The sequence below is a fragment of the Bos indicus x Bos taurus genome, chromosome X (assembly GCF_003369695.1).
Source record: "Bos indicus x Bos taurus breed Angus x Brahman F1 hybrid chromosome X, Bos_hybrid_MaternalHap_v2.0, whole genome shotgun sequence".
NCBI classification, from domain to species: domain Eukaryota; kingdom Metazoa; phylum Chordata; class Mammalia; order Artiodactyla; family Bovidae; genus Bos; species Bos indicus x Bos taurus.
Genome location: NC_040105.1, coordinates 108,970,319 through 109,024,393, shown reverse-complemented (window position 1 = coordinate 109,024,393; position 54,075 = coordinate 108,970,319). Strand labels below are relative to the sequence as shown.

The 54,075-nt window shown below is 48.0% G+C and overlaps 2 protein-coding genes and 1 non-coding gene across 3 annotated transcripts; 1 reads left to right on the top strand and 2 right to left on the bottom strand.

The window, feature by feature from the left end:
* Positions 1-808: 808 nt before the first annotated feature.
* On the top strand, positions 809-33,642 carry MPP1 (membrane palmitoylated protein 1). Its single transcript, XM_027533049.1, has 12 exons — positions 809-1,075; positions 16,177-16,320; positions 16,695-16,773; positions 17,667-17,752; positions 23,381-23,449; positions 25,054-25,250; positions 27,543-27,649; positions 28,410-28,490; positions 29,272-29,352; positions 30,448-30,650; positions 30,907-30,981; positions 32,987-33,642. Exons 1-12 carry the CDS (start codon positions 974-976, stop codon positions 33,161-33,163), a joined length of 1,401 nt encoding a protein of 466 aa, XP_027388850.1. The 5' UTR covers positions 809-973; the 3' UTR covers positions 33,164-33,642.
* A 1,091-nt stretch (positions 33,643-34,733) lies between these two features.
* Positions 34,734-46,648, bottom strand: DKC1 (dyskerin pseudouridine synthase 1). The gene is made up of 15 exons (XM_027533048.1): positions 46,533-46,648; positions 45,836-45,903; positions 45,293-45,379; positions 43,823-43,914; positions 43,440-43,624; positions 42,741-42,805; positions 42,340-42,466; positions 41,414-41,544; positions 40,855-40,998; positions 39,437-39,557; positions 38,172-38,290; positions 37,480-37,583; positions 36,666-36,744; positions 35,902-36,021; positions 34,734-35,589 (listed from the first exon to the last, which is right to left on the bottom strand). Exons 1-15 carry the CDS (start codon positions 46,546-46,548, stop codon positions 35,527-35,529), a joined length of 1,521 nt encoding a protein of 506 aa, XP_027388849.1. The 5' UTR covers positions 46,549-46,648; the 3' UTR covers positions 34,734-35,526.
* LOC113888280 lies at positions 41,177-41,308 on the bottom strand. Its single transcript, XR_003509916.1, has one exon. It is a non-coding gene; the product is annotated as a small nucleolar RNA SNORA36 family (small nucleolar RNA).
* Positions 46,649-54,075: the final 7,427 nt, after the last annotated feature.

Below are 54,075 nucleotides of genomic sequence, written 5' to 3'. Positions count from 1 at the left end.
CTCTTTACTCACCTAACATGACACTTGCATCAGATACCACAATTACACACCAGCCAGTGTGCATCTCTGCATTTTCTAATCTATCTCATTGCTCAATTAATCTATCTGTGCATGGTATCCCACTGTCTTAATTTCAATAGTTCCCTTTCCTCTGTGTGTGTGTCTCTGTGTCTCTCTCCCTGTGTGTGTGTGTGTGTGTGTGTGTGTGTGTGTGTGTCTCTCTCTCCCTCTGTGTGTGTCTCAGACTTCTATAGTTCCTTGAGGGTAATCTTGGAGAAGGGAGCCATCAATCAATCACATGAGCTCAGTCTCTCAGCAGAGAAAACTGAGTGATTTGGCTGCAAACTCTTGCCTTGGGTTTTTCTCTTCTTGGCCAAGAGGTCCTGGAAGATCGGAACAAGATTACGCAGAGTAATGTACTGCTTGTAATACTGTGAGGTTATTCTCTTCGGGTCAAGGAGCCAGGTGTTTATCAGGCAAATGTGTGTACAGATGGCGCACAGCCCTGAACTCTGGTAAGCACAGGAAATGTTTGTTTTGTTCAGCAAGTATTTCGTGCCTTCGCTGCTGGGGTGAACGCCACGAAGGTGTGAGGGTGCTAAGGAATCCCGCTCTGGAATGTTGGTCTCCTTGCTGCCACTAAGCCTTCCATTTTTTTTTTTTGTTTGTTTGTTTGTTTTCGTGGCTTTAATCGTCGGAGATTCCGGGCGCCCAGGTGCGCAGAGCCGGGCCCCTGGGGGCCTCGGGGGCGGGCACCAGGCGGGGGCGTGTTCAGGGGCGGGGCGTGGGCGGGGCTCCACCCCCGCGCGCCCAGCGCGCCTCCTGCGGGGTGGTGACGGCCCAGGCGCGCCGAGTCCCAGCAGCCTTCGCCGCCTCCGCGCGCCGCAGGCTCTGGGGCCCTCGCGCTCCAGCTTGTGCCCGGTCCCGTGGCCCCGCGGCCCCCGCGTCCCCTGCGGCCCGGCTCTCCCGCAAGATGACGCTGAAGGCGAGCGAAGGCGAGGGCGGGGGCGGCATGCGCACGGCGCTCTCCGATCTCTACCTGGAGCACTTGCTGCAGAAGCACAACCGGCCCGAGGTGAGCGGCTCCCGAGGTCCCCCCAACGGCGTGCGATGAGGGCCGGTCCCCGACTCTAGGCCTCGCCGCCCGCCCTCCTGCCCTCGGGATGGGGGCCCTGACCCCCGGGGCTCGTGCGGGACTTCTGGGCGCCATGGCTTGGGACCCGCGGCGCCTCTAGGCGGGAATCGGCAGAGGCCGCTGCCCCTGGCCCGGAGAGCTAATGAAAGGTCGGGGGAAACTTCTGCGTGGACGGAGTCGGGGTCACGGAGAAGACTTTCAGGAACAGAGCCCAGAGGAGGTCTGCTTAAGTGCTTGTGTCAGCAGAAAGGGTTGGTGGTAAGAGCCAACGCTGGCCTCAAAGTGCTCAGTCACCATGCCGTGGCATTTCTGCGGGGGCCTCTGGTGCTGGGGGGCATCCGGGTGGCCTGTGTCTGTGGGCAGGCATCATCCCAGGAGTAATTCTGCCCGCCCCCCGCCCCCCCCCCCAGATTCCTGCGATGGCCCATAAATAGCAACTCACCTCTATCCTCAAAGATGGCCCATAAGGGAGAGTTGATTCTCTTGTTATCTTGGGGCTTCCCTGGTGGCTCAGAGTAAAGTGTCTGCCCGCAATGCGGGAGACCGGGATTCGATTCCTGGGTCGGGAAGATCTCCTGGAGAAGGAAATGGCCACCCACTCCAGTACCCTTGCCTGGAAAATGCCCTGGATGGAGGATCCTGGTAGGCTACAGTCCATGGGTCGCAAAGAGTCTGGTATGACTGAGTGACTTCAAGGTAAGGCTGCATGTCAGGCCCACTCACTCACCTGAAGGCGGAAGCTGAGTCTCAGTGGTCAGCCATCAGCCAGCACCCACCGGCAGCCCTTCCACGTTTCCTGGCCTCCTCACGGCCTGCTGGCCAGGTTCCAAGAGAGGATGTCCACAGAGACACCCAGAGATAGAGGGCTCAGCAGACACTAGCTGGCCTGGGGACTCACGAGTGTGAATCTTTTTCTAGACCGCCAAGATCTTTCAGGGCAGGGCTGTTTGCACACTCACTTTTTCCAGGTAAAATGCCTGATCCGTGGGGCCTCGGACATGGTTCCCAAATTACTAAGTGCCTGAAGAGGTGGACGTGCTATGCAGCGCACCCATCCACTTGGGCATACGATGAAACTGCAGATCCCCCAGGTCCCAGCAGACTGGCGTGCGGGCTGGGGACTGTGGACTGGGAGGCATCAGAGGGAGGCTGCATTCTGTATCTGCATTGACCTTGCTGCTTCCCTCAGGGCGCCATATTCACACTTGTCCATCTTTGCAAATCAGGATTGCAGTAGTCTAGGCTTCCAGGAGCAGCAGGATGATCATGTGGGGAAGACAAAGTTGCAAGTTAGGCAGCACAGCGGCAAGTGGGCTAGGAGGGGATCAGGCTCTGAAACTCCTTGATTCCCCATAAGCTTGGAAATGTGATTTTTTGCTTTTCTTCCCAACAGTCAACTCACTTGGCTGAGCCTTAACTCCATCCCCACCCCCTGCCAAACTCTGTTTATTGAATTTTCTTTTGGCAACTTTATTGAGGTTTACTTGGCATACATAGAATTCACCGATTTGTGCAGTTCATTGACATTGGACACATACATCCCACCCTGTAGCTGTGACCTCACAGTCCTTGAGGGTTGCCCCCACACACACCTGCCATCCCTGGATGCATGGACCGCCACCCCCTCCCCCCGCCCCCCGCTCCAGCAGCATTTGTGTTTGTTTTTTTTTTCCAAGCAGCATTTGGAAAACACTATCACTTTGCCTTTTTGAGGCTGTCCTACAGGTGGACTCCAGCTTACGTAGGCCTTTCTGTGTGCCTGCTTTCACTTTGCACAACCTGAGCATCACCTGTAACTCAGTGTCCCGACCCCTTGGAGATCTTTCTGCCCCTGGTGGGAAAGCTGGGGAGGTTCGTTGCGTGCAGTTTTGAACAGAAGCTCTGTCACTACTCTGAGTAAGCAGCAGTTTTTGTGGAGCCATGAGTTTATCCTGCAATACCAGATACAGTCTCCTGCCTATGTAGTTTGTTTGCATGAAAGGATTTGAGAATGGGATAAGAAAAATTGGTAAAGCACAGAATGAAAAGCTTCCAGAACTGCCCAACTGTGGACCTCGGAGGGAGAATCTCCACGCCATGAGGGGTGGCCTGACCCCACAAACCAGATGATTCCTTATTTCCTGAGGTTCACCTTCCCTCCAAGGAAGCTGTTGCCTTTAAAGCAATTCAGAAATTCCTGTTGCCAAACACTTCATTGAGGAAGATTGCTTTCCGTAAAAGTTCTAAAGACTAGAAAACCAAAGTTTCCCTTCTGATTATAGTCCGTATTTGATACTGAAAAAGTCTTATCAGAGCACAGTGTTGCAGTACATTTGAAGTGGAGGCTGCCTTCCCTATTTAACTATAGGTGTCCTTCCTTGGAGAAACATTTTATGAGCTCTCTGTGACCTTGTTCTTTATGGCAGTCCCTTAGTGCACATAAAATGGGTTGTAAAATTCCTGCTTCTCTCTGCTGGCCTGTTTGAAGTTGCCCCTTTCCCATGACCTGAAGAAATAGGTTGCAAGTCCCTGAAAGTTCACTTGGGCCTAATGGCCCAGGAATGAAGTCTGGCTCCAGCTGAGTATCCACTCAGCAGAGCTCCTGGCCAGCAGATTCGGCCTCATCTGCTGTTGCACAGGTTTGGGGCTGGAGATATCCAGGGTGCCATCGGCCAACAGTGCTCCAGGCAGGGACATTCAGGGCTCACAGAGGTCTGGAGATTTCACCAGAGATCCCCTGGGGTGGGGGAGATGAAATCAGGTGACATTTCATGGATGGCAGGGATTTTTTTTTTCCCCTAAGCACCAGTTGCTCAAGTTTTCAACTGTTGCTCAAAAGAGGAGAACTGACTCCAGGGCAGGGAAACAGGAAGACATGCTCCAAATTAGGGAACCAGAGTACAGCTTGGTGTAACATAGAATTTTCTGAGGCTTCACTTTGCCTTTTTCCTTCACGTGGAGGCATAGAGTTGAGCCGCATCCATATGCATCCGTTCCTCCGTCCCTGTGGTTCATCCACGACTACAAGCCTCCAGCCACCAGCAGAGGCCACCTACCCTGGACTGAATTGTTGGTGCTGCAGGGTTGACTGTGCAAGAAATGCTCATGCCAGTGGACCCGTGGCAGCTCACATCCATCGTGTCCCAGGGCCGATTGTACACGTTTGTGCTCTGAAGTCACCAGCCTGCCAGTCCTGCTGCAGGTGCTTTGTTTGCCTGCATCCCAGGCACCTGGTTCATCAGGACTGAAGCCAGGACTTGCATAAAATCCTGCCTCTGAGGCTTTCCTCTCCTCCCAGCCCTTTTCTGCAGCTCTCATATTTGTGGGAAACAGTTTTCCCTTTTTTCTGGTACCTTGAGTCCTTTTGGATTTTCTCATGGGTTTTTTTTTTCCTTGTGTTCTTTCCCAAAGTGGAGCCTGCCCTGGCCCAGGAGGACTGAGCAGCTGGTGTCTGGTGTAGGCCATCACTTGCCTGCTTGGCCTGGGCCTTCTGTCTGTTTAAGTCGCTCAGTCATGTCCAACTCTGGGTGACCCCATTGACTGTACAGTCCATGGAATTCTCCAGGACAGGATCCTGGAGTGGGTAGCAGCCTTTCCCTTCTCCAGGGGATCTTCCCAACCCAGGGATTGAACCCAGGTCTCCCGCACTGCAGGCGGATTCTTTCCCAGCTGATCTCCCAGGGAAGCCCAAGAATGCTGGAGTGGGTAGCCTAGCCCTTCTCCAAGGGAACTTACCGGCCCAGGAATCAAACCCGGGTCTCCTGCATTGCAGGCAGCTTCTTTCCCAAATCAGCTTCTCAGGGAAGCCCCACGGTACCTGAAAACAGTGGGCAGAGGGCTTACCCATCGGCCCAACAGATGTTGGTTCATTCCCTCCAGTCATTGTCACCAGCTCTTAATGTGACTTGGTGGGCCCTACTTGAGTCATCCACCTCCGCCACCTGCCGCTAAGTTTGTTTTTTCATCTCTCTCTTTTTTAATCCCAGCTTCCTCTGAACTGCTGCCTCTGCCCTTTGAACCCACCACAGATGTTTCCTCTGAAGAGGGTTTCAGAGGCCAGGCCTTGCCACCCCAGCAGTTTGTGTGAATATGGGCCCCTGACAGGCTGCGGAGCAGAGGGCGGCCTTGAGCCCTTCTCACGTGGGACGGCCGTTCCCCATCCTGCCCGGGTGTGGCTGGGGGCCTCCCTGGCCAGGGGGGTACTGGTGTCCAAGTTGCAAAGTGCACCCCACAGAAAGCAATCGAGCACCTTTGCCCGATGTTGTTTGCTCAGCATTGCTTGTATCACTTTGTAATCACCCGGCACGGGTGCTCATGGCACTGGGAAGGACTCAACATTGTGGTCCAGCGTGGGGCCAGTAAGTCCCAGAACAAACAATGGAAAATCTCTGCCACCCATTGGAAGGCGCGTGTCTTAACAGCTGTGGAAACACGCCAAGTTCCAGCAGTTGAGGGGCAGGACAGGAGAGATGGGGGACCGACTGCAGCCTGCGGCCCCTGCTCTGTATGCATCTGTCTGTCTAGCCCTTTATCACAGATTGTCTGTGGGCTGGGGGTGCCAGGGGCTGGTGTGCCAGGTGTCATCAAAGAGCGGTCAGAGCAGGGGCATCAGGTGGTGCTTTGGGGGCACCCCACGGGTGCGAGTTGGTTCTTCAGGTGCCAGGTCAGAGCATTCCAGGTATCTCTCTCATCACTGGCAGCTTCTGAGGGAGTGTGATAGTGGTTCTGAGTCATTAGGAAGGGGGACTGTCTTGATGGATAAGCACATTGAAAAGCCCAGCGTTTGGCATAGCAAGTGTTGAACTTTTCTGGGTTCAATGTGTTCTACCTCTGGCACGCTTTGCAGAGTCCTTAATTTAAAGGCTGACATGTCTTGGAGCTGAATGAAGAGATGAGGCCCCCAATCATGCAGGCATCCACCCCCTTGCCAAGTTCACTCTGTCTTCCGTGGACAGACTTTCGACTGTCCTTGTTGAGAACGTTACGCAGGGCTCTGCCACGTCTGCAAACCCAGATGAATCATCAGAAATGCTTTCTTGATGGTACTTTACAGCACATGATAAGAGAATCTGATCTGTGTTTCCAGACTTTATTGCCACCTTTACCTGCTATGGTTACTGATGAATCCCTGGTTACATGGATTGAACCCAAGTCTCCCAAATTGCAGGCAGATTCTTTACCAACACTGCTGGGTTTTAAGACACGTAAGTGGTAGTTCGGAGAAGGCAATGGCAACCCACTCCAGTATTCTTGCCTGGCAAATCCCATGGATGGAGGAGCCTGGTAGGCTGCAGTTCATGGGGTCGCTAGGAGTCAGACACTGAGCGACTTCACTTTCACTTTTCACTTTCCTGTATTGGAGAAGGAAATGGCAAGCCACTCCAATGTTCTTGCCTGGAGAATCCCAGGGACAGGGGAGCCTGGTGGGCTGCTGTCTCTGGGGTCACACAGAGTCGGACACGACTGAAGCGACTTAGCAGCAGCAGCAGCAATTGGTAGTTGCTGGGAGATCCATGGAATGAATCTGCAGGTTTGATTTTGAGCATTCTCAGCCCCACAATTACTAGTGAACAAAGATTTGTAAGTCAGAATCAGGGCAAGTCAGGCATGCAGTCAGTGATCCTTGAACTCCTCAGTCTGTACGTTCAAATCTCTTAATACCTGCAACATGGTAAAAACAAATAAGGTGCTTAATTTAACAGAAAGAATTCTTCCAACTTGATGCCACATGCTTCCAGGTCGCTGTGGGTAATGCTTTGAGAAGCTCTGAGGTTACCATGTGCTTTAGCCTGTTAATTTCCAACCCCAGATTCCTGCAACTTTCTCCATGGTTTGTTGTTTCCTCTCCCCATTCGTTACTGTGCTCTCTTAGTTACAGCTCTTTGGGTGCAAACAAGTGCTACCTGCCAGCTGTTTTGCTACTTTTTTACAATAACTTCAACTCTGTCTCCTATAAGATCAAAAATAGTACATTGTCAAAACCATGGACTTGACATTGCTGTGACATGTGAGTGTAGCTCTGGGCCATTTTGTCACATGTGTGAAGATACATAACCACCACCACTAGTCTGTTTGCCAGCTCTGTAATTTTGTCATCCCAATAATGTTATATCAGTTCAGTTCAGTTCAGTTCAGTCGCTCAGTTGTGTCCGACTCTTGGCGACGCCATGAATCGCAGCTCGCCAGGCCTCCCTGTCCATCACCAACTCCCAGATTTCACTCAGACTCACGTCCATTGAGTCAGTGATGCCATCCAGCCATCTCATCCTCTGTCGTCCCTTTCTCCTCCTGCCCCCAATCCCTCCCAGCATCAGAGTCTTTTCCAATGAGTCAACTCTTCACATGAAGTGGCCAAAGTATTGGAGTTTACCTGGAATCAAATCATTGGCAATATTTTATTGCTGGGAATCGTCCCAAAGTCTGGATGGATCATAGTCTGTTGACCTGCTCACCTGTGATAGATACTCCTAGTTGTTTCCAGGTTTGAGTTACTGTGAGTAAATCTGTACGAACCTTCAGTTCAGTTCAGTCACTCAGTCATGTCTGACTCTTTGCGACCCCATGAACTGCAGCACGCCAGGCCTCCCTGTCTAAGACCAACTCCCAGAGTCTACCCAAACTCATCTCCATTGAGCCGGTGATGCCATCCAACCATCTCATCCTCTGTCGTCCCCTTCTCCTCCTACCTTCAGTCTTTCCCAGCATCAGGGTCTTTTCAAATGAGTCAGCTCTTTGCATCAGGTGGCCAAAGTATTGGAGTTTCAGCTTCAACATCAGACCTTCCAATGAACACCCAGGGCTGATCTTCTTTAGGATGGACTGTGTGGATCTCCTTGTAGTCCAAGGGACTCTCAAGAGTCTTCTCCAACACCACAGTTCAAAAGCATCAGTTCTTCGGTGCTCAGGTTTCTTTATAGTCCAACTCTCACATCCATACATGACCACTGGAAAAACCATAGCCTTGACTAGACGGACCTTTGTTTACAAAGTAATGTCTCTGCTTTTTAATATGCTGTCTATGTTGGTCATAACTTTCCTTCCAAGGAGTAAAGTGAAAGTGAAGTCGCTCAGTCATGTCCGACTCTTTGTGACTCCATGGCCTGTAGCCTATTAGGCTTCTCCGTCCATGGGATTTTCCAGGCAAGAATACTGGAGTGGGTTACCATTTCCTTCTCCAGGAGATCTTCCCAACCCAGGGATTGAACCCGGGTCTCCTGCATTGTAGGCAAACGCTTTACCATCTGAGCCACCAGGGAAGCAGTAAGTGTCTTTTATTTTATTTTATTTTTTTTTAAAAGACACAGTAAGTGTCTTTTAATTTTATGGCTGCAATCACCATCTGCAGTGATTTTTGAGCCCCCCCAAATAAAGTCTCTCACTGTTTCCACTGTTTCCCCATCTATTTGCCTTGAAGTGGTGGGACCAGATGCCATGATCTTAGTTTTCTGAATGTTGAGCTTTAAGCCAACTTTTTCACACTCCTCTTTCACTTTTATCAAGAGGCTCTTTAGTTCTTCACTTTCTGCCGTAAGGGTGGTATCATCTGCATATCTGAGGTTATTGATATTTCTCCCGGCAATCTTGATTACAGCTTGTGCTTCATCCAGCCCAGGTACAAACCTTCATGTAGCAGGTTTTGCACACACATTTGTCTTGTTCCATTACAGTGAATACAGTGAAAGTCTCTCAGTCGTGTCCGATTCTTCGTGACCCCATGGACTATACAGTCCGTGGAATTCTCCAGGCCAGAATACTGGAATGGGTAGCCTTTGCCTTCTCCAGGGGATCTTCCCAACCCAGGGATCGAACCCAGGTCTCCCACATTGCAGGCGATTCTTTACCAGCATTGCTCACTTGTAAAGTACTCATTTTGTTTTCTAAGAAAGCACCCGATTCTCTTCCTGAATGGCTGTTCCATTTTACATTGCCACCAGCCATGGATGAGAGATTCAGTTTCTTTCCATCCTTATGACTATTTAGTCTTGTCACTGGTTTTGATCATAGCTGCTCTGATGGCTGTGTGGTGATATTTCCTTATGGTTTTCTTTCTTTTTTTTTAATAGCACTGGTTTGTTTTTCTGTTTTTGTCTCTGCTGGGTCTTCATGGCTGAGCGCAGGCTTTCTCTAGTTGCAGCAAGAAGGGACTCCTCTTGGTTCCATAAGGACAAGCCTTCTGACTGTCACTAAATGCAACCCAAGCGTGTGGCCAAAATCCAGCAGAACTAAAAATTCTCCATTCATTCCTTTGGTGACTTCCCTTCTCACAGATCTCCCAGGATCTGGAGACCCTTCCTTTCATTCTTTTCTGTCGTGTGTGTGTGGACCTTGATGTTGTAAGGGTTCTGACATTTACAGTCTGTTCTTTACCTACAATTGTTTTGCAACCTGCTGTAGGTCGATGCTAAAAAGGGAACGTTGGTAGAGGCTTTTGTATTCTGACTGGTGGCCAACCCAACAGCTTTATTCTGTTTCTCACTGATCCAGCTTCTCCCTGATCTTTTTCGGGATGACCAGACGCCCAACTCAGTTCTTCTTTTTTCAGCCCCTTGTGCAGCCTGGGACAGCCTGTTCTCCAGTTCTGGTTGATGAGATACCAGCTTCCTCCTTCCTGCAATCCTCCCCAGCTAGTTTCTTCTGGGTGCACATTCTCAGCTCTGCTGTCTGCCGGAACATTTTTTAAATCTCTCATCCTCATGACTTCCTTTTTTTGTGTGTGTGGGTTTCTATTTACCTTCCTGCCTTGGACTCTCCTTTCAGTAGGGCCCAGGGACTTTTCCCACGCTCAGACTTTTCCATGGGTTCAATCCCTGCTCTGAGAACTAGATCCTACAGGCTGCAATTGAGACCCAGCACAGTCAAATAAATGAATATCAAAAAAAAAAAAAAAACCAGGATCCACACTACACACAATTCCTTAAGCTCCCAACTTGAATCTAAATGACACTCAGGAAAATTCTATCTTGCCACAAGAGAAGGCTTTTATATGCCTGTTAAGAGAGTAATCTGAAATGAATCCAGTTTTCTTCTTAGCCCCTTCTCTTGTCTCCCAGTTCCTCCATGTTGTTCACGTGTCCCTCCAGAGAGAGATGGCATGTTTACAAGCAGATATGAAGATTTTCATCTGTTTCACAGCATACCTTTCCTCCCCCCTTTTTTTTTCACTTAACAACATTTCTTTGAGATCAACCCCTGAACCTCCTTTTCATGGCTCCATGGTATCTGTGTGTGCTAGGACACTTTGCACAGAGGTAGAGGTAACTCATCTACTGTAGATGGCCTTGAAGTGCCCTGTAGCTCTGGTGTCATGAGTTACATCAGTTACATGAGTTACATCAGTTACGTCTCATCAGTTACTTTGCTAAATACAATCCCTTGTTAGAAGCTTCTGCTTTCATAGCACTGTGGAAAGCTGTGTCACGTGAGTTTGGAGAAGTGCTAGCTGCTGCCCAGGGCAGTTTCTCTTTCTCGGGACTTCCCTGATTGCAATAGATCTGGAGAGACAGACAGACACATAGATGGGGCTAGCTGTTCCTCCTTGGGGAATCTTCCCATTTCTCCTTTGCCACCAACTGGCTGATGAGATGTCCTTCTCCTGGTCCCACCCATTGGGAAGATCTTCCCTCCCCGTGGTCTCTGAGGGGCATCCCCACCCCCGCTGTGGCTGGATTGCAGCCGCCGTCCATGTGCAGCGGAATCCTTCCCTAACGTCCTGATTGAATATTTGACCTGGAGTGGGTGGGAACATTTTCAGAGTGCTCCTTGCCCTTCTCCAAGCCCTGGGCTACTTCAAGAGCAGTTAAGTTAGAAAGAGGAGGAAGAACCAGCAAAGGAGACTGAAGAGTGCTTTAAGGAGATCCATCCATTTATTCTCATTGGCATGTGATGTCAGAGCCACACTGTTCTTAAAATTCCAAAGTCCATCCACAGTAGGACAGCTCCTGAGGGTCCCAGTTCCATGCTCTGTGGCCTTTTTTCACTCTCCTGATGCCATTCCTTCCAGTGTTTTATTTGCAAATTTTCAAACCCACTGCAAAGAACAAACAATTTGATAGTAGCTTCCATTTGACATACCTCCTAGATTATACCATTAACACGCGGCCATGTGTGCTTTGTCACGTGTCTATCCACAAACCATTCATTCACCTTTTTTTTTTTTCCTCAAAGTAAGTTCCACGACTGAACCCCTGTGCCTACAACCTGTGCCCTGCAACAGGACAAACCACTGGGATGAGAAGGCCACTCACCACATCTAGAGAAAAGCCCAACAGCAGCAACTAAGACCCGGCACAGCCATAAAAGAAATGAATGAATCTTGTGTTTTTTTTTTTAAAAAGCTGCAAGCATCAGAACAGTTCACCCCTAAAGGCTTCAGTGTGCATATTATGGACTAGTATTCAGTATTTCTATATGATTTTTTTTTTTAACTTTGTGGTCCAGGGTCCATCTGGTGAAATGTACTGGATGAGTTTGAACAAATACACACACCTGTGTTAACCCAACCCTGATCACAGTTTGGAGCATCAACACTCCAGAAGTATCTCTCATACTCTACCCAGCCTACCCCTTCCCATCCCAACAGAGGCAACCACCATCTTCAATGTTGTTATTGTCATTTAGGCGTGTTCTAAAACCTCACAAATGGGCTCATCTAATGTGTACTCTTTTGCCTAAAGCTTCTTTCACTCAACATCACACTTTTCAGACTGATGCATGTTGACCCCTGTCAACATGGTCCTTTTGTTTCTGCCACCTCCTGTGGGTGAATAAAGCTGCTGTGAACATCCATGTGCAACCCTGTGTCTTTTCTTTTGGGTGAACACTTCAAAGTGTGGTTGACAGGGGCTAGGGTCAGTGTGTGCTAAACTTGTCTTTTTCGCCATCAGCTCCCTAGTACATCTTATGAAAAAGCCCAAAAGAACTTTTTGGCCCACCCAGTATTTCCCTGATTACAGTGCTTGTAGGCTATTGTAGTGCATGTGGCCTTTTGAAATGAAGTGTCCGTTCAAACATTCTGTCTTTTCCTCACTTGCCATCCTGTTATTGAGTCATAAGAATTCTTCACATGTTCTGGGTATAAATAAGTCTCTGTCAGACGTATGTATTGCAGCTTTTACAGTCAGGCTGTGCCATGCCTTCATAGCTCTTGATCGTCTTTTGGTGAGAAGGTGTTAGTTTTGATGGGACAACTGTCCGCATCTATGATTATCGCTGTGTGTGCCTACTAAACCTTTGCCTGTCTCAGGGGAGTTTCTTCACTTCGAGGTATTTATATTTTTTAGTTGTCATTTGGCTCTTTTGTGTCAGATAGAAGGCACTTCTGCTTCCTCCCCGGTTTTGACAATGCGCTATGCTGCTTTTCTCAAAGCTTGGCTGTCTCACCTTTTCTGTTTGGCACTGCCAACTGTCTGGTTTTGTCTAGAAAGTCAGGTGGGGATGAACATTCCTGCTGCCAATGTGGGGTTGACCTGGCACCATGGATTACCAAGACCAGCCTTCTGTCTGTCCTCTTGCCCAGGCCAGAGGCCTTAAATTAACTTCAGATGTATCATGCAGAGACTTTCCAGAGTGTAATTCATGCAGCTGTGCTGTCTGCATGGTTGAGGTCAATGAATCACAGTTCACGTGGCATCTTGGGCCAATGGGAGGGGTGGCCCGTTGGATAAATAACAGTTCAGTTCAGTCGCTCAGTCGTGTCTGACTCTTTGTGACACCATGAATCACAGCATGCCAGGCCTCCCTGTCTATCACCAACTCCAAGAGTTCACTCAAACTCATGTCCATCGAGTCGGTGATGCCACCAGCCATGTCATCTCCTGTCGTCCCTTTTTCCTCCTGCCCCCAATCCCTCTCAGCATCAGAGTCTTTTCCAATGAGTCAACTCTTCGCATGAGGTGGCCAAAGTACTGGAGTTTCATCCTTAGCATCATTCCTTCCAAAGAACAGCCAGGGCTGATCTCCTTTAAAATGGACTAGGTGGATCTCCTTGCAGTCCAAGGGACTCTCAAGAGTCTTCTCCAACACCACAGTTCAAAAGCATCAATTCTTTGGCACTCAGCTTTCTTCACAGTCCAACTCTCACATCCATACATGACCACTGGAAAAACCATAGCCTTGACTAGACAGACCTTTGTTGGCAAAGTAATGTCTCTGCTTTTCAATATGCTATCTAGGTTGGTCATATCTTCCTTCCAAGGAGTAAGCGTCTTTTAATTTCACAGATGCAGTCACCATCTGCAGTGATTTTGGAGCCCCCAAAAATAAAGTCTGACACTGTTTCCACTGTTTGCCCATCTATTTCCCATGAAGAGATGGGACCAGATGCCATGATCTTAGTTTTCTGAATGTTGAGCTTTAAGCCAACCTTTTCACTCTCCTCTTTCACTTTCATCAAGAGGCTTTTTAGGTCCTCTTCACTTTCTGCCATAGGGTGGTGTCATCTGCATATCTGAGGTTATTGATATTTCTCCCGGAAATCTTGATTCCAGCTTGTACTTCTTCCAGCCCAGTGTTTCTCATGATGTACTCTGCATATAAATTAAATAAGCAGGGTGACAGTATACAGCCTTGACGTACTCCTTTTCCTATTTGGAACCAGTCTGTTGTTCCATGTCCAGTTCTAACTGTTGCTTCCTGACCTGCATATAGGTTTTTCAAGAGGCAGGACAGGTGGTCTGGTATTCAATCTCTTGAAGAATTTTCCACAGTTTATTGTGATCCACACAATCAAAGGCTTTGGCATAGTCAATAAAGCAGAAATAGATGTTTTTCTGAAACTGTCTTGCTTTTTCGATGATCCAGCAGATGTTGGCAATTTGATCTCTGGTTCCGCTGCCTTTTCTGAAACCAGCTTGAACATCTGGAAGTTCACGGTTCACATATTGCTGAAGCCTGGCTTGGAGAATTTTGAGCATTACTTTACTATCGTGTGAGATGAGTGCAATTGTGCGGTAGTTTGAGCATTCTTTGGCATTGCCTTTCTTTGGGATTGGAATGAAAACTGACCTTTTCCGGTCCTGTGGCCACTGCTGAGTTTTCCAAATTTGCTGACATATTGAGTGCAGCACTTTCACAGTATTATCTTTCAGGATTTGAAATAGCTCAACTGAAATTCCATCACCTCCACTAGCTTTCGTAGTGATGCTTTCTAAAGCCCACTTCACATTCCAGGATGTCTGGCTCTAGGTGAGTGATCATACCATTGTGATTATCTTGGTTGTGAAGATCTTTTTTGTACAGTTCTTCTGTGTATTCTTGCCACCTCTTCTTAATATCTTCTGCTTCTGTTAGGTCCATACCATTTCTGTACTTTATCGAGCCCATCTTTGCATGAAAAGTTCCCTTGGTATCTCTAATTTTCTTGAAGAGGTCTCTAGTCTTTCCCATTCTGTTGTTTTCCTCTATTTCTTTGCATTGATCGCTGAGGAAGGCTTTCTTATCTCTTCTTGCTATTTAGAATTCTGCATTCAGATGCTTATATCTTTCCTTTTCTCCTTTGCTTTTCGCTTCTCTTATTTTCACAGCTATTTGTAAGGCCTCCTCGGACAGCCATTTTGCTTTTTTGCATTTCTTTTCCTGGGGATGGTCTTGATCCCTGTCTCCTGTACAATGTCATGAACCTCTGTCCATCCATAGTTCATCAGGCACTCTATCTATCAGATCTAGTCCCTTACATCTATTTCTCACTTCCACTGTATAATCATAAGGGATTTGATTTAGGTCATACCTGACTGGTCTAGTGGTTTTCCCTACTTTCTTCAATTTAAGTCTGAATTTGGCAATAAGGAGCTCATGATCTGAGCCACAGTCAGCTCCCAGTCTTCTTTTTGCTAACTGTATAGAGCTTCTCCATCTCTGGCTGCAAAGAATATAATCAATCTGATTTTGGTGTTGACCATCTGGTGATGTCCATGTGTAGAGTCTTGTCTTGTGTTGTTGGAACAGGGTGTTTGCTATGACCAGTGTGTTCTCTTTGCAAAACTCTATTAGCCTTTGCCCTGCTTCATTCCGTATTCCAAGGGCAAATTTTCCCATTACCCCAGGTGTTTCTTGACTTCCTACTTTTGCATTCCAGTCCCCTATAATGAAAAGGACATCTTTTTTGGGTGTTAGTTCTAAAAGGTCTTGGAGGTCTTCCTAGAACCGTTCAACTTCAGCTTCTTCAGCATTACTGGTTGGGGCATAGACTTGGATTCCTGTGATATTGAATGGTTTGCCTTGGAAACGAACAGAGATCATTTTGTCGTTTTTGAGATTGCATCCAAGTACTGCGTTTCGGACTCTTTTGTTGACCATGATGGCTACTCCATTTCTTCTAAGGGATTCCTGCCTGCAGTAGTAGATATAATGGTCATCTGAGTTAAATTCACCCATTCCAGTCCATTTTAGTTTGCTGATTCCTAGAATGTCGACGTTCACTCTTGCCATCTCCTGTTTGACCACTTACAATTTGCCTTGATTCATGGCCCTAACATTCCAGGTTCCTATGCAATATTGCTCTTTACAACATCGGACCTTGCTTCTATCACCAGTCACATCCACAACTGGGTATTGTTTTTGCTTTGACTCCTTCCCTTAATTCTTTCTGGAGTTATTTATCCACTGATCTCCAGTAGTATATTGGGCACCTACTGACCTGGGGAGTTCCTCTTTCAGTATCCAGTATGAAATGGCAAAATGATAGGATAAATAACATGGCCCATCAAATTGAATGCAGTCAGCTACCAGCCTAAGAAGATAAGCATTGGTTTACGTAGCTTGGGATTCCCTGGTGGCTCAGATGGTAAAGCGCCTGCCCGCAATGTGGGAGACCCTGGTTAGATCCCTAGGTCAGGAAGATCCCCTGGAGAAGGGAATGGCCACCCACACCAGTACTCTTGTTTAGAAAATTCCCTGGATGGAGGAGCCTGGTGGGCTACAGTCCATGGGGTCGCAAAGAGTCAGACACGACTGAGTGACTTCACTTTCACTTTCTGTAGCTTTGGGGGTTGTAGCCCTGCAGTGATATCCTAGGGGTCGCCTCAGCCACTTGCTTCATCCAATGCTCTGCTCTTTTGCCCCACCAGCCTGTGTCACCCCAGCTGAGTGCTGTCATGGAGGACATGTACACCAATGGGCCTGCTGCCCTGGGGAGCCCAGCCCAGACTCAGGGCCAGGAGGCCCGGAAGGTGCGGCTCATCCAGTTTGAGAAGGTCACCGAGGAGCCCATGGTAACCCCTGTTTTTCGCCATCATCACCCCCCTGCCCACTCCCGCTCCAGAGCAGGCTTCCTGCCCCCTTCCAGTGGTTGATGCCCCAGGTGGTGGAGACAGAAAGTCTTTCTCCCAAGAAATCACTTTCAGATATCTTAAAGATCAGCTCAGCCTGGAGACAGAAACAGCAACCACCTCCAGTATTCCTGCCTGGAAATGTATGGACAAAGAGGAGCCTGGCGGGCTGCAGTCCATGGGGTTACAGGACTGAGCACGTTCACATGAGGGTGGAGGGTTGGTAGCAATAAACTGATAGAACTGAAACAAACAAAACAAGATCAGCTCAGAAATAGCTCACAGTCAAGCATGCTATGGCTTTGTCTATCTTCCAGGGAATCACACTGAAGCTGAACGAGAAGCAGTCATGTACGGTGGCCAGAATTCTCCATGGGGGCATGGTCCACAGACAAGGTATAGGTCCAGCCTTCTTCTATACTTCATGACATGACTATTTTTCCTGTTAGGTAACATTTGAGCAATTACTATATGCAACCCCTTTCATCCGCCTCTGAATACATAGCAATGAAGCAAAGAGACCATCTCTGCCTCCTGGGGCTACCAGTTAAACTGAGAAAATAGGAAATTTCCTGGTACATCAGTATTTAGGACTCGGTATTCTCACGGCTGTGAGCCATAGTTCAATCCCTGCTCGGGGAACTAAGATTCCATTAGCTAAACAGCACGGCCAGAAAAAAAAAAAACAACTAAGCAAATAGACATTAACACATATTTCAGTAACTGCTGTATCTCCTTCATGGGAAGCAGCCATCAATTTGCAGAAGCATCCATTAGTAAAAGCACTTTTCTTTGTATCTAGGGGAGTGCAGGTAAGATAACCACTCTTCACAGAGATTCACACAGATTCTAAACAGTGATTAACTTGATCACTTGGTAGTGTTTGGAGGTTTTAGCTTAACAGCAGAAAAACATCAAGCTTGCTGGTGACTTCACAGTGCCAAGTTCTTCATTTTCTGATTTCTTTGAGTGTTGTATAGCTGTTATCAGAGGCCCCAGAGATCAGGGGCACTGTAGTTCCAGGAGATTTTGAGGATCAGGTACTTTTATTCTTTACTCGGAGTCCTGAAGTCAAGGCAGATGACGTAGTCAACTTCCCAGTGCTGGTCCTCATAGGACCCAGAGGGCCATCAATAGAATATTCCGGTCTCTTGTGGTCGAATACTTCCAACCCTTTGTTTTTTTTACACAATCTATTGTATCACGTGCTACAAATCACACTTTCTTTCCTGCAGTGTTTTGACTCCTATTGACAGCTCTTGTCTGAACCTGTTTTCTTTTGATGGTAGGCTCACTTCACGTTGGGGACGAGATCCTAGAAATCAATGGCACAAACGTGACTAATCACTCGGTAGATCAGCTGCAGAAGGCGATGGTGGGTATCCACTCTGCCCTTGTCTTGGTGAACTGTGGATCGGAATTGCTGTCCACGTACCGCATTTTTGTATTTATACCTCATTGAAGGGCCTCTTATCACTCAAGAAATGACAACCCTCTGTTTTCATTTAGTAAACTTCTAAAACAAGGCATATGACCCAGAGTGTCTAGAAAGAGCTCTGTACTGAGTGCCAGAAGTCCTCAGTCTTTAATGGCAGCCCTGAATCACACTCTCTTTTACTCCAGCCCTGTGATTTGGAGCAAAATTCACTTCTCTAAGTCATCTATAACACGAAGATGCTAGTAATCACTATTCTGTTATAGATTTCTTACAGAGAGGAATGGACTAAAAGATGAAACGTCAAAAAGACAGAATGATCTCTGTTCATTTCCAAGACAAATCAGTCAATATTACAGTAATCCAAGTCTATGCCCCAACCACTAAGGCTTAAGAAGCTGAAGTTGAATGGTTCTATGAAAACCTAAAAGACATTCTAGAACTAAAACCCAAAAAGATGTCCTTTTCATTATAGGGGACTAGAATGCAAAAGTAGGAAGTCAGGAGATACCTAGAGTAACAGGCACATTTGGCCTTCGAGTACAGAATGAAGCAGGGCAAAGGCTAACAGAGCTTTGCCAAGAGAATGCACTGGTCATAGCAAACACCCTCTTCCAACAACACAGGAGAAGACTCTACACATGGACATCACCAGATGGTCAATACCAAAATCAGATTGATTATATTCTTTGTAGCCAGAGATGGAGAAGCTCTATACAGTCAGCAAAAACTAGACTGGGAGCTGACTGTGGCTCAGATCATGAACTCCTTATTGCCAAATTCAGACTTAAATTGGAGAAAGTAGGGAAAACCACTAGACCTTTCAGATATGATCTAAATCAAATCCCTTACAATTACACAGTGGAAGTGACAAATAGATGTAAGGGACTAGATCTGATAGACAGAGTGCCTGAAGAACTATGGACAGAGGTTCGTGACATTGTACAGGAGGCAGTGATCAAGACCATCCCCAAGAAAAAGAAATGCAAAAAAGCAAAATGTTGTCTAAGGAGGCCTTACAAATAGCTGAGAAAAGAATAGAGGCAGAAGGCAAAGGTGAAAATGAAAGATATACCATATAAATGCAGAGTTCCAAAGAATAGAAAGAAGAGATAAGAAAGCCGTCCTGAGTGATCAATGCAAAGAAATAGAGGAAAATAATAGAGTGGGAAAGACTAGAGATCTCTTCAAAAAACTTAGAGATACCAAGGGAACATTTCATGCAAAGATGGGCACAATAAAGGACAGGAATGGTATGGACCTAACAGAAGCAGAAGATATTAAGAAGAGCTGGCAAGAATACACAGAAGAGCTATACCAAAAAGATCTTCCAACGCAGATAACCATGATGGTGTGATCACTCACCTGTAGCCAGACATCCTGGAATGCGAAGCCAAGAGGGCCTTAGGAAGCATCACTACAAACAAAGCTACTGGAGGTGATAGAATTCCAGTTAAGCTATTTCAAATCCTGAAAGATGATGCTGTGAAAGTGCTGCACCCAATATGCCAGCAAATTTGGCAAACTCAGCAGTGGCCACAGGACTGGAAAAGGTCAGTTTTCATTCCAATCCCAAAGAAGGGCAATGCCAAAGAATGTTAAAACTACTGCACTATTGCACTCATCTCACACGCTAGCAAAGTAATGCTCAAAATTCTCTAAGTCAGGCTTCAGCAATACCTGATCCGTGAATTTCCAAATGTTCAAGCTGGTTTTAGAAGAGGCAGAGGAGCCAGATATCACATTGCCAACATCTGTTGGATCATAGAAAAAGCAAGAGAGTTCCAAAAAAACATCTACTGCTGTCAAAGCCTTTGACTGTGTAGATCACAACAAACTGGAAAATTCTTTGAGAAATGGGAATACCAGACCACCTGACCACGCCTCCTGAGAAATCTGAATGCAGGTCAAGAAGCAACAGTTAGAACTGGACATGTAACAACAGAGTGGTTCCAAACTGAGAAAGAAGTTCGTCAAGGCTGTATCTTGTCACCCTGCTTGTTTAATTTACATGCACAGTACATCATGAGAAATGCCAGGCTGGATAAACACAAGCTGGAATCAAGATTGCCAGGAGAAATATCAAGAACCTCAGATATGCAGATGACACCACCCTTATGGCAGAAAGTGAAGAGGAAGTAAAGAGCCTCTTGATGAAAGTGAAACAGGAGAGTGAAAAAGCTGGCTTAAAACTCACTGTTCAAAAAAAAAAAAAAAAACTCACCATTCAAAAAACTAAGATCAAGGCATCCAGTCCCATAACTTCATGCCAAATACATGGGGAAACAATGGAAACAGTGACAGACTTTGTTTTGGGGGGCTCCAAAATCACTATAGATGGTGACTGCAGCCATGAAATTCAAAAACATTTGCTCCTTGGAAGAAAAGCTATCACCAACCTAGACAGCATATTAAAAAGAGAGACATCACTTTGCCGTCAAAGGTTCATCTACTCAAGGCTATGGTTTTTCCAGGAGTCATGTATGGATGTGAGAGTTGGCCCATAAAGAAAGCTGAGCACCGAAGAACTTATGCTTTTGAACTGTGGTGTTGGAGAAGACTCTTGAAAGTCCCTTGGACTGCAAGGAGATCCAACCAGTCCATCCTAAAGGAAATCAGTTCTGAATATTCATTGAAAGGACTGATACTGAAACTCCAATACTTGGGCCACCTGATGTGAAGAACTGACTCATTTGAAAAGACCCTGATGCTGGGAAAGATTGAAGGCAGGAGGAGAATGGGACTACAGAGGACAAGATGGTTGGATAGCATCACTGACTTGATGGACATGAGTTTGAGCATGCTCTGGGAGTTCGTGATGGACAGAAAAGCCTGTCCTGCTGAACTCCATGGGGTCGCAAAGATTTGGACATGACTGAGCGACTGAACTGAACTGAGATGAGACATTGAACATGCCCTCTAGATTCAGTTGTGCTGGGTGTTTGCCCTTCCAGATTCTTCACCATGGTTCTTCAGCCCTGCGCACAATGGTGACCGTTCCTGCAAGCAAAGCTGGGAAAATCACATGAAGTATTTGGGTGTCATTGGCCACGGCTAGTAGGAAGCACCCCTCAGGCACTTAGCATGGGAATGAAGCAGAGAATAGAAACTCAAAAACAAGTGTGGTTTCAACCAGAAATGAAAAAACTGAACATTGCCAGAATTACATGTTAACATTCCTTTCAAATTTCTGCCAATCTGACGGGTGCAAAGTACTTCATGGTTGCTTTATTTTTCTAATTGTATTCCCAGAGCCAAAGTTGAGCACTTTTCAAGAGCTCATGGCTATATGCTTTTCCTTCTTGTATCTTTTTGCCCTGTTGTCTATTGGGTTGCTTATCTATTTATAACAGAGTTTGAGTGAGCCTGATTGTTAGTTGCTCAGTCGTGTCCAACTCTTTGTGATCCCATGCAATGTAACCCACCAGGCTCCTCCGTCCATGGAATTCTCCAAGCAAGAATACTGGAGTGGGTTGCCATTTCCTTCTTCAGGGGATCTTCCTAACCCAAGGATCGAACCTGGGTCTCCAGTGTTGCAGGCAGACTCTTTACCATCTGAGCCACCAGGGAAGCCCATATAACAAAGTTTAGAAGCTCTTGAAATATTGGTTATTAACTGTCTGCCTATTATATGCACAATAATATGTTTCCAGTAAGTCAGTCAGTGTTAGTCGCTCAGTCGTGCCTGATTTTTTGCGACCCCATGGACTGCAGCCCACCAGGCTCCTCTGTCCGTGAGATTTTCCAGGCAAGGATACTGGAATGGGTTGCCATGTCCTTCTCCAGGGGATCTTCCCAACCCAGGGATGGAACTCAGGTCTCCTGCACTACAGGAAGATTATGGACTGAGCTACAAGGGAAGCCCATAATGTTTCCAAGTGTATTGTATATAGTATCTTTTGCCACATGACACAAATTAACTTTTACATAGTTGATTATATTTACACAAATCAAAAAGAAGTGTAAATTTTGAATGTTCATATATTTGAAACAGTTGTTTCAAGATTAAGGGATACAGCCTTGCTGTGGGCTCAGAAAAACACCTATGCATCACATTCTATTGAGAAGAAATGATTAAGGCCAAGTGCAGAGGATCGTGTTCTGTGCAGGGTACACTGTGAGGATATGAGTCAGCTCCTCGTGCTGGTGAGCATGAAACACTCCAGCCAGGGTCCTGGCAGGAGACAGGTGACCCACTCCAAAAGGTGGATAAGATGCTGAATGAAGGGGTTGTTTACAGAGGGGAAGGCCGAAATATAGAGGGGAACAAAAGTCCCTGATGTTGGGAAAGATTGAAGGCAGGGGGAGAAGGGGACGACAGAGGATGAGGTGGTTGGATGGCATCCTGGCTCGATGAACCTGAGTTTGAATAAACTCTGGGAGTTGGTTATGGACAGGGAGGCCTGGCATGCTGCGGTCCATGGGGTCACAAAGAGTCACACACGACTGGGCAACCCAATAACAACAACAGTTACTACCACACGGATCTGGGGCACGTGCTTTGGGTATTTACATCAGGATCCAGGTCACGTCCACACACTGCAGTTGATGGATACATCTTTTAAGACTCTGAATCCTTCTGTTTTCTGATCTGATCTTTATGGACGAAACTCGGTTGTTGGACCTATAGAGTTTCTCCTAGTGAGAGTGGAATATCTATAGAAAAGTAAGTTGAGGATAGCTCTAAAAGTATTTTTACCATTTGATTCCGCATTTCTCTCATGGGGTTCTAGTCTGTAGAAATCCAATGCAAATATATAAGGACATATGTTGAAGGGGGTCTCTGGCAGCAGGTTGTAAGAAAGAAAGAAAGTGAAGTCACTGAGTTGTGTCCAACTCTTTGTGAGCCCCTGGACTGTAGCCCACCCGGCTCCTCCATCCATGGAATTTTCTAGGCAAGAGTACTGGAATGGGTGGCCATTGCCTTCTCCAGGGGATCTTCCCGACCCAGGGATTGAACTTGTGTCTCCTACATTACGGGCAGGCGCTTTATTGTCTGAGCCACCAGGGAAGTGCAGGTTGTAGAAGAAAAAACAAAAACTGGTGACAGTGGACACGCCCACTAATGGGGATGGTGGCTGAGGCCACCATCACACAAGGGATGTAACTGAGCCATCAGAGAGAGTGAAGTCTTCATATATTGACCTGGAAGCAAGTCATTGAGTCATGCTTATAGTATAATCCAATTTTGTTAAAAACAACAAAAATGCATAAATATGAATATGTGTATAAATATCTGTACATGTTTGTATTGTATAGAAAAGTGTGGACATATGTGTTCATTGTAGGGGTTCATTTTAAGTACGTCTGGGGATCTTTTGGGGTTACCGGTGAAGAGGAGGGACAATCATTAGCCTTTGGTTCATGCTGTTATGCTGGTTTATGGGGCACATGACATTTCTGTCTCTAAGAAAATGTTCTGGTACAACATTTCAAAGTGCAATGATGGCTACCGAGAAAAAAAAATGAAACCTCATGGGCCTTTGGGAGGGGAAAATGACTTCATGAGACCTCCAGTCAGCCAAGTTCATTTTACTTAACAGTTATTTCATGTTTCTTTTTTAATAGAAAGAAACCAAAGGAATGATCTCATTGAAAGTAATTCCCAACCAGCAAAATCGGCTTCCAGCACTGCAAGTAGGTGGCAGCATTTTCTCTGTTGCGATGATGGCAGGATTCAGACCCACGATGCTCTCAGAATTTGACTGAATGATGTGATTCTAATCAGTGGATCTGCCTAGTACTCTCTGAGCCAAATTAACACATGTTGCAGACTGGCAGGCCTTTGCTGCATATCCTGCACGTGAGAGCAAAGGCCCATCTCCTGATTCTGCAACCCCCCTTCACACACAGCACATCATGGCTTAGGAGGGAAATCGCTTGTGCAGGGCCCTGGCAGATGAACTTTGACAAAAATCACTCTGAAGTTTCCGTTCCAGGTTACTTAATGTGTGATGGTATAATTTTCTTGTCAAGTAAACTTTTTAAGATTGAAGTTTTGGTATATATGAACGCATAGACAACAAAGTACACAAATCATAAGTATAAAACCAGATGAATTTTCACAAACTTAACACACCCATGTGACCAGCACCCTGAGAGTCCCCATCCCCATTTCCAGTCCGCCAACCCTGACTTCTGACTCCAGAGATGAGTTTTGCCCCTTTTGGGAATTTGTGTAAATTGACTCACACAGTATAAATCCTTTAGTGTCTCGTTTTGTTCACTGGGTGTGAAGTCTGTGCTGTAGCAACTGATGATTCCTTCCTTTTTTTGTTTGTTTGTTTGAATTATTTTTATTTTTTTAAATTTTAATTGGAGGCTAATTATTTTACAATATTGTGGTGATTTTTGCCATACATTCACATGAATCAGCCATGGGTGTACATGTGATTCCTTCTTATTCACTTCTCATATGAACATGCTCTTGAGGGCCTTTTGCAATTCCAGATTTTTGGTTCTTACAAAAAACAAAAAACAGTGCTGCCATGAACCTCATTGTATCTGAGTTTCAGTGCATTTCTGACGAGTTGTGGAGCATGTTCAACTGTGGTGATGTTGCCCAATTGTTTTCCAAGGTAGCTATACCATTTTCCATTCCCAGCTTCCAGTCCCAGCTCCACTGCATCCTCGCTGAGAGAGTTCTCTGGCATTTTCCCCCTTCCTTTTGGCCATTGTGTTGGTGGTGTTACAATTTTCTCTCTGCTGGGAAGTGGCGTCTTCTCTCGTTTTTTAGTCGGCCTGAATTTCATGAATCTTCAGAGAACCAGTGTTGCCTCTCTTGATCCTTTCAACTCTATTTTTCTGTTTCATTGCTTTCTGCTCCTTCCTGCTTTTTTTATTTCTTTGGGTTGGATTTACACCCCTGATCTTCCTCTCCGAGATAGCTGGTATTAAGTTCTGACCTAATAGCTTCTTCCAGTCTTTTTTTGCTTCCGTGTATAAAGAAATACTAAATTTCAAGCATAGTAGGTTTTGTTTTTATTTGATAATCAAACACATTTTATTTGCTTGATTTGTTTTGATTTGCTTTGATTTGAAATGATCTTCTCATTTTATGTGATATCAGCAGCAAGACTTGGGGCACGTTCATAAAAGTAGCTGCTTTGTACTCCAGGATGGACAGCTGAGTCCCAGTAACCACACAGTATCTTTGCCTCCCTGCTGTCTATGCAGTGCAGACCCTGCTTATTTACAGCCAAACTTTCCACTAATGCAGCGTCTCTCACCTGCTTTTTCAGATGTTCATGCGCGCACAGTTTGACTATGATCCCAGAAAGGACAACCTAATCCCTTGCAAGGAGGCTGGACTGAAGTTCATCACGGGGGACGTCATCCAGATCATCAACAAGGATGACAGCAACTGGTGGCAGGGCCGGGTGGAAGGCTCATCCCAGGAGTCAGCGGGCCTGATCCCCTCCCCTGAGCTGCAGGAATGGTGAGCCACTGATGGACGAGGACCCACGCCCACCACAGAGAACTGCCCAGCTTCCACAATCTGTCATGCTGTGTATCCTTTCTGTTGCTCAATGGGGCCAACCTCTCAGTTTTCCTAGCACAATGGGTCGGGGGCAGGGGCGATGATGCCCTTATGAGCTTGACTGGCTGTTTTATGGCTAAAGGAGCCTGACTAGTTCTCCCTGCATCCACGGATCTCTGTGGCCACAAATGCTTTCCCTCAGCTTGCAAAGCAGGCCGTGGCACTGGGACTTAATCCCCCCTCCCCTAGCGCCCTTCAGAGCCATGATTTTCTGAGTCCTGCAGAAAAAGTCAAAGTGAAGTCGCTCAGTCGTGTCCTACTCTTTGCGACCCCATGGACTGTAGCCCACCAGGCTCCTCCATCCATGGGATTCTCCAGGCAAGAGGACTGGAGTGGGTGGCCATTGTCTTCTCCAGAGGATCTTTCTGACCCAGGGATCAAACCCGAGTCTCCCACATTATTGGCAGATTCTGAGCCCTGCTGAAAACAGTCAAATTTTAAGGATGTGTCCATTATGCACATTTGTGGTACATAGAAAAGGTTATCCCTGTCCCCAAGTTGGATTGCCATCCCTATCAAAACACCCGTACATTTTTCACCAATGTAGAGCAATCCTGAAACTTATTTGGAACCACACACACACAAAAAAAACCCTGAGTTGCCAGCGCAATCTTAAGAAAAAAGAACAAAGCTGGAGTTAGCACATTCCCTGACTTCAGAGTATACTACAAAGCTACAGTCGTCAAAAGAGCATAGCCCTACACCACTATATTTAAAATGGATAACCAACAAGGGCCTACTGTATAGCACATTGAACTCTGCTCAATGTCATGTGGCAGCTGGGTAGGAGGGGAGTTTGGGGGAGAATGGATACACATATACAGATGGCTGAGTCCCTTTGCTGTCCACCTGAAACTATCACAATATTGTTAATTGGCTATACCCCGATATAAAATAAAAAGTTTAAAAAATAGCATAGTAGTGGCACAAGAACAGACACACAGACCAATGGAATGGAACAGAGAGCCCAGAAATAAACACATGTACTTAACATCAATTAACCTATGACAGAGGAGGTAAGAATATGCAAAGGAGGAAAGACAGTGTCTTCAATAAGTGGTGCTAGGAAAACTGGACAACTACATTTACTTTACAAAATAAAATTAGAATATTTTTTCACACCATTTACAAAAAGAAAAGGGATTAAAGACCGAAGTGTTAGACTGCTGCTACTGCTGCTGCTAAGTCGCTTCAATCGTGTCCGACTCTGTGCGACCCCATAGATGGCAGCCCACCAGGCTCCGCCATCCCTGGGATTCTCCAGGCAAGAATACTGGAGTGGGTTGCCATTTCCTTCTCCAATGCATGACAGTGAAAAGTGAAAGTGAAGTCGCTTAGTCATGCCCGACCCTCAGCGACGCCATGGACTGCAGCCTACCAGGCTCCTCCGTCCATGGGATTTTCCAGGCAAGAGTACTGGAGTGGGGTGCCATTGCCCTCTCCAGTGTTAGACTAGAAAGTATAAAACCCCAGGAAACACTGGCTGCACCGTGTGGCTTGCAGGATCTTAGTTGCTCAACTGTGCGTTGAACCCACATTCTTGACAGTGAAAATGCAGACCTCTAAGCACTGCACTGCCAGGGGATTTGCTGTATTCCATTTAAAGTTATAAAATAATGGCTGTATGTCCCTATACTATATAATACATCCTTGTAGCTTATTTATTTTATGCATAGCAGTTTTTGTATTGATACCTCTTAATCCTCTACGCCTATATTGCCCCTCCCTCTTCTTTTTCCTCAGTGGTAACCACGAGTTTGTCCTCCGTATCTGTGAGTCTGTTCGTTTTGTCTTAATCATTCATTCGTTTTATATTTTAGATTTCACATACAAGTGATAACTTAGAGTTTTGTTTTTCTCTGTCTGAGTTTTCACTAAGCCTAATACTCTCCAGGCCCATCCATGTTATTGTAATTGGAAGAGTTTCATTCTTTTTATTAATGGCTGAGTAATATTCCTCTGTGTGTGTATGCTCACACGCATATATGCACATGTTACATCTTTATCCGTTCATCTGTTGGTGGACATGTAGGTTGTTTCCACGGCTTGGCTATTGTAAATAATGCCTTGAGAGAAAGGGCTAGAGGCAGATGGTTCTAGGGGTTTCGTGTAGAGGGACCACACAGGCAAATGACCCAGGGCTTTTGCACCAAGAAGCCACCGATGTCCTCTGTTGTCTCTTCCCTCCAGGCGAGTGGCGAGTGGGGCCCATTCTGCTCCAAGTGAGGCCCCTAGCTGCAGCCCCTTTGGGAAAAAGAAGAAGTACAAAGACAAGTACCTGGCGAAGCACAGCGCAAGTACGCTCCCCGACTCGCCGCTGTTCCTGGTCTCCTGTGACCACATCCCTCTACCCGGTTCCACACAGGGCATGTGGGAGGAAGGCTGCTCATCACGCTTTCCCTCCAAGGATCCACCCTGACCACCTTCCAGACCTTTCTCAATATATCAGCCGACATCAGTATGACCCAGTGCAGGGTTTGAGCCACCTCAGACAGCGGCCTATTTTCCTGAACTAACTCTGACTGTGTTCTTTACCTGCCGTGGGCACAAGCAGGTTGTAGATAAGAAAGGAAGAATCATCCATGACTGAGCTACTGTCTGTTAAATGCCTCCTTCCTACGGGGAGCATTTTCAAGAAAGACAGGAGCAAATCACAGGACCTGAAAGCACCTGCCAAGTCGGGAGTCTCCATGGAGCCACAGAGGGCAGTTGTGTGACATGGGAGGTGGCAGGATCAGAGTCAGGATGACACTCACGTCCCCTGAGACAAAGGCCAGTACAGGCGGTACTGGGGAGATGACAGTGGTGGGGCTGATAGCTGGGGCCAAAAGCTTACAGAAAATTTGAGTGCAAAGAACTGACTGACAGCCATGTTGAGTTTCAATGGCAGGGGGATTGGGAAAACCAAGACATAGACCCCAAGGAAGGGCACCCACCATCAAGGGTCAGTCCCACCCGCAGTTGTCCCTACCAGTGTGCGAGCCTGTCTGGCTGATCTCATCCTGCCCGGTTTGCCCAGCTCTGGGATGACCTTGGCTTGCTTTTCTTTGTCCCTAGTTTTTGACCAGTTGGATGTTGTTTCCTACGAGGAAGTGGTTCGGCTGCCCGCGTTCAAGAGGAAGACCCTGGTTCTCATCGGTATCTTCTTGTTGCTTTGCTACTGGACACAACATTTCTGTTTGTGTTCCCCTGCCTGCAGGATGTACCCTGTCTCCATTGCCTCCCTGCCTGGAGGATGTAACCTACCTCCATGCCTTCTCCCCACTCTGTTCCTCCAAAAAAAAGTAGGGGGCAGTGAGGAAGAAAAGGAAGCGAGAAATCGGGTGTCCTGGGCCTCCATATGGAGCAGATCTAAGAGTTTACTGAGTCCTTACCAGGACTCACCTTGGTTCACGTTGCTACAGAGGGTAAACCTGATACAGTTTTCAGCAACTAATTCTTTTAGATGGTTTATCTGTCTGGCCGGCAGTAGGGATGCTCTAGGCCTATGCTTGCATTCTCCAGAAAAGGATTCAGAGCTCTTTGAAATGGAGCAAATCCTCCCTGTCTCTAGAGGGAAAAGGTTAGTTGGTTAGAGGATCTGTTTAAACTTGCAGGAAAAGCCTGTTCCATTCATTTGGGGGGAGTCTAAGAAGGCAAATAGCCTTCAGAAAGAAACTGAAAATGCCCTGTGGTAGCCAGCTCCTATGTGCAAATTACAGCTGTGTTCTGAATTGTCATCAGGACACCAGGCCTTGAAACCCTTGATCCTCCTGACCCAAGCCCTTCAGAAGCCCATGCTCTTTGCTTTGACCTGTCACTGATCGTGGGCTCTGAGAGATGAAAACCCATGTGTTAGTCCTCTTTTTAGCCCTGTCTTTGTCTCTGGGGAAAGAAATGGAAGCATTGATCTGCATGCCTGTCTCCTCTGTCCACGCAGGAGCCAGTGGGGTGGGCCGCAGCCACATCAAGAGTGCCCTGCTCAGCCAGAACCCGGACAAGTTTGCATACCCTGCCCCGTGTGAGTAGCTCAAGGGCCTGAGGGCCATGGTTCCATAGTGGTCTGTCTTTTTGTGATTTTTTTTTTCCTTCTTGGCCATGCCACATAGCTGGGGATATCCCAATCTCCCTGGCTGGGACTGAACCCACGCTTTGGCAGCAAAGACATAGAGCCCTAACCACTAGACAGCCAGGGAAGTCCCTTCTTTGTGATTTTTTCCCCCAAACATTTGATGATCAAAAGAAAAGATCATTTGGAAAGATACAAATTTGTCCCCAGAATTGCTGCAACTAACAAAGTAGTTATGCTCTTGGTCAGCCTAAGAGACATAGTGACACTTCAATAACACATAGGGTCATTCAATAACTTAAAATGCAAACTGAGTTTGCAAGAGTGGGTGAAAAAGGTAAGGAGAAGTTGGGTCAAAGAAGGGAGACTTTCAGTGCGTTTCCAAGAAATCCAGACTATTTATTTATTTAAAAAATTTTTTCACAACACTGCATGGCACGTGGGATCTTAGTTCCCTGACTAGGGTTCAAACCTGTGCCCCAGCCTGCATTGGAGGGTGGAGTCTTAACCACTGGACTGCCTGTGAAGTCTCTGCAGATCTGCTCTGCAAAGATTTCCAGCTTCTGTGTCCCTGGGGTTGGTGTTGGAGAGAGAGGCAACTTTATGATGGCAAGAGGATGGTCGCTCACTCTGGAGCATTTAAACGTGTTCCCAGCCTGCTTCATTTTCTTGAGTCAGGCCCTGAGGGTCCTGAATAAGAAAGTGAAGTCGCTCAGTCGTATCCGACTCTTGGTGACCCCCATGGACTGTAGCCCACTCGGTTTCTCCAGCCATGGAATTTTCTAAGCAAGAGTACTGGAGTGGGTGGCCCTTGCCTTCTCCAGGGGATCTTCCGGACCCAGGGATCGAACCCAGGACTCCCATTTTGCAGGCAGACGCTTCACCGTCTGAACCACCAGGGAAGCCCTTAGAAGACTCCCTGAATCAGAAGCCCCTGCACTAAAGGCAGCTGGGGTGGTGGTGGCGACGCTAGGGTTCTGCGCCCTGGGAGCTGTGGAGGGGGGCCCCCGAGTGGCTCAGGGATTGATCGGGGTTCTTGGGGTGCAGATACGACACGGCCGGCCAGGAAGAGCGAAGAAGATGGCAAGGAATATCACTTCATCTCCACGGAGGAGATGACACGGAGCATCTCCGCCAACGAGTTCTTGGAGTTTGGCAGCTACCAGGGCAACATGTTCGGCACCAAGTTCGAGACTGTGCACCAGATTCACAAGCAGGACAAGGTTGCCATCCTGGACATCGAGCCTCAGGTGGGTTGGCGGGGAAGGCCGGAGCAGAGGAGAGCGTGGTGCTGAAGAGCACAGCTCAGGGGAACCTGCAGGATGTGCACCCCAGCTTCATGGGCTGTCACTGGGGTCACCAGGAGGAAGAGCTGGACCAGCCATGCCGGAGATAGTCCTGGCCTTGGTGAGGCCCTAAGATGCTGATTGCCAGGGGTCTGCTGTGACCACTGACTCTTTTTCCCCTCTCTTCTCTCTCCCTCCCTCCACTCCGTTTTTTTCCCAGACCCTGAAGATCGTTCGGACGGCAGAACTTTCACCTTTCATTGTGTTCATCGCACCCACTGACCAAGGCACTCAGGTGGGAATGTAGGGTCTGTGCAGGGGGGTGGGAGACCCGACAGATGTTGGCAGGGTGCTGGCAGAGCTCAGCGTCTTGGCTGCTGCTGTCTTCCTGCCCTTGAGGCCAAGAGGACAGAGCAGATGCGTCCAGTCTGTTCAGTTCAGTTGCTTAGTCGTGTCTGACTCTTGGCAACCCCATGGACCACAGCACGCCAAGCCTCCCTGTCCTTCACCAACTCCTGGAGTCTACCCAAACTCCTGTCCATCGAGTCGGTGATGCCATCTAACCATCTCATCCTCTGTTGTCCCCTTCTCCTCCTGCCTTCAGTCTTTCCCAGCATCAGGGTCTTTTCCAGTGAGTCAGCTCTTCGCATCAGGTGGCCAAAGTATTGGAGTTTCTGTTCAATGAGGAGTTGTTAACCCACTAGCCAGGCCATTGTTCCAGAAGCACGGAGATGGATGGTGGGCTTAAGAGGGGCAAATATGGGGGACAGGGACCCTGGACATATGTGGCCCTAGGCCCACAGGGGTCATGCTGTGGGGAGGGGTGACCGTGTAGAGAAGCCTCCTGGGTTCCTAGGGCCAACGAGCTCCAAACCCCACTGCAGACACTTTGCTTTTCACTGAACGCATCTGTGGAGACCTTCCTGGGCCTTTCTCAGGAGCTGTGGTCTCCTGTTGTGTGGATTCAGCAGAATTATTTAGTTCCCTAGGGATTCCCTACCGGCTCAAATGGTAAAGCGTCTGCCCGCAATGAGGGAGATCAGGGTTCGATCGCTGGGTCGGGAAGATCCCTTGGAGAAGGCAATGGCCACCCACTCCAGTACTCTTGCCTAGAAACTTTCATGGATGGAGGAGCCTGGTGGGCTACAGTCCATGGGGTCACAAAGAGTTGGATACGAGTGAGTGACTTCACTGTAGTTCCCTCACTGCCTTCTTGACGGCTGTTTAGGTTTAAAACTTTTAATAGCATCAATACAACAATCAATGATTCTGTGCATGTGCCTCCCATGTGCAAATCTGTCTGTGGGAGATTGCAGGCAGGGTCGTGTTGGGAATTTGGGATGTGGCAGGGGACTTGCCCCCGTGTTTCAGGAGCATGTCCTGCACTTTCATCTTTGGAGTCTGTTGAATGGGGAAGTGGAATCTCATTGAACTTGGGTGTTTGACTGGAAGCAGTAAAGCATCTTGTCTAGACTCCCGAGGGCCAGGTCTGTCCGTTTTTCTCTGAACTACCTGGTCAGCTCCTGAGCTTATTTTTGTTCGGTCACTGGCCTTATCAATTTCTGGGAACTCTGTGTGAGGGTCATTAGCCCTTAATAGTATCAGTTGCAACCCCCCCTCAATTTGGCCTTTTAGTGTTTATTGGGCTTCCCTGATGGCTCAGCTGGAAAAGAATCTGCCCGCAATGCAGGAAACCTGGGTTCGATTCCTGGGTTGGGAAGATCCCCTGGAGAAGGGAAAGGCTACCCACTCCAGTATTCTGGCCTGGAGAATTCCATGGACTGTATAGTCCATGGGGTTGCCAAGACTCGGACACAACTGAGTGACTTGCACTTTGCCTTTCACTTTCGTGTTTATTGCTACTGAGACATCTTCAGGGAGCACTTCTGCACACCCCAGCCAATTAACATTCTCAGGCAAGGGCTTCAGGGTTTTAGGCTTTTTTTTTTTTCAGTGAATGAAAGTCGCTCAGTCGTGTCCGACTCTTTGCAATCCCATGGACTGTAGCTCACCAGGCTCCTCCATCCACGGGATTTCCCAGGCAAGAATACTGGAGTGGGTTGTCATTTCCTTCTCGAGGGGACCTTCCTGATCCAGGGATTGAACCAGGGTCTCCTGCATTGCAGGCAGATTCTTTACCATCTAAGCCACCAGGGAAGCCCTTAGGCTTTTCAGCATGTGATTCAAAGTTGGGTGGTGGGCATGGCAATCAAGGCCTTCACTTGAACTGCCCTGGGCCTCCCAGGCAGAGCACACGCAGCCTGCTCCATCCATGGGCCTCTCCCTTCTCTCCTCCACAGACGGACACCCTGCAGCAGCTGCAGAAGGACTCAGAGGCCATCCGCAGCCAGTATGCACACTACTTTGACCTCTCGCTGGTCAATAACAGCGTTGAGGAAACGCTGAAGACATTGCAAGAAGCATTTGACCAGGCGTGCCGTTCCCCCCAGTGGGTGCCTGTTTCCTGGGTTTACTAAGCTTTGCAGCATAGGGGGGAGTGACCGGGGGCCCCTGTTCAGCCTTTGGAAGTCCACCCCGCCTTGCTCTTTTAAGACCACAGGCTCGCTAGCTTTGTATCAGCTTCTAGCTCTCTGCAACTCTCCTCCTCCTAAGGCCGGTGGGTGTCTTGTCTTGTTCACTTTTCTGAAGGGCTGGGCTGATTTCCCGACAGAGCAGGATTTCCAAAGTATCCCTGCGCACTGGGGGCCAGAAGCACTCAGCCAAGGCAGCTGCTAATCACAGCTGGTGCCCACAGGGAGGAAAAGCAATGGACCCCCTGACCCTCTGAAGCCTGCACCCCTTTTACCTTTGGTCACACTGGGCATTTCATGTGTCTTTGAAGAAAGCATTTGTCACTGCGACTTTCTACCCTGCCAAATCAAACAGCTGTGCAATAGGATGGGTCTGCTCTAGGGAAACCCTCAAAAGCAATAAAGGTATTGCTGTTAAAATGCCAGTGAGCTCGTGCCTTTTAACTCTCTGGTTCCCAGCCACGCCCCAAGCCCCTGGGATGTGGAGATACCTCTCCCGTGTTCTGAAGTCTCTCTCAAGCTTGCGACGACCTTAAGCCTAGAGGTCAGGCTCAACCAGATTTCTGGGTGCAGGTGGCGGTGTCTGTGTGCACATGAATACGCGTGTGTGGTGTACAAAGATGCGCTGGGAGCCAAAGTGTAAGTGGACTGACTCTACCTTCTGCTCCGGGGCAGGGGGAACGTGCTCTGAACTGTTTTGCTTCCACTTGCTTTGGACTTGATTTTGATACACCTACCAGATGTTTCCTTTTCCTCCTGAAAGCTACTCCCTTTTAGCTTTCTCTACCCATACCGACTGCCCGGGTAAAGGTGACATCCCCAGAATAAACTCCTCCATTGGCTCCCAGGAACCCAGGTGCAGCTCAAGACTTACATGAGGCTGGTGTCCATGTACAGGCACCTGAAAGTGTCTTACCCTGGATGGGAACCCACCATGGGAGCTTCTGGAGGCATTATGTCCAGGCATGCCTAGGGCAGGGGAAAGCCAGCCTTGGGATGGCATGTCCAGGTGGCTCTCAAGGGTCCCAGGCAGTGGAGGCCAACAGAAACCATCACTGGGAACATGGCCCTGACCCTCGCTGCATTCGCATGCCCCTCCCCACCACTCCACATACTGTTTTTGGTTCCAAATCACCTCCCTAGCCATCAGCACAAGCTTCAGCAGCTCTTGGCGTGGCTGAGCACAGATGTGTCTGCAGCTGCCTAAGTGACCCCTTGTCCCCCACATCCCGCCTGCCACAAACATGGAGAACCTTCTCCTCTCTGTGATTGTGGAGATCACCGAATTGGGGAAGATTCTTCAGTGATCTTGTGTCTTGAAGATGCCGGAGTATCTGATCCCACATCAGGCCCCAAGGGAAATGTTACCAGACACAGAAAAAGGTAACCACATATCCAGGAAAAGCACCACATTTCCACTAGGACATAAAGATCTCTACATTTTTAATTGCCATGTCTTTTTTTGTTGTTGTTCTGCTAACTTGTAGATCAACAATTAAGAAAAATCCAACAGGAATACTTAAAAAACTTCAGAAGGAAATTTAATCAAGTAAAAATTACAACCTTCTCCCAGCAGGGAAAGGAACGGAGGAGTAAAACAAAGCCTGGAGGAATGGTTTTTTTTGGGGGGTACTGAGCTCACAAACACAACTAGCCAGGTGGAGTCAGGCGCCTGAGGTTGTGTGTATATGTACAAACTGTGAAGTGTACACAAGGGAGGGCATGGAAAGAGCGCACAAGACAAGCGTGCCAGAGCCCTCAGCCAGGCCTCCACCTGGAAAGGAAATCCAGGTGACTGAGGGAACTCTTGACACGAGACTGCTGTCCTCAGCACGCTGGCAAAAAAGATTATTCCCTCAATAACATGATTCAGTTCTGGTTTTTGTTTTTTTTTTCACTTGCTCTAGACCATTTTGTGGAACTGCCTTTTTTTGTTTAGATACTTTTTAGACAAGGGAAGTGGAGAAGCCAACTGGGAGAGGCCCAGGATCATCAGCTGGCCCCAGGAAACAGCCGTGGGTGGGCACTGGGCAGCGCTGGGTCTGCAGGGGAGGTGCTGTGAGTCTCCTGGGCAGAGCAGCGGATGACGCCCAGTCTACCCCCTTCACCAGGGTCCTTACAACAGGACGAGATGGGGCGGCCGTGCCAGGGGGCCTCGGCAAGGGCTCTGTGAGCTGCTCCCACGTGCTGGCCTCTCCGCCCTTCTGGGGACCTCGGGTCCCCTCCCTCGAGGACCAACGGAGCTCCAGGTTCACAATAAGGCTTTGATGGCTCCTCCCACCTGGACGCTGTGCCACACGTGGCCGCCCCTACTCGGAGACCATTTCCGCTTTGATTTTCTTCTTCTTCTTCTTCTTGGTGCTGTCACTGTCCTGGGAGGAAAAGCAAGCATCTCGTAAGCACTGCCACTTTCCCAGTCCCACCCCGTTGGGGTCACTAGAAGGTGATGCTCATGACTCGGATGTCCTGGGTGACATCAATCTTGCGCATTGCAGTCCTGAGTTTTTCACCGATGCCTTTGCCTTCACGTACCCCAGCTCCGCAGCCTCCCAACCCACCACGCACGGAATCCTGAGCCGATGCTAGGAAACCTGGGCCCATCCCATCATCCCTCCCAGGCAGTGGGCAATGCCTTCCCCTCAGGGACCCATGGGGGCCCGGGTCCTGGGCCTGCCTGCACACACCCCAGCTCCTGGCTTCTCCGCAGCAGCTTTGGCCTTCTCCTTCTTTTTCTTTTTCTTTTCCTTCTTGACCACCTGCGGAGCCGCCGGGGATGTGTCCTCACTCTCGCTCTCTCGCTTCCGCTAAGGTGGAGACCACGGATGCACATTAGATCCGAGACCAACGTGGACAAGAACATTTTCAGTGAGTCACAAAAGGTGGGGAGCCAGCCTGCCAAGAGGATCCTGATGGGACCCGACAGGAAGTTTGCGAAAACCCCTGAAGGGGCCTGGTTTAGCAGGCATTCAGAGACTGTCATGCCTGAAGGCCAGGAAGCCGGGGGCACAGCCGGAGTGCCAGGGCAACACAGAAAGGCCGCCTCCTCCCTGGGGTGCTCCAGGGAGCCCTCAGAGGGGGCAGGTGGGTCAGGAACCCCACCTGCCAGGTTCCACGGCAGGCCCTTTTCAGGAAATTTGGTGCCACCCGCAGAAACAGACAAGCCACTGTGCCATCTGATGCCAGCGGCCCCCAGCCCTGAAGCCACCACGTGCACAGGTGTTTGCTGGCCTTCTGCCGAGTTCTGCCTGGCCTCGAGTATCCCGATCTCGATTCCAACATGCTCCTGCCACCCGTTGACCCCACTCTGTTCCACAGCTGTGGCCTGAGCTCAGCTGGCAGCCCAGGCCAGTCTAACCCCCAGGCCCACAGAACCCCCAACAGACACAACAGACCAGCAGCTGGTGCGGCTGGGTGGAGTGTTCCAAAGCCAGCACGGCACACCACTCACCTTTGGGGTTTTCACTACCTCAGCAACTACCAGCGTGGCTTTGACTGCTTTGGGTGGCACGTCTTTCTTGGCAGAATTGCTACGAGAGGAGCAGAAGCAAAGGGTAAGGGTCACGGACCTGCTGTCCTCAGAGGCCCGGCTGCACAAAGGCATATCCGGCCAGTCGAAAGCCACTGTAGAACACTGATGCTGGACAGAAGAGCTCACCACTGCCACTTGCAGCCTGACTCTGTCTAGAGTCCCACAAGCCAGGCTGGCAAGGGATAACCATTGGCTGTGTGGGGCCCAATGCCCTGACCTGCCTGGGGCAGCCAGGGTTCAGTGCCAGCCCCCAAGGCGAGTCCCAACAGCCCTTCCCTGAGCACATTTCCTCCATTACTGGCTCCGTACTCATTGGAAGGACTGATGTTGAAGCTGAAACTCCCAACAATCTGGCCACCTGATGTGAAGAGCTGACTCATTTGAAATGACCCTGATGCTGGGAAAGATTGAAGGTGGGAGGAGAAGGGGACAACAGAGGATGAGATGGTTGGATGGCATCACCAACTCAATGGACATGAGTTTCAGCAAGCTCCGGGAGTTGGTGATGGACAGGGAGGCCTGGCGTGCTGCAGTCCATGGGGCTGCAAAGAGTCAGACATGACTGAACAACTGGACTGAACCGAACTAAGTTGAGGTCCTCACCAGAGTGGACAGGAGGCGGCATCCAGCACTTGGGAGCTCCACGCCCTTCCCTCCTCCCCTGCCATCAAGGGACCCCGGCATTGAGGCAGGCCCCCTATCCACTGCGGGGCTGGCCAACAGCCACCCTCACCTGTAGTCGACATACTCTTGCATCCAGGTGGCAGGTGTGCTGTCGGTCGGCTTGCCGTGCTTATCCAAAAGGCCCTGCTTGATCATCAGCTTCTTCTGACTCGCCTAGAGGACCGACAGGGTGTCCAGGTTACAATAGTATCGATGCAAAGCAGATATCATAACCACACACACAGCAGAGCACTCGGAACTCACCCTCTCTTCCACGGGTGCAGACATGGGACTTTCAAAGGGCTTGCTGTATTCCTGGGAGCCTCTGCGGTCTCATTTGTACCACCTGCCATTCCAGTGGCCCCAGACGCTTCCCTCCCTGCTTCACCTCAGTATCTCACATCGTGTATTTCCACTGGAGTGGCTCAAGCAGAGATCCCTTGCCCCGATTCCCTGACCATGCCAAAGCCCTCATGGTGGACTCGAGGTGCCAGGGACCTTGTCACACCCCTTCGCAGGGCCCTCAACTATGCTGAAAGTCACCATCCCGTCCGTGGTGCAAGTGGACTGAGGTCCATCTACGATCCCCTTAGCCTAAAGATCCTCAGGTCCAAGTGAGGCACATTTCTAACCAGCACCGACTTCCCAGGGCCCGGCACAATGCCAGGACATGGCAGTGGAGACACACCAAGAGCTGCTCGAGTATTCAACAAAGCAAAACACAATGCTGTGCAGAGCACAGGCCCAGTCCCACTTACTTACTTTTGGCCCTAAACCCCATTTCCGAGGGTAAGTGTCTCTCTCCATGATAACTCTCTTGATCTTGGCTACAATGCCGTGGTCGCAGGTGGAGATCACTGCTGTGGTCATCAATGCAATTGCTGCAGGTGTTGGAAAGAGATAAAAGGAAAGACTTGATAACCAGTGAGGCCAAATGCCGCCGTTTTATACAAGTTTTACAAACTTCTTGAAAACTTGTAAGCTTGGACTTCCCTGGTGGTCCAGTGGTGAAGAATTCACCTTCCAATACACAGGACACAAGTTCGATTCCAAGTTGGGGAACTCAGATCCCACATGCCACAGGGCACCTACTCCGGGGTGCCATAAGCAGTGAGACCACGCACAACTAGAGAGAAGCCCACATAGCACAATGAAAGATCCTGTGTGCCACCACTAACACCCAACACAGCCAAACAGATAGATGATTTTTTAGAAAACAATCTCATTGTTGAAATAAAACTCTTAAGCTCTACTGCCTTGAGGTTTCCATTGCGGAGAGTTGCATATGGAGAAAATTCACCATCAGGGGAAGACAGCCTGTGAAATCATGTTCCACTTATCAAGTGCAAAAAAATACTGATACTGATCACACTCATCAAAACCTATGCTTTGGACGTCCTCAGAGGAGACTTCTTAAGTATTCAACTGGCCAAAAAGTTCACATTTTTCAGTTACATGTCTCAGAAAAATCCAAACCCATTTTTTGGCCAGGCCGATACATCCAAAGCTCTTTAATGTGCATTATTTACACCAGGAATAAAGTGTGTCATCAGGATCCCTTTCTAGCTGTGCACAATCAAGGTGGCCACAGAGTGGCTAGCAGCCAGAGGGGAAGGGCCACCTTGATAACGAATCCCAAAGACATACATGTCATGCTTGGAGCTCAGACGGGGACAATCCAACAGTAGCTAAAGTTGTGCAAGTTAGCGTTGCACAGAGAGGGAGCAGACTGAAGGCTCCACAGTTACCACCTTTATTCCCCATCTGTTGATGATTTCTTCTCTCACTGGAGAGCTAAACCACTGAGACAAGGCTCCTAACAGCAGCTGGCGGGACAAGAGGAAACCCCGCTGACCCCTTCTCACACATGCCTGTCCGAACTGGACCTTTGTGCTGTGACCACCCCACAGACCCCAAGGAACACAGGGATTTATTCGGTCACCCCGAGGGAGCCAGGCCTCGGGCACCCCCTCCAAGGGAGCCTGGCTGTGATGGTGCAGAGCGGACAAGGGCCGCTTGCCTCTTACCCATGCAGATTGCCTCCCCTTTGGTGGTGATGACCACGATCTCCTGATTGACCTCAATGCCGTCCTCGTAGCGCAGGACACCTGGGAGCATGATCTTTGCCCCGTAGCAGATGGCGTTCACCTGGCAGGATGGCAGCACCATGAGTGCCCCCGTCACAGGGCGGCCCCTGCCCTCTGCCCCACCCCACACTGGGCCAAAGTGGGTCAGGGGGACCAGTGAGCACCCCCTACCCGTCCCAGAGGCCCGACAGCATCCACAGCCTGCCATGCAGCTTGGATCACAGCTGCCACCCACCACAGATTGATTCAGAAATGTAACCAGGGCTGAAGTCGCTACTCCTGTCCAGAGTTTACCTGTTCTCTATGTCTCAGCATGAAGGGAAAACACCCTAATAGAGCTAGGTAATAACTACCTTCCCAGGTCATATTCCTAGGTAATAATTACATCCCCAAAGGAATGCACAAGCAACACTGCCAAGGCCTGCTGAACCAATGCTACACGTTTTGACATGTCCTTTACGGACCTAGAGATACATGTCAAGGCCAACTCTCCCTGAGTCTGCCCACACTTGAGGTGTTCAATCCACCCTGAGGGTCTTGTCTTCACTCGCCATATTTCTCCCCTCCCTTGAAATTCCCCCAGAAGCCACTAATTTGACCCTATCAAAAGGGAATCACATTCACGTTGTCTTGTGTACTTTTTTCTCTATCATTATAGGAGCAGATTGTGGTATGCCTCTTCAGTTTTTTGTCTTTTATTATAAACTCTAACATCTATACAGTCAAACATGTATATAGTTTAAGATCTGAGTATGAATGAACAAGCTCAAATTATTAAATATATAAATGATTACTTTCTATGAGATTATTTAGTATGCATACTAAGAAAAAAGGCTTGATAATCTCCGCGATATTTAGGTTTTATGGCCTCAAATTGGGATTTCAACAAAGCTTCTAATGGAGATTCCGAAAGGAGAACTAGCCAACTCTCTAATCTCAATCATTTATCCCCATCAAAACAACTTTTTCTAGCAATAGTTTAAAAAAAAAACCAAGGTGTCTTAGGCACATGCAAAACTACCAGTTTACGGGAAGAGCAAATTTAATGTACCACTAACAGTCTATTTCTTGAACCAAGTTACTTACTCTAAACATTTAATGGAATCAGGCCCAATATTAAACTTTAACTTTATATTTGGTTTTCACTTAATAAAGTTAATCATAAATACTTCCATTAACAAAAATAAATTAATCCAGTGTTCAATATACGAAACCAGAAAAAAAGAAAAGAAACCCCAAGGAAAATAGCGGTTGTAAGATCACAAAATCCTATTTTATTTCTTTAAATAGAATGAAATTTTCAGGCCATGGACCACATCTCCTCTCCTGAGCTCCCATTTTGTGCAAACAGAACTTACTGCACTATCTTTCATGACTAGCCGTTTATGAGACGTCAACAGCTTTTCCAAAGGGTAAACAACTCGCCGCAGGTAACTCTCATCCTTGTGGTTATCATACAGCCATTGGGCATCAAGCACATCATGCATCGTCACCATGTGGTCCTGGGAAGTAGCCACACATGAAAATTAATAAAGTGCCATTGTACTCCCAATAGAAAATGGACCTCACACTTCCAAACACTGAATCAGTTTTGTCTCGTCTGCTAGTCCAAACTCATTAGTCTTCGGTCTGTTTTCAGTCACCTCTGTAACTGGTGGTCTAGTAAACCTAAGCAGGCATATCTGGAGGCTAGGGAGTAAACGAATAGAGTAACAGTCTCCATCCACACACACCCCAGCCTGTGTTTTAATGTCCCAAAGTTTAATTAACAGAACAGGGAAGCTGCCCCGGACTGAACTCAACACTTTGGAAACTGCCTTATCTGAGATGGGAGGTAGGTAGAGTTCCACCAAGGGCTGGAAGATCTAAGTATCAGCCGGCTTTAAGAAAAAAAAAAAACTCCTACCTATGACATACCTTTTCACTCATGACTCCAGAACGAACCCTCCGGAGTTCCTGCATCTGACCACCAACTCCCAACAACAAACCAAGGTGAACACACAGCGTCCGAATATAAGTGCCAGCCTCACAACTCACCCAGAAGATTCCTAAAACACACGCACACACAAAAGTAGCACATATTTTCCTAAGTAAACACATGAAAGAAAGAAAAGAAAGTGAAGTCGCTCAGTTGTGCCCAACTCTGCGACCCCATGAACTGTAGCCCACCAGGCTCCTCCATCCATAGAATTTTCTAGGCAAGAGTACGAGAGTGGGTGGCCATTTCCTCCTCCAGAGGATCTTCCCGACCCAGGGATTGAACCTGTGTCTCCCATGTTGCAGGCAGAACACTTTACCGTCTGAGCCACCAGGGAATCCCTTAGGGAGAAAGGTATTGAGTATGATGTTTACTTTAAGTCTTTCTTTATGGATACCTGTATCAGGTTGAGGAATTATTCTTCTATGCTTAACTCACTGAATAGTTTTTATTATAAAAGGGTGGGCTTCTGTGGAGGCTCAGATGGTAAAGTGTCTGCCTGCAATGTGGGAGAGACCTGGGTTCGATCCCTGGCTCAGGAAGATCCCTTGGAGAAGGCAATGGCCACCCACTCCAGTACTCTTGCCTAGAAAATTCCATGGATGGAGGAGCCTGGTGGGCTACAGTCCACGGGGTCGCAAAGAGTTGGACACAACTGAGCGAATTCACTTTCTTTAAGTAAACACATGACCAGGTGAGAAACCCAGTTATTCTCTACCTGCAGCAGCGAAACTGGAGATGACACAGGCCACAACTACCCCATACGCTCAAGGCAGCTACTTTTACCAGACTCTGATTCTGGAAAATTCATTCGACACCAGAGTTCTCTGTGTCAGCTCGGCACCCCACAGGCCTGAGGACCCACCTAATCGTCTTTCAGGGTCATACTCAATCATTTTGCTCTCGTAGATGGTTCTGACTCGGAGTTGCCTTTTTACCGCAGCAATGAGTGGGGGTCGCTGGAATAAGGCACCTGTCAGGGTTTCTAGGGCCTGGGAAGAAACACAAACGAAATTGCTCTTACTGCATGGACTCTCAAAGACGATCAAAGGGCAGATTTGAGGAGTTTAAGGGCACAAGTGACACACAGAAGTTCTCTTGCAATCATTAAAAGGGCCTTTCAATTTTTGAACTCCACACGGGTGGCTCAGGACTGATCAGAAGCCTCCTCAGAAGGGACATGAGCAGAAGTATCTCTGCCATCTGCAGTCACCTGCCCAGGTTGGCCCAGTGGCTCAGGTGGGTTCCCTCCAATGACAGACTCACCCTGGAAAGCTGAGTCCCCCCTTCGATAGCATTGTGCAGCCGGACAATCCCCACATACTCTTTGCCTGTAAAATGACAAGAGTAGTCAGGTGTGGCCACCGAGTTTGCTGTTATTTCCTATATGCCTGTATCACTTGTAATCTTGTGCAGCCACGGAAAGCAGGAAAATTTCTATCAAATTTGCAGGAAGACAGATTTCAGGGTGCAGATGTAGGAAAGGAACAAAGACCCTAATGTCGTAGGTTCAATTCTCAACATGCTGAGAAGGACAAGAACACCTGTGGACAGTCTGCCTGGAGGGCACCTTGCAAGGCCAAGTAGAATTTTCCCTGATGACAACAAGGAAGCATTATTTTAGGCAGAAGCTGCAGGGTATTTCGAGGAGCCTGAAGTGACAGGCCTGCAGTCAGACTTGGACTCAGCTCTGCCTCAGGGCTAGAAGCAGATCCACTTGGCTCCACATGTTTATCAAAAGCACCCAGAACTCCCAACAAGGCAGCCTCATCAGGATCTGGCAGAAAACAGAAGGCACATACCAAGCCAGAGTATCCCTTGCTTCTGTTTTTTTTTTGTTTGTTTGTTTGTAAGATTTTACCAATGTAAGAAATCACTTCTGAAAATCACATGCAGAAGGGCAAGGAAACACAGAAAGCCTTCCCAGCTTCAAGTTGCCCCATCCTTCCTCCCACTCTGATTTACCTGCGCTCTGCTGTGATTTCACCAAGCGAGTGGCTCTTTCGATGCACACTATTAAACAACCAGTCACCTTGGGATCCAGGGTTCCACTGTGTCCCGTCTTCTCGACCCGAAGTATTCGCCGGATCCAGGCTACCACCTCATGGGAAGAGGGGTTGGAGGGCTTGTCAAGGTTAATAAAACCTGTCCTAGATTGGGAAAGAAATTACTGTATCATCAACTCTGGGCCTCGGATGAAAATTAAATTTGCAGAGTAAAAACCAAGTGTTGACCATGGGCACAGGTTATCATATATATCGAGGGCATGTCACACATCCTTGAATAACTGATGTGAAAGGGTCACTGTGCAAAGAAGTGTGAACAGTGCTTGCTCCCAACATACTTACCTGATGTAGTCCCCAATCTCCCTCTTCAGAGGATTTGAACCACAAGGAAGAGGTGTGTAATGTGTTGTCCTTACATTTAGCTTATCAAAATTCTAGAAAGCAATGATAAAACACAAAATAAGCAATAAATCATTAACACGTAGAAAATTAAGTCAGGACCACTACGAACCATGATAAGGCGACCCTTTGGGTTCCTGTTTTGGATCTTGCTCCTGTATTTCCATTATCTGCTGTGACAGACTGCTAAGCCCCACTACATGCTGGAGAAATTACCCAAGTAAGAAGACCTCCTGGGGTCCTACGAACAAATGTGGCTTCACTGCACAGGCTTATGCGTAAAATACAGACTAGTTTTGATTTTTTTCAGGGACCAAAGGTAGCCAGCTGGAGGATGACTGGCAACACCTGACCAGCTCACTCCTGCCTTTGACGCTCCCATTCCACTCCTTATATTTGCTTCTCCTCGCTCTTTCCAAGCTTCCACCACCAGTCTGAAAACGCTCCCTTCAGTGCAAGTTCATTAGCTTCATGTTGGTACTTCCCACAAGCAGCATGTTTCTCCCACCTTTAGATTTTACATTCCATGATGGTAGGACTGTTGCCAACATGATTTACTGGCAGGTAAAAATAAGAGAACCAGACGCTATCTAAATGGCAGACACACCTGGCCAAGCAGAAATTCAACTGCATTGAATTATATAAACAAATCTCATATTTAACCTCCTATTTAGTGGTTGATTCAAATTTTCTAGGCAAGAATACTGGAGTGGGTGGCCATTTCCTTCTCCAGGGGATCTTCCTGACCCAGGGATCAAACCCGGGTCTCCCACATAGCGGGCAGACACTTTACCGTCTGAGCCACCAGAGAATCCTGTCTTTCAGTAAACTTACCTCCTAATCTCATAGCTGGCACCCATTATGTCAGTATCGAAATTTTAACTCTATTCGTTACTGAACTACTTTATAAAAAACCCAACACAATAGTCAATAACTTCTAGAGTACATGATACATGCTGGGCACTTCGGCACGTTTCATGGATCACCTCCTGCAACCCTCAGTGGGCCTTCTGAAAGAGCAGGTATTATTTGCCAGGAGCCTCAGAGAGGTCAAGATTAGCCTAAGGTCACAACAGTGCCTGACCCAAAGGGGTCTAGCATCGAAACCTATGCTGTAAAGCATATATTACTCCACAAACCAGTAAATGTCTGTAAAGTGAAGCTAAGTACAGAAATTGAGAATTGTTTATAAAATTTGATAGCAGTCTCACATTGTTGCAAAATTTACCTGTATTCCACAAGTGTTGGGTACACTGGAAATTAAGGAAAAAAAAAAAAAACAACTCGGGTCTTCATCTCAACTACCTTGAGGAACACTGATTTAGGCAGCCTCACCTAGCCTTGCCTAAGTCCAGGATCCATTCTTAATCAACAGTGTAAAAGCCAGACGTTGAGGTGATGCAAAACACATACCTTTAGCAACAGAGGCCACTGAGACGTGTCCAACTGAGCCACTCTGGATTCAGGTTTGATGAGAAATTCTTCAGCATGTTGTATTTCCTTCCAGAGGACAGAAACACAACTTGTTAAGACTCCCCACTTGAATGTGAACCCTTCTATTACAACCACCAAGGTCTACACCTGTGCAATTAAAAACAAGGTGTCTATGCCTATTCACTGAGATCTCCATAAGAAAGAGAAGAAATAAACGAAGAATTGAGAAAAATAAGTGAAGTGGCACCAAGATGGGAATAGCCAATTTAAGAGAAAAGAGGGATAGTGGGTCTGATAAGAAAGACAATTTCAGGGAAAGCAGTCACTGTGGGCAACACCATTTAGCAAAGTGTGCCTGACAGCAGAGACCTAGGCTGGATGGAGCTTTATAGTTTCTATCTCACGACCGCAAACGATGACACCCCATTCCTTCAAAATCTTCAGAAACAGTTCTTTTCTGCAATCTGGCCTCTAAGAAACCTTTCTTTTGAGTCGGAGCAGAGTAAAAATATTCCTACTCACCGCCACAGCCTCCTCTGGTAATGATTTCCGCTCCTTTTTCTTCTTATGTTTCTTCGGCAAAATAAGGACTTAAAAAACACACACAAGAATTGGGAGTTTTCCCCGAAAATCAAGGCGATCGAGTTGAAAATAGAGGACGCGTCAGGGAAGCTGAAAAACGGCCATCTGGTATAGGCTCGTAGGGAAAGCGAGGGGGGTCAGGCCAGTGCCCGGAGCGGCCGGGCGGGCTCGCGATAGCAGGCGCACGTGTCCCCCTCCAGCCCGGTTCACCACGTGGCCGCGCGGGGCTGAAAGGCCCTCAGCCCGCAAGTTCCGTCAGGGACCGTCCGACGGTCCTCGAGGGCTTGGGGCCCCTAGAACTTTTTCGCTTAGGAGCTCCGCGCCCGCCCGAGCCCCTCGGCCCCTTCTCTTTCCTTCCTTGTGCGGCGCTGACCACGGCGGCAGAACGGGGGAGCGCGACCCAGGCCCAGTCGGCGGGAGGCCTGGGCCTCATGGCGTCACGTCACCGCGGGGGCCTCTCAATCTCTCGCCCTCACCCCGTGGAGCCAAGGCCAAGCGACAAGGTCGGCGGGAGGCGCGGCGGCTGGAGCCAGCGGACAGTTCTGGTCTCGATGTCCGCCACCCCCCACCCCCGGCTCCCCCCGTCGGAGGTCGCGACCCGGGCCCGGCCGGCCAACCACCGGAGAACCGCCCTCACCTTCCGCGTCCGCCATGTTGCCCCGCTGAGCTCGCGAGCCGCGTGGGCCACCGCCGCCGAGGAAGCGCCTGCAGGGTCCCGCCGCCGTCAAGCTGCGCCGCTAGGCCCCGCCCACCTGTGCGCCGCCCCGTGCGTGTCGTGCAGAGGGGCGGGGCGAAGCGGCGCGGAGCCCCCAGCGCGCGCTTGCCGGCCGCACCATCTCATTGGCGGCCGCGGCGGCCCGCGCTGGTACCGCCGCGCGAGCGCCTAGGGCTTCGCCCCGCCTTCAGCGGCCCGGCCGGGGAGCGCCTGCGCAGCCCACCTGGGCGGGGCTTAGCTGTGGGCGTGGCCGGGCGAAGGTCTAGTCTTTTTTACAGGTTTTTTTTTTTATGTGAAACTTGGGCCCACCAGTCCATTCTAAAGGAGATCAGCCCTGGCTGTTCTTTGGAAGGAATGATGATAAAGCTGAAACTCCAGTACTTTGGCCACCTCATGCGAAGAGTTGACTCATTGGAAAAGACTCTGATGCTGGGAGGGACTGGGGACAGGAGGAGAAGGGGACGACAGAGGATAAGATGGCTGGATGGCATCACCCACTCGATGGACGTGAGTCTGAGTGAACTCCGGGAGTTGTTGATGGACAGGGAGGCCTGGCTGCTGTGATTCATGGGGTCGCAAAGAGTCGGACACGACTGAGCGACTGAACTGAACTGAACTGGGCACCTGGTCACGTGTCTCAACTTTCCTAGCTTCCCCACCCCCCGACCCTTCAAGGTGGCTGTCGGATCGGTCCTGATGCCGAAATGAAGACAGACGTCGAGGCACATAGAGCTTTGCAGCTTCTAATTTCCATCCTGCTAGAGCGGCACTGCCCAATAGAAACAGAGTGCGAGTCCCTTGTGGAATTTTAAATTTTCCAACATCCACTTGAAAAAAAAAAAATAGACGGTTACATCGGTTTCAGTAACAGACTGTATTTAACACAACGATCGGCAATATTATTGTTTTAGCATATAAGCAATGCACAATATTATGAATGACATATTTTGGTATTTTTTTGTTTGGTTGGTTTTTTTTCTGTACCAAGTCTTCTGGTGATGCTTTCCGGTCACAGCGCAGCTGGATTGCAGCTCCACTGCGGGTCTCCTTGAGCTTCCCTTGGGGCTCAGCTGGTAAAGAATCCGCCTGCAATGCAGGATACCTTAGTTCGATCACTGGGTGGGGAAGATCCCCTGAAGAAGGGAAAAGCTACCCACTCCAGTATTCTGGCCTGGAGAATTCCATGAGGTCGTAAAGAATCGGACACGACTGAGCGACTGAACTGAATTGGGCTCCAGGTGAAGTGATCAATACTCACAGGTCGGTCGCGGTGGCGGTACTAGATCGCCAAGCAACTAGCGGCTCCAGGTTCCAGCTCTTTTCCCTCTTCCTTTCATCCACTTCTCTTCTCGCTCTCAAGTGGGGATTCTTACACCTAGCCCCCATAGACTTGATTGATCTGGAGTTATTTCTTTATTGCTGTTGTCAGTGGAATTTTTACCATCATCTTTTCTAACAAGCTACTACTGACAGAAGAAGACAACTATGGCTCTTCTTCCATTTCCTCCTGTGCCGTCCAAAGATTAGGAATTTTTCCATTTTATTTGTGGCTTAAAATATACACAGTGACAGATTTCCTCTTTTTGGTATCTAAAATCACTGTGGATGGTGACTGCAGCCATGAAATCAGAAGATGTTTGCTCCTTGGCAGGAAAACCATGACAAACCTAGACAGTGTTGAAAAGCAGAGACGTTATTCTGTTGGCAAAGATCCATATAGTCCAGGCTATGGTCTTCCCAGTGGTCACATATGGTTGTGAGAGCTGGATGGTAAAGTGGAGTGCTGAAGAATTGATGCCTTCAAACTGTGGTGCTGGAGAAGACTTCTGAGGGTCCCTTGGACAGCAAGGAGATCAAACCAGTCAGTCTAAAGGGAAATCAGCTGCAGTCCATGGGGTCGCTAAGAGTCGGACACGACTGAGCGACTTCACTTTCACTTTTCACTTTCATGCATTGGAGAAGGAAATGGCAACCCACTCCAGTGTTCTTGCCTGGAGAATCCCAGGGACAGGGGAGCCTGGTGGGCTGCCGTCTATGGGGTCGCACAGAGTCGGACACGACTGAAGCAACTTAGCAGCAGCAGCAGCAGCAACCTTGAATACTCTTTGGAAGGACTGATGCTGAAGCTGAAACTCCAGTATTTTGGTCATCTGATGCAAACAGCTGACTCATTGGAAAAGTCCCTGGTGCTAGGAAAGATTGAGGGCAGAAGGAGAAGAGGGTGTCAGAGGATGAGATGGCTGGATGGCATAACCAATGCAATGGACATGAACTTGGGCAAACTTTGGGAGATGGTGAGGGACAGAGAGGCCTGGTGTGCTGTAGTCCATGGGGTTGCTGAGTCGGACACGACTGGGCTACTGAACAACAACTTCGCTGTTGCTCAGATGGTAAGGAATCTGCCTGCATTGTGGGAGACCTTGGTTCAATCCGTTGTTCAGGAAGATCCCCTGGAGGAGGAAATGGCAACCCACTCCAGTATTCTGGCCTGGAGAATTCCAAGGACAGAGGAGCCTGGTGGGCTACAGTCCATAGCGTTGCAAAGAGTTGGACATGACTGAGTGACTAACACTTTCATTTTTCTTTTTTTTTTTTTTAATTTATTTATTTTAATTAGAGGCTAATTACTTTACAATATTGTATTGGTTTTGCCACACATCAACATGAATCTGCCACGGGTGTACACTTTCATTTTTCATCAGTTCAGAACTGTTGCTCAGTCATGTCCGATTCTTTGCGACCCCATGAACTGCAGCACGCCAGGCCTCCCTGTCCATCACCAACTCTCGGAGTTTACCCAAACTCATGTCCATCGAGTTGGTGATGCCATCCAACCATCTCATCCTCTGTTCTCTCCTTCTCCTCCCACCTTCAATCTTTCCCAGCATCAGAGTCTTTTCAAATGAACCAGCTCTTCACTTCAGGTGGCCAAAGTATTGGAGTTTCAGCTTCAATATCAGTCCTTCCAATGAACACTTAGGATTGATCTCCTCCAGGATGGATTGGTTGGATTTTTCATCAGATCAGATCAAATCAGTCGCTCAGTCGTGTCCGACTCTTTGCAACCCCATGAATTGCAGCACGCCAGGCCTCCCTGTCCATCACCAACTCCCGGATTTTTCATATATGTGTGTGTGTGTGTGTGTGTGTGTGTGTGTGTGCGTGCACATATGTACACACATATATAATTGGTTTTTCCTCATTTAACTTTTATTCTATCTACAATTTATTTTGTTGTACTCCTTGGAAGAAAAGTTATGACCAACCTACATAGCATATTGGAAAGCAGAGGTATTACTTTGCCAACAGAGGTCCGTCTAGTCAAGGCTATGGTTTTTTCAGTGGTCATGTGTGGATGTGAGAGTTGGACTGTGAAGAAAGCTGAGCGCTGAAGAACTGATGCTTTTGAACTGTGGTGTTGGAGAAGACTCTTGAGAGTCCCTTGGACTGCAAGGAGATCCAACCAGTCCATTCTGAAGGAGATCAGCCCTGGGATTTCTTTGGAAGGAATGATGCTAAAGCTGAAGCTCCAGTACTTTGGCCACCTCATGCAGAGAGTTGACTCATTGGAAAAGACTCTGATGCTGGGAGGGATTGGGGGCAGAAGGAGAAGGGGACGACAGAGGATGAGATGGCTGGATGGCATCACTGACTCCATGGACGTGAGTCTGAGTGAACTCCAGGAGTTGGTGATGGACAGGGAGGCCTGGTGTGCTGTGATTCATGGGGTCGCAAAGAGTCGGACACGACTGAGCGACTGAACTAAACTGAACTGAAGGTAATCATAATAATACTCTAACTTAATGTTTTATACATAAGCCTTAAAGTTTTATACATAAGAATGTTTTATTCTCTGTAAGAGAATAAATATTCTTTACATGTTCTTAATGGTTCATACACACTTTGTATAAATACAAAGTCCACAGTGTCAACCAGCATTCCATTACACCCCCCCCATTATTTTATAATGCTTTATTGATACATATTTAGCTAAATTTCAGGAATTCACTAATGGTTCTCCAACACTCCTCATCTGATCTGTTAGCAAAGCCTGGCACCTTTGCTTTCAACAGATCCAGAACCTGATGGTTTTTCCCCACCCTTGATGCTGTCATTGGAGTTCATGCCATCCTTATCTCTCTCCTAGATTTCTTCCTCTGTAGTTCCTCCCTCTTTCTGCTTGTTTCAACTATACTGTCTTCTCAACACAGCCTCTGGAGACACCATGAAACTATAAGTCAGGCCATGTTGCTCCTTTGCTCCAATCCCTTCGATTGCGTCCCATCTCTAATGGGATGAAGATTGCCCCCCATAGGATACATCCTAACACCTGAACCCTATGAATATGAACTTATTTGAAAAAAGCGTGTTTGCAGAGGTCCTGCAGTGAAGCATCTGCGGATGAGGTCATCCTGGATGACTCAGGTGGGCCCCAAATCCAATGACAAGTGTCCTTCGAAGAGAAGAAAGGACACAGACAGAAGAGAAGACCGTGTAAACATAGAGGCGGAGACTGGAGTGATTTGAGACTTCAGCCTCTAAATCGGTAAGAGAATAAATGTTCTTTAAAGCCACCCAGTACAAATGAACCCATTTTCAAAACAGAAATAGTCACAGATGTCAAACATAAACAAGGGGATAAGGAGGGGGAGGAACGTATTGGGAGTTTGGGACTGACATATACACACTACTATATATAAAATATAAAATAGATAACTAATAATAGTTAACTAGGTAAATAAAAATATATAATATATAAAATAGATAACTAACAAGTACCTGTTGTATAGTATAGGGAATTCAATAGTCTGTAATGGCCTACATAGGAAAAGAATCTAAAAGAGAGTGGAGATATGTATATGTATAACTGAATTACTTCACTGTACAGCAGAAACCAACACACCATTGTAAAGCAACTCTACTCCAGTAGTCTTAGTCACTCAGTCATGTCTGACTCTTTGCAACCCCATAGACTGTAGCCCGCCGGGATTCTCTGTCCACTGGGATTCTCCAGGCAAGAGTACTGGAGTGGGTGGCCGTTTCCTTCTCTCCAATCAAAGTGAATTTTTTTAAAAAAATTAAAGATTAATTTATTAAAGAATAAAGCCACCCAGTTCAGAGTAATTTGTTACAGCAGCCCAAACCAATGGATAACCCATCTCTAAGAGTAAGAGTCAAAATGCTGATGACAGCTGTCAGTGTCTGCCATCACTTCCTCTTCTGAGCCCACTTGCTTCTGCTCACAACCAGACTCACCCCTCTGGCCACAGTGCCTCTAACTGTTAAGACTACTCCCCAGGCACATGCGCTCCTCTTGGGGCTCTGCCATCTGCTGTTCCCTCTGCCTTCAATGGACCTTTTTTTATTGTTTGTCTCTTCACCAGAATGTTCGCCTTATGAAGCCAGGAAAGTCTGGTCTATTTTGTCCACGGCTCTCCACGCAGCTCCTAGAAGATGCTTTGGAAGTATGTGTTGAATGAATCTGTGACTTCTGAACCCTTCAGTTCAGTTCAGTCTTTAAGTCGTGTCTGACTCTTTGCAACCCTATGGACTGCAGCACACCAGGCCTCCCTGTCCATCATCAACTCCCGGAGCTTGCTGAAACTCATGTCCATTGAGTCAGTGATGCCATCCAACCATCTCATCCTCTGTCGTCCCCTTCTCCTCCCACCTTCAATCTTTTCCAGCATCTTTTCAAATGAGTCAGCTCTTTGCATCAGGTGGCCAAACCCTAAACCTTGCCAGATCCCCCCTTACCAGCAGAAGTGGTTCCTCCTCCCCTGTCTGATAAGGCTGCTTCTACTTCTTTGGAGACCTTATAATGATATCACCTAGTCAGTTACCAAGCAAGGGGATGCCCGTTCTTATAACCTACTCCTCCCATCCCTTGTTGTCTCCAATCCCAAGATTTGAGGAGGACGATGTTGGAATGAGTTGTCATGTGCAACCCACTGCCTCGCCCCTCAACTAATGTCATCCCTTTGGGTAACATTCCTTTCAGCAAAACACTGAGACATACTTTGGTGAACATTCTGAAGAACTAGTCTCGGGAAGGAGGTGGGAGGTTTTGCCATGGAAACAGGCTTGGGCTCTCAGTGGGAGGTATGGAATCCCAGAGAAGCAGAGTGTAAGTGGTGGCACTAAATCCCATAGAAACAGGATAGGTAACACAACACACAGCAGGGCTGGAAGCTGGAACTAAGATGGTTCACCCCCAAGGATCTTTGGGGTGATTGATCATGCTGTCATGAGTAAGCCCTGGGAGTTGGTGATAGACAGGGAGGCCTGGCGTACTGCAGTTCATGGGGTTGAAAAGAGTCAGACATGACTGGGCGACTGAACTGAACTGATGAAAAATGAAAGTGTTAGTCACTCAGTCACGTCCAACTTTTTGCAACCCTATGGACTGTAGCCCACCAGGCTCCTCTGTCCTTGGAATTCTCCAGGCCAGAATACTGGAATGGGTTGCCATTTCCTTCTCCAGGGGATCTTCCGGACCAATGGATTGAACCCAAGTCTCCCACAGTGCAGGCAGATTCCTTACCATCTTAGCCACCAGGAAAGCCCATAGTTGTTGTTCAGCAGCTCAGTCGTGTCCATCTCTTCAACCCCGTGGACTGCAGCACCTACCTGTAATAGACCACTGCCGACCAAAATGCTCAGTCTGGTGAACAGCAGCCTGCCTTTAATCACCACCATGGAAAATCATGGCCTCTCACCAAATTTCCAGACCCAGTCAATTCACAGGCTCAGCTCTCAAACAAGGGTGAGGCCAAGTACACGGAATACTGCAAGTGTGTACTCTTAACCTGCCTCTGACTTACCCTTGGGACCATAGAGGCCACTGTGGTCCACTAGTCAGAGATGGAGTCTTAGTCTGGATCTCTCTACTTGTGGGCACCCAGTTCCTGAGTGCATAATTGGAAACCAACACAATTGGCAGCTGGAAGAATTCCAATGATGGAAAAATCATCCAAAGGAAGCCCCAGGCACTGTCCCATCAATTATCTGGCATGTTATCATAAAGAAGTCCCCGACTGAGTGGATCATCTCATTCTGCCCCAAACCATCATGCTGGCCTGCTCCATTAAAGACATCATGCCAAATGGACCAGATGCCCAGGAACTAACAAGTATTTCACCACCGAGTGAAAGATAAGCCCCATCAAAATCCAGGGGCCCAAAACTTTCACAAAGTCTCTGGGCACCAGTGGACTGAGACAGATTGACAGGGACAGTCCCTGCAAAGAGAAACAGAAGTTGCTGAACCTGGAACTCACTGTCATAAAGAAAGAACCCTGACAATTGCTGGGCCCTGGCTGGGAGTGGCACACCACACTAGGATGGTTTTACATCTTGGCCAAAAACCAGCTGGTGAAATTGATGTGGGTCTATTTCTGGGTTCTCTATTCCATTCCATTTATCTATATGTTTCTCCCTCTACTGATACTAGGAAGTGGCAACCC

Excerpts from the sequence above, each read along its gene's own strand:
- MPP1 (XM_027533049.1), top strand. The coding sequence starts at position 974 with ATGACGCTGAAGGCGAGCGAAGGCGAGGGCGGGGGCGGCATGCGCACG. Across the intron at positions 29,353-30,447 it reads GTTTGCATACCCTGCCCCGT|ATACGACACGGCCGGCCAGG; the intron begins GTGAGTAGCTCA and ends CTTGGGGTGCAG. Across the intron at positions 30,651-30,906 it reads TCCTGGACATCGAGCCTCAG|ACCCTGAAGATCGTTCGGAC; the intron begins GTGGGTTGGCGG and ends TTTTTTTCCCAG.
- DKC1 (XM_027533048.1), bottom strand. Across the intron at positions 42,806-43,439 it reads GAAATCACAGCAGAGCGCAG|GCAAAGAGTATGTGGGGATT; the intron begins GTAAATCAGAGT and ends GTCATTTTACAG. Across the intron at positions 41,545-42,339 it reads TGACCCTGAAAGACGATTAG|GAATCTTCTGGGTGAGTTGT; the intron begins GTGGGTCCTCAG and ends CGTGTGTTTTAG.